Source organism: Podarcis erhardii, assembly GCF_964252035.2.
Source record: "Podarcis erhardii genome assembly, chromosome: 6".
Classification (NCBI taxonomy): Eukaryota; Metazoa; Chordata; class Lepidosauria; order Squamata; family Lacertidae; genus Podarcis; species Podarcis erhardii.
This window is the reverse complement of record NC_138510.1, coordinates 38,148,975-38,221,063: the sequence shown is the minus strand read 5'-3', so window position 1 is coordinate 38,221,063 and position 72,089 is coordinate 38,148,975. Positions and strand designations below refer to the sequence as shown.

General features: G+C 43.2%; 2 protein-coding genes across 2 annotated transcripts; one reads left to right on the top strand and one right to left on the bottom strand.

The window, feature by feature from the left end:
* Positions 1–2,265: 2,265 nt before the first annotated feature.
* Positions 2,266–9,105, bottom strand: CIMIP3 (ciliary microtubule inner protein 3). The gene is made up of 3 exons (XM_081866594.1): positions 8,911–9,105; positions 5,629–5,698; positions 2,266–2,991 (listed from the first exon to the last, which is right to left on the bottom strand). The coding sequence occupies exons 2-3, from the start codon at positions 5,641–5,643 to the stop codon at positions 2,596–2,598; spliced, it is 411 nt and encodes a 136-aa protein (XP_081722720.1). The 5' UTR covers positions 5,644–5,698; positions 8,911–9,105; the 3' UTR covers positions 2,266–2,595.
* Positions 9,106–25,793: 16,688 nt separating this feature from the next.
* On the top strand, positions 25,794–67,251 carry LOC309343413 (uncharacterized protein C6orf132 homolog). The gene is made up of 5 exons (XM_081864896.1): positions 25,794–26,095; positions 41,794–41,909; positions 57,482–57,557; positions 61,069–64,105; positions 65,206–67,251. The coding sequence occupies exons 1-5, from the start codon at positions 25,948–25,950 to the stop codon at positions 65,309–65,311; spliced, it is 3,483 nt and encodes a 1,160-aa protein (XP_081721022.1). The 5' UTR covers positions 25,794–25,947; the 3' UTR covers positions 65,312–67,251.
* Positions 67,252–72,089: the final 4,838 nt, after the last annotated feature.

Here is a 72,089-nt window from a genome sequence, read left to right as displayed (position 1 = left end):
ATGCTTTCCCAGCAGCACCCCATAGAACTTAAGAGACAAATACATAAAATTATAGAAGATCTCAGCTAGCGGGTCTTGCAAGAATTCATGAAAACTGAAGCCAACTTTTGCCAAGAGGTTTCTGGGTTGCCAGAGCAAAACAATGCAGTTCTAAATTCTGTGAGTCTTGCCACATCCCCCCATCCCCCCCAAAAACCCTGGATCTCTGTTGATTGTTCTATATATTTCTAGAAACTGTGTCTTTGGAAAGAGCAAGTCAGATCAAGGAATCAGTTGCAGCACAGTGCAAGGCAGTTCGTGACACACTTCTGCAGCTTGTGTAAGTGGATTAATATTAAGGACAAGGAGGAAACACCTGTTTATAGCAGAGGAAATACCATGTCTGCTAAGCACCAGGGATAGCCCCTACGCAATTAGAGGATTTCAGGGGATTCCCTCCAATCTGCTGCAGACCCACTAAGTGTTGAAATTCAGCAGTTAGTTATCCTGGCCTAAATTTGGCTTTTGCTAGAAGCTCCTCTGCATTGACACATGTAAGGATTTACCGTACTTCTGATCTTCCTCGGCTGCCTTCATCTCTTTCAGAAAGCCCCTTGGCATTTAGCCCATTCTTTCCGAGATGGGGACAGTTTTAAACTTTGCCCCATGCAATGAGTCCAGCTGGGGTTGTTTTTTTTGCTTTGGGATTATTTCAGTTTCCCTAAAATAAAGATTCCAGCAGCAATGGTCACTTACATAACCTAGCCTGGCATAAAATGAACAAGTGTGGCAAATGCTCCTTAGTAAGATTCCTGAGCTGTGGTGGAACAGTTAGCAATGCATGAGTGTAACTTGCCTGTGTCCATGCAGATAAAGTATCAGGACTGAAATGCATACTTTATAGTGTGTGCAGCAGGCAGCCCTTGTGGAACTTCTTAAAATAACTGGACCTGGATAAAGTGCAACCACCTATGGGTGCTTTCTTGTGCTACTTCCTCCTTGCAAACAGGGATACAGCGGTACCTCGGGTTACATAAGCTTCAGGTTACATACGCTTCAGGTTACAGACTCCGCTAACCCAGAAATAGTGCTTCAGGTTAAAAACTTTGCTTCAGGATGAGAACAGAAATCGTGCTCCGGTGGCATGGCAGCAGCAGGAGGCCCCATTAGCTAAAGTGGTGCTTCAGGTTAAGAACAGTTTCAGGTTAAGTACGGACCTCCAGAACGAATTAAGTACTTAACTCGAGGTACCACTGTATGTGGGAACCCAATGACATCTGCATGAAGGAAACGCAGCATCAGCATAACATCTAAAATATCTTCAGCCTTGTTAAAGCAGATGGAAAACACACACACTGTAAAACAAACAGAAAAATAAATAGCTCAGCACTTGCAAGAGGATAGAAGCTGGAGACTTCCCCAGCAGGAGTCATCCTAACTCCAGTCTCATCCTTACAAAGTGAGTGCACACCTAGAGGTCCCAGGCATTTGTGTTGTTGTGTCTTCCTCCCCCCTGCAGTACTAAGATGTCCTACTTGTGTGGGCCCACAAATAATTTTAGACTCTGGGCTTAATGCGCTCTCTCTCTCTCTCTCTCTCTCTCTCACACACACACACACACAATCTCTTCATATGGTAATCTGTATCATTTCACTTACATCCAAATGTGGTAAGCACATACTGATCCTGCCCCTCAAATAACATCCCTGATAACCAAGATGTTTCTGATACACACAAATAGGTTGTGTGAAGTCCAATGTTCTCAACATGTCACTAGACTACAGCAGAGCCTTATTTCAGGTGCACTCCAGGTTTCAAGAGAATGGTGGGTACTTCTTATATAACAAAGCTATGGAGATACACAGCCCTGCTGTAGCAATGACCTGTCTGCTTGCTTAGGATACTGTGGGTTTCCCTCTCATGCTTCCACCCACCATCTTAACGTCTTTGCAAATTCCCAGATCACTAAACTGGCTGCCTACCTTCTTCACCTGCCTTAGAAGTGACATCTTCAGCCCGTGAAAGTCCATTCACATGCTATACCAAAGTGGAGAAGGTATAACAGAGTTGTGTATCAACCTTCCCTGTTCCAGTGGCTGTTTGAAACTCAGAAGACAGAACTCTCCATGCGTGAGATCCAAAAGCCCCCACTGACACCCCATGTTACAGCAAAACTGAAGAAAGTACAGCATAAATAATTTCTGCTTCTGCCCTTACCATTACTGTGGGGAACAAAAACACAGAGTGCATGAGGCCACAAGGATAAATAGAATCTCCTCAACGGGCTTTGCATTTTGGTGTTTTATTCACAGTTTTTGATCATCTGCTTTGCTACTTTTTGCATTCTGCTGACTCACGTCAAAAGGTGGAAAGCCAGGTGCCTTTATTGTTTCTCTCCAGGATGAGCCTTAGCTTAAAGTGCCAACTAAAACCTGGGTTTTGGTACCCGCTTTATAGTGGCACTTGGGTGACTTCGTTGCAATTTATCCCAGAAGTTCTTGTTAAGACAGATCTGCTTCTTCTGAAGTTCCTACAACAATCTCCTTCTGAGTGGCCTTAGAAAATGAGTGAGCTCAAGCCTCTGAATGGAAGTCCCGGGTTAACTGCATGGCGATTTCAGTGTTTTGAGCCTGCTGCAGACAAGCCTGGCTTCTTCCCAAAAATGGGTTTCCATTTTGAGAAATCCACTCTTTCAACATCCATCACCTTCCTCGTGTGATCTGTGTCTCGACAATACCGATAACCGCAGGTGGGTTTTTGCAAAGTGTAAAATGGTGTGTACGTGTTGGAGTAGTTAGGGTTGTAGAAAGCATATCGGAGAGACTCACGCTTGTGTCCTCCAGGGTGGAGGACAACAGGGACATACTGAGAAACTAAAGCCTGCTCCATTTTGTAGCCCAGAGCTACTGGGAATGGCTTCTGATGCTTGTTTGCAGCAGCTTTGGCTGCATTCTTCTCCTGTGACATCTTGCAGGCACAGATGCATACTTTGGGTTTCATGGGTGCCTTGGTCTGTGAAGATAAAGGCCACATGGAAGAAGGACATGTTGAGTCAATTTGTTATACAGGGAACTGCATGAGCCCCCCCCCCCGCATATCTAATTGCCCCCCTCCCCACAAATCAACGCCTCTCCCCTGGCCCAATCCTTAATTCATATCCAATTGGATTAGATGAAAATTTTAAAGCATTTTGAACTTAACATCAACAAAAAGAATAGAGATAACAGGAAGAAAATGCATCTTTCCAAACTGAAGGTACAGAAATTCCTCTGATGACAATATACATGATTTTTAAACAACCAGTAATAGCCAGCAATTCTATAACTCAATTGTCTCTTTCTTCAATTCAAGTGCCGGTTCTATTAGTGCCAGTCATTTGGAAAGAAATATTTGTGTGAGAACTATTTTTTAATTGTTACTTAACCAGCTAGTTCCAATATAGCTGCTTTATTTATTGCCAGTGACACCCGCGCCCCAGGTAATTGAATGGAAACCTGTGTCGATTATCCTGTTTAAACTCTTGACGGCACTTGAGCTTATTTTTAAACTCTGTTAACGGGTTTTCTACTTTCCATGATGCTCTGAGCTCATTAGGCTGCATTATTTTAGGCCTCTAGATCTGGCTCTGTCCACTGGCTTGTAAAGCTATTAATCGTGTAACAAGGGGAATCGGCAACCATTCATGTACATCACTGAATGGCTATGACGCCAAGGGAGTCAGTGCAATGAAATAACCAACAGTTTCTTCCAAACAGGGGGACAGAGCCTTCAGCCTTTTTTAGATAAATGGTTTATCAAGCAACAGATACATAGGATCCAGATTTCTTCTTGCAAGGAAGCTCTTCAGTTTCACAAAAAGTGCACTCACAATATAATCAGCTATCCCAGCAGGGCTTCATTGTCTATCAAAACACACCAGTTGCCCCTATTTTATTTTATTTTATTTTATTGGGAGACAGACCCTCTTTTGTGGCACCTGTGTCCGAGAAAGTGAATCACTGGCTGTTTTGTCCCTATTTGCCTTTTCAGAAATGTTCCACTGGAATTTTTTTAGTGTGAGATGCTAAGAGCAGTGGTTCTTCAGTGTTACTGCCCAGTTCCCCCAGAATTTAATCATTAAGTTGGGAGATGACTACTAAACATGATGCCTATGTTCTACATTCACTGTTGGAGACATTCTGCTTCTGAATTCCAGTTGTTGGAAACTGCAGGAGGGGAGAGTGACATAGACACCTGGTTGGCCACTGTGAGAACAGGATATTGGACTAGACTGGTCACTGGCCGGATTTAACTGGCCTATTCTTATTGTTATACATTTGGGCAGTGCTTTTTCTCTAGAAAAGCCGGTACTCACCATGAAGTTGTTACAGGAAGTACCACACTTTTTAACAACAACAGAAAAGAGATGCTGGTACTGAGTCCCACCCCCACCCCCTGAAAAAAGCACTGTGTTTGGGGGAAGCTGGGCAACCAGTCAATCAAGTTTCTTTGGAGATGAAGACCAACTGGCCACATAATGTCCTGATGGGCTTTCCAAAGGGATAAGCTGGGTTGCAATAGCTGCAACAACCAAAAGAGCAAAAAAATGGGCCTGGGCTAGAGAACAGCTATGTGAGTGAGCTGAAAACTGAAGGGGAGATGCTACAAGAACTGGGGACATACATATGTCTTGCTCTGTAATGAATCCAAAGCTGTGACTAATGGGGAAGCAAGATCTTTTGGGGCCCCTCCATCCTATTCTCAGGTTGCATATATGTGTAAATAAAACCATATAACTTAAAGAGACCATAGTCTCTGCTGTCTTTCCAAGGAACCTGAGCCCCAGGAAAGTGCTGGTATCCCTGGAGTCTCACCACTTGGAGTTTGGGGTGCCATGTAGCATAATATTTCTATGAGAAGGATTCATCTACTCTCTGGTGCAAGCAAATGTATGTACATGGGCACTAAAGCACAATCTGCAACTTCACATGCTGCAGCTGTGAGGGTATCAACTGCTGTGGGACAGTTCTGCTTTCTGACTGTTTATTGAGCCATAAGAACAAACACCAGCATATTTTAAATTAGGCTACAGCAGAACCTCCAGAAATGTCTAATAATGGGTGTCAGGCAGCAGTCGCTGTTATGAAAATAGAATTATTGCAAGCATGCCCCTATTTTTGACAGGGCATGCTATACCAGAGCATGCTGTACCAGAAGAGGGCAACCAAAATGGTTAAAGGCCTGGAAACGATGCCTTATGGGGAACGGCTAAGGGAGCTGGGCATGTTTAGCCTGGAGAAGAGGAGGTTAAGGGGTGATATGATAGCCATGTTCAAATATATAAAAGGATGTCACATAGAGGAAGGAGAAAGGTTGTTTTCTGCTGCTCCAGAGAAGCAGACACGGAGCAATGGTTCCAAACTACAAGAAAGAAGATTCCACCTAAACATTAGGAAGAACTTCCTGGCAGTAAGAGCTGTTCGACAGTGGAATTTGCTGCCAAGGAGTGTGGTGGAGTCTCCTTCTTTGGAGGTCTTTAAGCAGAGGCTTGACAACCATATGTCAGGAGTGCTCTGATGGTGTTTCCTGCTTGGCGGGGGGTTGGACTCGATGGCCCTTGTGGTCTCTTCCAACTCTATGATTCTATGATTCTATGAAATGGTCACTTACTTTCTGCCTTTGCATTTTTTAAATCCAGGTGGCTAATGGAGTGCTTGAATCTCTAGGTGGGCAAGGGTGCCTGCAATAAAAAATAAAAATAATTAAGAAGACCATGTGTGTAGCTTGCACACCTCAGTCCAGCAGAAGTTTGCTTCAAATTACAGTGGTACCTCTGGTTAAGTACTTAATTCATTCCGGAGATCCGTTCTTAACCTGAAACTGTTCTTAACCTGAAGCACCACTTTAGCTAATGGGGCCTCCTGCTGCCACCATGCCGCTGGAGCACGATTTCTGTTCTCATCCTGAAGCAAAGTTCTTAACCTGAGGTACTATTTCTGGGTTAGCAGAGTCTGTAACCTGAAGCGTATGTAACCCGAGGTATCACTGTATAGGACAGACACTCTTCTATTCCAATTAACCTCTGTCTCCAGAGGCCATCCCAAGATCTCAAGTTTCAGTCCTGAACTTTCAGAGGCTGGGGTGTTCCCGACCTGGCAACTCTAGAAACAAGTGTACTATATAAATGCAAATTTTAAATTTGATGTCCCAGCTGTTTTGCTATCACTGGCATGCAGCCCCGCCCTTGGAAAGTGGACCAGAAGGGAAATAGCCTCTTGGGCTGCAAACATTTCCCCACCCTAGCTCTAGTAGAAAACTTACACTCTGTAGAATAGCATGCCATGATTTTATCGTTCTGAAGATTTATTTCAAAGTCCATAAGCTGAGAGGCATGTGTACCTTATGCTTCCCTCACATGCACCCAACTGGAACCATGTTCAGATACCAAAAATAATGCTGAGTCACTCCAGTAAGCAACACTGGGATATACATCGGCTAATAAAGAAGATAAATAAAGCAAAAATAAAATAAATCCAAATTTTAAAGATTCTTCCCTCCCTTGTTTCTGTTTTAAAAGTGCTCCACAGGACCCAACTGCAAAAGAAATGGTTCTCAGCCTTCCTGTATTCATTAAAGCTTCTCATAGAGGTGCAAAATATTGGGTGTTTCCTAACACGACATATTTTCCAGATTAACTAGCAAGCTGTCTTTTCAACCTTTTTCAAAGCCTGAGGCAACTAGTAATGTGCCCATAAGAAATGACATGGGCAACAAACCTCCCAGAAACACAGACACACACTTGGGATGAAGTCATGGGAACTAAGAAATGATCCACACTAGGATTATAAATAAGGGTGTCACCTGTTTTTACTGGTCCGCTGTGCACTCCTGTGCCTGCAAACACACACGCAACTGCCCTAATGCAGTTGGTACATTTGGAGTGTTTGTGCCAGTCTCAAAATGGCTGCTATATCTTAAAGGGCAGAAAAAGAGATGGCCACAAAATGGTACAGGCATGTTGGAAAAGGCACCTATATCAGCTAGTGCAGTGCTCACTCCCAGGGAGAAGCTCTGTGCCCCTCTTCTGTCCAATGAAATGTGGGCATGTTTAAGGAGAGGCTAAACCAGTGCAAAGGGAAATTGAGGAGAGAGAACAAACAGTCTCCCATGCACAGTGGATTTCTGAGGAGATGTTTGCAAATACCCTTCACAGGTGACACAGGAGATTCTGGTGGGCACACTGGTTCTGGTGCCCCAAGATGCTGTCTTGATGACCCTTGACCAAGTGCACATTTAACATAGAATTCACCGCCACAAGGGGGTTCTGTTGGCTACCAGCTCAGAAGGCTTTGAGGAAGGACAGAACAATTTCATGAAGGATACCCCTGTCAAGAGCTATAAGCTGGTACGGCTAAATGACACCTCCGTTTTTCAGATAGTTTGTTGAATTGCAACAGAGAGGTTCTAGGCATTCTTAAACCATCAGCTACCTAGCTTCCAGAGTAATCTCCAGGCAGAGTTCAAAGGGAGGGCAGAGATCAAGCTGAGAAACAGCCTGAATTACACCTCCAGATCGCTCTTCTCTCGACTCCATCTCATCATTTTACATTATTGATGAGTTCTATATTCTTTCCTCGCGGTTCCTGCATTTGCTCTTTGCCTGCCTCTGATGAAGTGCTTGTTATAGACAATGTTTAGGTTCATACAGTGGTACCTTGGTTACAGACACTTCAGGTTACAGACTCCACTAACCCAGAAATAGTACCTCGGGTTAAGAACTTTGCTTCAGGATGAGAACAGAAATCATGCTCTGGCGGCGCGGCAGCAGTGGGAGGCCCCATTAGCTAAAGTGGTGCTTCAGGTTAAGAGCGGTTTCAGGTTAAGAACGGACCTCCAGAACGAATTAAGTTCTTAACCTGAGGTACCACTGTATTAGGTTTACTGTTTCATCACCTGCTTTATAGAAAACAAACATGCTGCTTGACAGCATGGATCAGAATCTTTGTGACCAAGAAAAACCATCCCTGGAGAGATCAATATCATGCCCACACTGGCACCTCTCCTGACCTTCATATCTTGGTTTCATTTGCACAGGGACCTATACATGTACACTCAAATTTATACATGCTCCTGCAGGGGTTCAGATGGTACCCCACCCCCAACTGCACTATAGCCACAGTACATAAAAGCAGGGTCCTTGAAGAGGGTATAGGGCAAAATACTTCCAAAAACTATTTGATCGAAAATGCCTGTGGCTGTAAATATTGAGTCAATAAGTTGGTGGCTATCCAGACTGTTGCTAGCTAGATCTTTTCCCCATGAAGGCAACACAGTTCCATGACTCCCACCACCTGGTGACTCCCAAAATTCCATACAAGTATGAATGGATATAAGGAGAGCCTGCTGGATCAGACAGGTCAGTGGTCCATATAGCCCAGCTTCCTGTTCTCTCTTTGGCCAAGCAGATGCCTATGGGAAGCCAACAGGAAAGACCTGGGAGCATCAGATGTCTCTCTTTCTGGGGGTTCCAGCAACTGGCATTCAGAAACACACAGACGGTGGTTATGAGCCACTAGCTATCCAAACGCACCATTCCTTGAGCTCCACCCAATAACTCTTCTAAATACAGTCCCTTCTATGGGGTCCCCTCTTTCCCATCCTGCGCCTAGCTGCTTCCTTTTTTGCTGCCAGAGAAAACCTCTCTGTGTTTGGGCATTTTACGCTATGGGAAGACAACGTCCTTCCTATGCAATCCAGATAAGGTGGATGTGATTTAGGCACGTAGCCCACGTCCCGCAGCGGCTGGTATTCCGGATAAACTGCTGGATTGGACACCTTCAAGGGACCGGCGTTGGCGCTCTCCAATCCTGGAAAGATGCTCCAGGGACTCCCTCGTGGGACTCCGCCCCTCTCTCCTTGGAGCCCAGCAGCCCCGCCACCGCCGCCGCCTACCTTCGAGGGAAGCCTCGCCGCAGTGTCCTCCCGTCGCGTCACGCGGCAGCTCCTCCTCCGCCACCTCGCGATTTCCCTAAGCGCCGGGGAAAGCGCCGCCCGGGAGGAGGAGGGAAGGCTGGGCCGCTGCGGCCGGGCGCATGGTGACCTTCGCCGCCTGGTGCCGCCACCCTCTGCAGCCCGGGAGAGCGCGGCGCCGCGTCCTGCGGGGACGGCTCATTGTGACTCGGGCAGGGCGTCAGCTGGCCACGCAGAGCCGGGCGATCCCGAAAAGGGAAGCGAGCGGCGGGGCGATCCTGGGGCGAGGGATCCCGTGGCCGATCCGGGCTTGGGAGGAGAAGCGCGCTCGCCTTGGGGGAAGCCGTGTGCGCGACCCAACTCCAGGCTCGGCGCATGCGATGAGAAACTCCAGACACTTTTTTTTTATTGTTTGAAAAAACCGTATTCTAGAGGTAAGGCCAGTTGGTCTGAGCCTACTCCACGGATGGGTTTGAAGCCAAGTCAGGCGTCGTCGCCCGCCCCCTCAAATCCTTAGTTCTCTTAGGATTCCGCGCAGTGGTGCTCGTTTGCAATGTGACGTTGCGCCCACGTGTTTGCTCCTCCTACGCAGCTCGCTATTCAGCGGGAAGCTGCAGGGGTACATTGGGCGAGCCCTTAATGAACTTTTTGCCTCGGTCAAAGGACATTCTTTACGTGCAGCAAATGTGCTGGAGGCGTTAAGTCACCTTAAGAGTGTTTGCTCGAATCGGGAGGCATTTTGCGCTTCCTTCCATGTTGCTGAACGAGGAGGAGTCCGATGTGTGCGTGCTGCTGGACCTGGACCTGTGAGAAATAGATTCACACAGCCATCCACGCAACACTTACCTCATGTTTCTAATACCATTAGGCAGAACAAGGCAACAGATTGGCAGAGAGCAGCACTGGACAACAGGGTGTGCGCCTAAAGCTGACCTTAGGTGTGCTGGAGGACATGGCCCGGTTCCCATTGTTGAAATGAGATTAAAGCTACCAGTCCTGTCAGCTTTTGTTGGTGGAATGGCATGGAGCGGTGAGAGACACCATCATCTCTTGCATCAGGCAGCAAAATGTCTTCTACTTAAGCCCACCCTTCCATTCAGAATTCCTATCCTGAGCTCCTTGGATGAAGAGCAGGAACAGGCTACAACTCTGATAAATAGCATATTCCCTCCCCAAATCCCTCTTGCCACCAAGAAAGTGTAATAAGTGAATAGTCAGAGAACCTACCCAGTTGATGCTGACACAAAACCCTACACATACACTACACGTACAGTATAAAAGAATTTAAGTTTCACCACCCCACCCCCTTCTTCCCCAACCTTATACAGTGGTACCTTGGGTTACAGACGCTTCAGGTTACAGACACTTCAGGTTACAGACTCCGCTAACCCAGAAATAGTACCTTGGCTTAAGAACTTTGCTTCAGGATGAGAACAGAAATCGTGCTCCGGCAGCGGGAGGCCCCATTAGCTAAAGTGGTGCTTCAGGTTAAGAACAGACCTCTGGAACGAATTAAGTTCTTACGAGGTACCACTGTACAGTTCTCAACACTACTGTCTAATAACAGATGTAACTGATCTGTAGAAAAGACTTTACAACCTGAAAAAGGAGACGATGCACGTGCTTTTGTATACCAAGAAAATATTTTATATGTTTTTTTAAAAATAGCATACTCCCTCCTAGAAGTTTATTAAGGTTGCTGGGAATCATAGTTTGGGGGTAAACAATAGTTCCCATGATTTTCTTTTTGGTGGGGTGTACTTCAAAGCAACCCAAATGTAGTCCTAAGAAATTTTGTGTACTATTCAAAAATATTGTAAGGTGCTGAGCCGATCAGCATGGTACTTTACAGCCAAATCATCTGTGCACTGTTTTAATTACTGTCAGTGCCACACAAATACATTATTTAATATGTGGGTGCTAAGAAGTTCGCATAAACTTAAAAATAAGCTTTGTGTTGGGTTTGTTCCCCAAACAAGTCCTACATACTTGAGAAGTCACTGCTGTATAATTGTACCCTGGATGTTGATGGAGTGCTGTGTAAATCGGTTTGCTTCTTGGTTGCTTGGCTGTGACAGTCGTATCATTCTTTAAAATCTGAAGAATTTTAGAATGGGGACTACGCCCTCTGGGTATGCACCATTTTTGTGCATACGCATAGCTGAGTTTCATGTGAGTTAGCGGCATGAATAACTTGCGTCATGTCATAACAAATACTTGCAGGAAAGGGAGTGTCCTGCTATTCATTATGCAACCTCCGTGCTATATTTCTATCCATTTTGCAAATGATCAGTCCTAGAGACCATGACCTGCTTAGTATAAGCTTAGTATAAGCATTGTGGCTGTCGCTGACTATATAGATCTGTGGAGGATGGGCACATATAGGTATCATGCGCCTATATTTGAGCAGCTTGCATTGTGTTTTCCAGAACCAATTCCATCTCACTAACTTCCAAGACACTTGAATACAGTTCCAGGGTTCTTCATTTCTTGAACAGGTATCACGTGTCACTGATTTAATACCCCTCCTTTTTGACATGTCTCCCCCTCCCCAATTACCTTTGCAATTTCTCCCCCACCACAACTCCTAGGGATCATTGTGGCAGAACCCTGAGCATGATGCAGGGCTGGTTCCATCAACAACTTGTCGTGTTCTTCCCCTCCCCTTTCATAACATGTAGTTATACTTAACTCACAACCTGATATCATCACATTGTAAGTTTCTCCACCCTGTTCCATTCTGCCATCTGTCATGCATGTAACTGGATGAAGGATTGAAGACTAAAATAGGATGATCCTCAAACAGGGTAGGGTTGCACTGTGTTGGTCTGGATCCAAATGTATATATCTCATTGTTTTCCACAGCAAACTACAGAAAAGTTCTGGAAGTCACAGTCCTGTCACCAGGCATATGCAGGAGAATTCTGTTGCACGACTGCTCCTAGGGGATATCGAGTATGCACGAAACATGGAGAAATCAGACAGATCTCATTTTAAAGATCCATTTTTAAAAATGGAGTTTTAATTCCAAGTAACAAAACATACCCATACAAAAAATTCAGAGCTTAGTAGTTGTGCAGAAAAGAAAGAAAACTAGTGGCTGATGGTTGTAGTTTTAGATGTGCTAAGAAAGGCTGTCAAATGAAAGGGTCTCCATCAGTTTCCATGAGTTGAAAAAGGGTTAAAAAACCCCAACATGTTTAATTGTCTTAACAAGGTCATTTAAAGGATACCATGTCATTTAGAAGGTGTGAGTCTCTTCCCCCCCCCCCATCTCCAATCAATATTCCTTTTGTCAAATGGTTAATTTGTGATACGTAAGTACAATATCCCCTACTTGCAAAATCCAGGCTACAAAAAGATTTGCAATTAAAGTTTTCCAGTGTTTTGCAATCAAAAATTTAACTGCAGCTAATAAAAGGAGGATCATTTGATTGTTCAAAAAACGGAATAATTTGGGGGCAAAGCTACCATATGTCAGGAGTGCTCTGATGGTGTTTCCTGCTTGGCAGGGGGTTGGACTCGATGGCCCTTGTGGTCTCTTCCAACTCTATGATTCTATGTGTTCTAGAGAGCCAGGTAAATTGCATGGCCCTCAGCAAATGTTGGATGTGTTACGATTAATTCTACATAATCTGCCTGGACACATTTACCAGCAATGTGGTGTCTTTAAAGCATTTTCCATCTAATTGAGATGGATCCAAATAGTAGTTCATTCCAAATTTGTTCCCAGTGTTCTTCCTCTAATACTTCTCCAAAATCTTTTCCCCATTTTAGTCTTAATAAAGTGAGAGGAAGGATAGCCAGTTGTGTGGGGATTTTATATACATGGGAGATGATTCCCTTTCCCAGTGTGTTGCTTGAGTTGAGTAGCTGCTCAAAACTATTTAAGCTGCATGATGCTTGAATTATTATATCTGGCTGATTTGGAAAATGTATGATCTGCTATATCTCTAACCAACCGCATAGTACATCTCCCCCATAAAATTTATTTCAGGAGGTGAAATGGGTTTTTGATTAGTGTAGAAATATCAGAGTTTAGCTAATCACACTGTTTCCTATCTAGCATATAAGCCTGATTTGGCTGTTGTGCAAAAGGAAGAAAGCTGAGTTATTAGGACCCTCCTGGGGTGGGGGGGATAAGTCACATTGGTGCCTTCTCATTGCTAGCCCATTGCAAACTGATTTACATGAAACACCCTAATCATTTCTATTAGTCAAAACCAGTGCTGGATTTACGTATAAGCTAAACAAGGTATAGCTTAGGGCCCCACTCTCTTGGGGACTCCCCTAAAACATACTTCTTCTTAATTGTATTTCACTATTAATATACTTCTTCTGAATTGTATTTCAGTTCAACAATTACTTTGATAAAATACATACTTTGTTATGTGCAAATGGCTTTAGATACCTATTAGGTCCATAAATTACCATATAGCATATATTCAACACAAAAAACAGCGACCATTTGTTGTTGACAAAGGACAGCAGGACATATAAAGGGCCCCATTACCTTCAGGAGCTTAGCGTCTCATCAAACCTAAATCCAGCCCTGGTCAAAACCCAGCCAGACCCCATCATTGCTGAAGTATTGCTTAGCGGGTTGGAATAAATTCTAGCCCACTGTGTTCTTTCAATACATATAGCAAAATGAACAAATTTCTGAAATATTGATTATCCTGGAAATGAAAGTACTGATTTACTACAAAATACAGATTTGGGGAACGATAATGAAACTTATCTCTTCTCCACTTAAAAGCAGATGATACAATCAATGATACTTAAATTTCCCAAACCACTACTCTGCTAGAAAAGAACATTGTCCAAAAAACACTGACATCCATAGTAATAAACAGTTGGTGCAAATTGGAGCAACCCTTGTATGATTAGTACCAAATTCTAAATGTTCCCTTTCTGTCAGTGCAATATTAAATGCAATATTAATTGCACAATGCCTAAGAGACCCAGCCTGTGGCAGGTGCTGTCAGAGAAGCACCTCATGACAAACTCTAGCTGTTCAACAAGGGGAAACATCAATCAGTAGAATATCAACAGGAAACACCTCAAAGAATGGCAAGGTAATATCATTCCCTCCCATTTGAATAACTGACAAGAAACTTAAATGCCAAGCTGTGCACTGTGAAGATCAGGTACATATTTTTCTTTTGCACAGATTCGTGAAAACTTAAATGTGTTTACTCATTATTACTGTTGGCTATATTCTGCTTAGATTTTCTAGCTCACGATTCTAGCATGTTCCAATTCACTGCCTTGGTCCCGGTACCAACTGTGTTTTGACTGTTGTTGTATAAAACAAAGGTGTTCATTTCCGCACCATAAAATGGGCAAGGAGCAAAGCTCTCTCACACCTTGTGTTTGTGTTTGGTTAAACTAATATTCCCACTGCTGGTTGTTTTTTTATTATTATTATTATCAAGATTTGATGATATGTTTGCATTTTCAACAAGCAGAGGTAGAAAAATACAAGATCTGAACAATGTTATCACATAAAGAGAGCACAATGGCTTCTGTAGAAGTGAGAATAGATAGAGATGTGCACATACAACTAAATGTATAAATTGCTGGTGTTATGATCAGGGGCAGAGAAACAGGGGTGTGGTGGGGGCGGACTGTCCCGGTTGTCACCACTGAGGGGCTGACAAAATGCCGGGTGGCACTCACCGTGGGGCCTGCAGTGCACCCGAGCCTTGCATCTCTCCTGGGAGTGACGCAGTGGCTTGGGCACCCACAGGCTCTGCACTGCCCCAAACACTCTGCCCGCTGCCTCCCCCTCAACTGTAGGGTGGCTGAGTGGGAGGAGGCAGGCAGACTTCTTGGAGGTCCCCCGGAGTGCCCTGCCCTGCAGGCGGCTGGCCGCACCCCTGGGCACAGGGCACACGCACCACCCTAGGCACCAAATCAGCTAGCACCACCCCAGGCACCAAATCAGCTTGCTCAGCCGCTGGTTATGAGTTGGGGAGGGGAGGAAACGGACTGTATGTGAGATCCTTCTGACTCCTGGAGACAGCAAACATTAAAGTATAAGCCAGACTAGCTTCCTGTGTTGAGGTGATAGCTTGGGTGATGGGTCATTAAGGGATACAAAGGAAAGGGGCTTTGTGGGAGATGGCAAATGGGTAGGGCTCCTCCCCATCTCACAGTTAGTTAGAAGGATGAAGCAGAGTTTAGAGTTGAGTTGCAGTGATGTGAGCCAGATGGAAAGTAGCAAGCTGGGAGACAGAGCAATGTTTGATGTTTCTTTGAATCTAAGCCTGTGGCTATGGAAGAAACAAAACCTTTTTGGGGTGTTGATGCTGTGCAGAGCCGTCTTTCCCATTGGGCTTAGTGCTGCGCCAGGGTGCCAGCCTCTCAGGGGCGTCCCAGCGAGTGGGGGAGCTGCGCGGCTTTGCTGGCAGCCTCCCCTTTCCCTGCACACCCACCAGCTGCTCCCCATCAACCATATGGCTGAAGAGCGTGCAGCTTCCTTCCCAAGCCTCCGCGGGAGGAGAGCGATCCCCGCAGGGGCTTGGGAAAAGATTGACAACTCTGGGAAATGGGGGGGGGGCGCGGACGGGCGGAGGGATCTTTGCACCACTGCGCTGGATATGCTTAAGACCCCCCATGTGAACCCCCCATCGTAGGCTTATATATATATGTAAATAAAACACATCCTAAAGACACCGCAGTCTCCGCTGTGCCTCATTCCAAAAGGAAACATGAACCCTGGGCAAGCAGCCGGAACTCCTGCAATCTCACGCTGCTTGGTATGCAATACTATTTTTCGTTTACCCAATTTTGGCTGACTTTTGGGTTGTGTCAGGCACAACCGAAGAGTTGGTTAGATTTGACATGATCAAAGTTTCCATCAGGGGTTAATGTCAATTTGAAACCAGGTAATATGTATTGGGCCTGTGCAGTCTGTGTAGGAGACCTTTGGAGATCTGTATGAGCAAAATGACATACTTCAATTTGCCTTAGTTCAAACTTGAGTGGTTTTATTTATCCATTAGATTTATATCCCACCCTTCATCCAAGGATCTCAGGGTTAAATGCCCGGCTTTATCCTCACACCAACCCTATGAAGTAGGTTAGGTTCAGAAAGTGTTACTTGCCCCCGGTCCCCCTGTGAGTTTCACCCAGTGAGAACCCACGCTTCCCATGGCCCTACAGGCTCATGCAATTTGGTGAAACGTAATGTCCCATTGTTAATGTCTAAAAGGAAAAGTACACTGGCATTCCAGCATGTTTGGAAACTGGCACCATCTGATACGGAAGTTCTGTTTCTAAACCCATGTGTGGAAAGGGATATAATAATACTTTCTGTGTGTGCTCAGATGAACAGTTATCAAAATCACCTCTTCATGAGTTAAGAGGCTTAGCCTTAGCTTAGCCTCTTAGCTTAAAAACAAAACAAAACAACATGATCTAAGCACTGGAAAGTCCTGGCTAATATTATTAAATCTTGTTGGAAGCTGCTGACCATGGTCAGATATTGTTATATGTATCTTGCTTCTTATTTGTAAGTTGCCTTGGTTCAAAGGTTCATCACTCCAGGGCAAGGTTGAGCCTGGTTGCACAAATATATACATGTACCAAGCTAGCTTCCATGGATGAAATGCAAATAAGCACAAAGCATCACATTTGATATATTTGTATGTACACTTCTGGAATTTTCACCAGATATTTAAAAACAAAGGGAGCGAGAAGACCTAAAAAAACCAATAGAAGCTAAATTGAGTTCATTTATCTTTGGGGGTGCCTCAGTCTTAACATAATAAAACATGCTGAAATCTACAATGTGCTTTTAAAGGCATGTTACAAAGCAGATTTCATGTACCTGGCTGGGTTTGCCCAGCTGGAATGTGGCAAAATATCACTTGAACATGCAAGTTGTGTCACTCATCATATGCCCATGCACCAAGAGTTGGAAGCAAGAAGTGTTGACTGCATAGTGTATGCCATGGTGGAAAATTGGTGGGGGACCATTTTAGGTGAAAGCTTCTACTGGATCTGGGCTCTGAGCACTGGTGGGATTTGGAAGCAATTTATGAGTGCTTAAGTCCTTTTCATAAGTGCCAGGCACGAACACATCCCCTACTCAGAGATCTAGCTGGCGGAGATCGTAGTATAGTACTACTACTGTGATTCCCATGCGGTTAGCCAATATGATTTGAGAGCTGAAAATAGTGCAGTTCTCTTTATATAGTTCTCTTTAAATAAATAGTGCTGTTACTTATTAACTATATTTCGTCATTTCAGATAGATATCATAATCACATGACATAGCTAGAGTATGCAAAGCACATGCACAGACACATGGAAATAAAATAATAAAAGTGATTCTTACCAGGCCAGTTTCTTTTTCTTTGTTTAACTTTTTTACTTTCTTTTTTAAATGCAGACAATACATTAAAACAAACAAATATAAAATGATCAAAGCATTTCAAAGATCACATTGAAAGAGAAAAAGTGCAAGTGAATCGTGCGTCCTCATTACACATTTTGGAAAAAATGTATCTACAAATGCCAAATACATAGCATGTATTACAATAGCAGATTTGCAAAGTTAACAACAACAACCTTTAAACGAGAGAGCCGGTGATGTGATACCTAAATGAAAAATTTATCTCTGATTATGTTGCCTCAGACTACTCTGCAATGTTATGTTAGTTTGTCTGCAAGCCTAACCTCCCAAACCCTATCATACCAGTTTTGCATAGTTAACAAATGATCACTTCTCCGTAAGAATGCAATCTCTGTCCAGGCTGCTACCAGGAAATCAGGTCCTCCCTTAAAGAGGGCACGTATTATGGTGAGACCTGAAAACTGACACCCTGTGTTGTGGGTGGGTATGATTGGTCAGCCACAACACCCGATTGGTAGGTCCCTAGTAGCTGGGTGCAATCTGGCCAATGGGATGCAGTCCAAATGGTTCGAGGGACCTATTTATGCCCACGCATGTGACCCAGAGCTTCCTCTTTCGGCGTGTGAATTCGGAACACCCGCCCACCTCTCCCTACTTTTAGGGCTTTGCACTTGACCTTGCTATGCCGTTGTGTGTTGTCTGTCGTTGGGACAGGGGCATGGCAGGAATTTTCCCCACTTGGCTGATTGGCTGTTGCCATTTGGGTTTCACCTGCCACGTATTAAATTGTCACAACTTGTAAGGTTGCGGATAGGCTCTGGTTCAGGTGATAGGGGTGGGAGAACGCTCTCGCCATCCCTATGTGAAGGGTATTTCGTTAAAGGAATCCAGGGACTCGATGGTTTGGTCAACCCCTGCGAGGGGGTTGTGCCCGTGCCTGAGTCCAGGGAGACATTTGGGTGGCGGAATAGCCTGTTCCTGGCTTTCCGCTTATCCAGGTGCTCACCCTTGGCTGACCTATGCTGGAACCCTGGGTCAGTGCTACCTGCAACGGTTCAGGGAGCTAGTCAAACCAGAGCCTCTGTAATCAATAAAGTTGTGGCCTAAATTCTGCCCCAAACCAAAACCAAAATTTAAGTCAAGTATGAATTTATTTAGGGGGGAGGTTTCTGGGTCTGAACACGCAAATAGTTTATTAATGCCTTAAACAAAATATATCCATTTGCTCCTCAAAATAACAATAGCAAGGCCAGACCTGGGTCTTTAACCACTGTACTCTTCAGAATTGTAGAAATCATGTGGAACAAAACATCTCCAAAACTTGCTTACAGCCTGACATTCCCACAATAAGTGAATAGAAGACCCATTAGTAGAGCACCCCCACCAAGAAAGAGAGGAAATCAAGCCACAAATACAATGTCAGCACACTGGCTAATTTAAGTGCAAATATTCAGAAACCTCCAGTTTCTGAAAGCACTTGCAAAGATACCCACTTAAGGTATGTTCTATTTAAGGATGTTTGTAGGTTTCGTGTTAGCAAAGACTAGTTATCCTGGGTCCAAACACCAGTATTTCAGACTCTTCGACTGCAGATGAATAGGATGTGTTCCTCCACTATTCCCACAACACATTTGTACAATAATTTCCCCAGTGGGTCAAACAGTGAACAGTGGTCAAAATGTGTCATGTAAATGGACTGCTGGGCCCTATGTGATTGTGTGTAAATATATAGCTATAGTTCATTGTATCACCTGATTTAGATTAACAAGAAAGGGCCCACAATTATGCTCACCCGGAAGTATAAGTCATTAATGCGGAAGTGGTAAAAATTAACTTCTATTGATTTGAATGTTGTCGCAATATTCATGCATGGTTGACTACAGAGAAAAATGGCCACAAATCACATGCTGAGGAGTACCAAGATGATATTGTACGTAAACAGTGTACTAAGAAGTTTAGAAAACCAGTACACCTATAAAGGGTTTTCCAAGGGGGGGAAAAGATAAAACACATTCATATTCTACAACTTCCTAGCACAGCCAAAAATGGCAGAGAGCCCTGTTGATTCATTAAAAACATTCTTATTATAACCAAGTAAAATAACACAAAACAATTCAAAGCATGCTCTCACATTCACCAGAATTCCAGCAAACCCTAAAACTGGCCAACTTCTTTCTAGGAGGTCATCCTAGCTCTAAAGCAGTGATGGCCAAACTTGGCCCTCCAGCTGTTTGGGGACTACAATTCCCATCATCCCTAGCTAACAGGACCAGTGGGCAGGGGTGATGGAAATTGTAGTCCCAAAACAGCTGGAGGGCCAAATTTGGCCATCACTGCTCTAAAGACTGTGCATGAGTTTCTAACAAGCCCTCAAGATATGGCTATTTTTAAAAGCTGCTCTTTTTGTTCTTACTTTTGTTCTATCTATATTTATGTAGCTTGCTAAATAGGTTTGATCAAACAATACAAACACTGGGTGATATGCTTGTCTCCTACATATATAGAAGGGTCTGGTGACTTCTGTTTCAGTGTATCTGAAGAAGTGTGCATGCACACGAAAGCTCATACCTAGAACTAACTTAGTTGGTCTTTAAGGTGCTACTGGAAGGAATTTTTTTATTTTGTTTTGTCTCCTACAGGTATTCTTACTGCACCCAAGCATCTACACATCTTCTCTCTTGGTGAGAATATCACTAAGTGGGATGGAAAGAGAAATGCCTTTTTTGTTTGTTTGGGTGCTTGCATGCAGAACGGTCCCCCTCCAAACTTGGGGGTTCTTATTTGGTGCACCCAAGACAGGCAAGCCGTAGAAAGCATGCACCAAATGTCTGGATTGTTTGCATGTCGGAATGGCAGAATCTTGCTTTGGAAGTGCAGCCAACAGTATATAGGAAGGTCCATTGGTGGCCATTAAGTATGATGGTTGCATATTACTTTCAGTATGTTTTCCCTCCCCCCTTTATTGTATGATGTGTTGATCTACACTTTGGATGGAAGTGGATAGTTGATAGTTTAGTTATTTTATTGCTGGGTTTTACGGATCTGTATTACAGATGTGTTGAGAGACATTTTTGCCTAAAAAGTGGCCCAAAAGTCAAATGAAAAGTCAAATAAAAGTCGCAAAGGCACCTCCGCCAGCCACATCTTATTTTTAATGGGATAATCTTATCATCACTGATAGGAACCATAGTTAGATCTTTTGGAAAAAGCAAACAGAGCTAAGACTGGCTGGGCTGTCATCCATTCTTTGGGTGATTAATGAGCAAATGATACTCACTTGTGTTTGATATGGAAATTGGTTCAGGGGATCAATTGGAAAATTACAACTTTATGTTTATTGCTAGTTTGGGCTGGCTGCAACCCAGGGGCTTTCCACAATGACACACTCATTGCTCAGTGAATCCAAATCACACACACTGTCTCTGGGCATGTACAGAATTCCAGATGAACTGAGCTACTCTGTAACAACTCTCATTTTAAAGACTCTTCGGATGGAAGGGTTTGCAAGCACATCAGGATTCTGCGGATCTGTGAGCTGATCACTGTTAATCCAAATAGGCAGGATCAGTATAGCTGACACAGCAGCTGTGGTGAACAGTCAACCAAAACAGTGCCACCCCCACAAGGTTAATTTTCACCTTTCCCCCTTTACTTTCCTGTTTTGGTAGCATAGCTACAGTGGAAGCTGCCATCTGAAAGCACCCTGATTTGCTTATCAGTTTTCCTTGGCATGCGGGAGGATCAACCAGGGACAGTGTGGGTGCTTGCAAAAGGCCCACAACAGACTCTCCCCGAAACCTTCCTGATGAAAGCCTTGCAGATTCTGATCAGCTGAACTGAACTGAATTTCTGAAATGATGGAGAGAGCTTAACCACAAGCCCAGGTCCAGATGTCACACAGATGTCTTGGTTTAGCTCAGCATGGTTTGGGAGTAAAAATAACCAAGGAGAAGGAAAGCAGCAACAGTGGTTGCTGACACTTTCCACTTGCTTCCAGTAAGACATAGTTTGGCTTAGTATGTCATGTGAAACAGGCCTCTCTCTCTTTCATCTTTGTCTTATTTGCTCAAATGTGCAAATATTTGCTTAGAACTCCCATACATATCAGTGGAATTTGCTTCCAAATAACTGATATGGATCACTGCCTGAGGTACCCAGATGTACCCTGTGGTGCCCTCTTGTTACTTCCTCAGTCTTGCTGGAAGGTGGTGATCAGCTTGTAGCAGGTGATAAAATGTGTCATGAACTTTCTGTGTTGGATCAGACCAGGACTGATTTGAGATAGTGTGAACGTGCTGTAAAACAATGGGTGGGGAGAAGGTGGATTGAGATCTGCTGTTGGACCTCCAGGAGTTTCTGATTCCCAGGAAGTCCTGAGTTCACATCTATTTTTGACACAGCCACAAACACATTTAAGAAGCATTAGATAAGACCAGTGCCTGATTTATGTATAAGCTAAACAAGCTATAGCTTAGGGCCCCACTCTCTTGAGGAACCCCCAAAAATATACTTCTTCTTAATTATATTTCAGTTCAACAATTACTTTGATAAAATACGTATTCTGTTATGTGCAAATGGCTTTAGATACCTATTAGGTCCATAAATTACCATATAGCATATATTCAACACAAAAAACAGTGACAACTTGTTGTTGACAAAGGACAACTGGAGACATAAAGGGCTCCATTACCTTCAGGAGCTTAGAGCCTCATCAAACCTAAATCCAGCCCTGGATAAGACACCATTCTCCCTGCCACTGACACTCATCTGTAACTTGGGGATAATGATTCTAGACTACCTTACAGGGCTGTTGTAAGGATTACTGTGATAATGTATGGGAAAGCCTGCAGCATGCAGTAGAAATGTTAGTGGTATTAGTGTTGCATTGAGGTTGTTTTTTAAAAATCATTTTTATTGGGGTTTTTTAAAAAAACAATATCTGTAATCATTACATCACATTCGATTTTCAATTTCCCCCTTCCCCACTGACTTCCCTCAACTTCCATCCCTGGTTTATTACATCTCATGTTACATTCTGTTGTTTATATATACTTCTATATTGTCCTACTATTAGCTTTCTTATTTTTTATAAGTAAAATTGCAAATGTTTATTTAAGTCCTACTCTATATTTTTTTTTTGTTTCTGCAAATACGATGTAAAAGGTTCCCATTCTTTTTCAAAATCACTATTGTCTTTTTCACACAGTTTATCTGTTAACTTTGCCAGCTCTGCATAGTTCATCAACTTCTCTTGCCATTGTTCCTTTGATGGTATATCTCCAGTCTTCCAGTTCTGTGCTATCAGAATTCTTGCCGCTGTCATCGCATACATAAATAATGTCTGTTTTTCTTTTGGCAGTTGACCTAAAATTCCTATCAAAAAAGCTTCTGGTTTTTTAATAAATGTCATTTTAAATATTTTTTTTCAATTCATTATATATCATTTCCCAAAAGATTTGAATATTTTTACACTTCCACCACATATGGTAAAAGGTACCTTCCCCTTCTTTACATCTCCAACAATTCCTTTGTTCTGTTTTATACATTCTTGCCAATTTTGTTGGTGTAACATACCACCTGTACATCATCTTCATATAATTCTCTTTTAACAATATACAATCCATAAACTTCAAGTCCACTTTCCAAAGTTTTGTCCAAACATCAATTGTATATTATGCCCAATATCCTACGCCCATTTAATCATTACTGATTTAACTTCCTCATCTTTAATTTCTCATTCCAGAAGTATGCCATATGCCTTTTTTAACAGTTTAGAGTTATCATCTATAACATCCCTTTTAAATCTGGAAACTGTATAGGCAAATCATTTTTTATTGTCTTCTTTAAAAATTTCATTCAATTGTCTATGGTGCAACCAACTCTGTAGATATTCCTTTATTTTGTCATGCTCTTTCAATTTTAATTTTCCTTCCTGTTCAATTAATAGTTCTCTATATGTTGGCCATATTCCATGCTTTGAGGACATTTTGAGTGACAATGCTTCAACAGGTGATATCCACCACGGAGATTTAGGTTCCAGTAACTCTTTATATTTTCCCCAGACCTTTAATAGGGACCTTCTTATTATGTGATTGTGGAATCCTTTATGTACCTTGCTGAAATTGCACTTGCTGGCCAATAGCCTACCAATGGAGCACTATCTGTCCACCCCTGGATTAAGAGACAGAAATATAGTGTTAAAGTTAGGGGGGATTCTTACGGTAAAAGCTGCCTCATTGCCATAATATTTTCTTCAGTCTGTATTCCTTCACGAGCTTGTGGATTGTTGGGTTTCCTCAAATTTACAAAAAGTGAATTGGAATTTTGAAATAATAAAGAAGAAAAAGCCTTTTGCTTGTTCTAAGTGTGATGAGTTCAAATGTGAAAAGATTCCCACATGTATTCTCATCTTTTTAATTTGGCCCAGTTGATACAATGAAGCAACCATAACACCTGGTACTTGAGGTGGAACTGTGGAAAAGATGTTCACATTTTTAGCTGAACTCGTCAGTAGAATTTTTTAGAACAGGGCCAAAATTTATCCAAATATATTTTTCTGAGGAAAACTTTATTTTTCTCATTCTCAACTCTTAGAAAGAAAAGGTTGTTTTGCCAAACATTTTCTGAATATTCATTACCATTTTTTTGTGGTGGTCACAATTCCTCACCACCATCACAATGTCCTGGAATGATCCCAGGTCCAGCTCACTGTGAAGAGAACATAAGGGTGGCCAGGCTGCCAGTGCAGTTACCACAACAGCAGCAAAACAAACCTTAGAAAAAAGGAGGAAAGAAACTGTGCTACTGCCACCACAAAGATCAAACTTCACCCACAAAGAAAGTGGAAAATTCCTCCTCCTCTGACAGAATATTTGGTGAAGTGATTCCCACCATCGCACACAATTTTGACACTGGCAAATGAGGTGGAGAATTTCAGGACAGCCTTTCCACTCTGCTTTATAATTTTTCTGCTGAAGTAAGTGAATATGCACAAAAATGTGAGTTTCAAGATTAAAAATTTGAGTTTGAAATTCAAATGAAGAAACTGGATTCCAAACACTGCAATGCAGATTGTGCTCTACTTCTGCTTTTTAAATATGAATTTGCAGATTCACAGTGCTCAGTACTAACAATCTGGAGACTTTGTAGAGACATAAAAAGGTAAAGGACCCCTGACAGTTAAGTCCAGTCATGAACAACTCTGGGGTTGTGGCGCTCATCTCGCTTTACTGGCCAAGGGAGCCAATGTTTGTCCACAGACAGTTTTTCCGGGTCATGTGGCCAGCATGACAAAACCGCTTCTGGTGAAACCAGAGCAGTGTACAGAAACACCGTTTACCTTCCCACCGGAGTGGTACCTATTTATCTACTTGCACTTTGACATGCTTTCGAACAGCTAGGTTGGCAGGAGGTGGGACTGAGCAACGGGAGCTCACCCCATCACAGGGATTCGAAACGATCCACAAGCCCTAGACTCAGTGGTTTAGACCACAGCGCCACCCACCATGCTTTGTAGAGACACAGAAGCTCCCAAATGGAGTGACCACACTAATACACATTTCAGAAGCCACGGGAGATCTTCTGATTTACTTCCCCCAAACACCTCCTGTTGGTTACTTGTCTCTGATGCCATAATTTAATGTTCAGTAAACATGCCCTTCATAATTTCATGGGGGCACATCACAGCACATTTCCTGGGGGAGGCTCATGTAGACAGGGAAATGGCCATGTGATGAGGAAATAGCAGGTGTTGACATGTGTTAAACATGATGGAGGGGATGAAGATGAGTCTTCGTGAAGAGAGCATTTCCGTAGACCTCTTTCACCTCTCTCACTGTGAAAGCAACCTTTTCATTGTTCCCTCTGAAAGTCAATTTTAAAAAAGAAAAATATATTTTGCAAGGAGAGAATTTTCCAGAAGTTGTTTCCTAGCCTTGGGGAGGTTGACCAAAGCCTTAACTCAAGCTTCTACAGAGTTTACAAAAGGAGAAATGCAGTGACTGTGGATGAGTAGGAAGTTCTTACAGTTGTATATTTTATATCTTTGTTTAAAAATAATATTTATCTGACTGTAGCTATAGATCACACACACACACACACACACACAGAGAGAGAGAGAGAGAGAGAGAGCGCGCTTTAGAAACATAACTTTTTCTGAGACTTACCAAACAGGAAAGGTGATAATCCTAAATAAATATTGGTGTGGTCAGTCGGAGAATTCATGTGTTTGAGACCAATGCTTTTTATTTATTTGGCTTTGTTTCTAAAAACCTGGGAGGCATTCTGGATTTTGCTGCGTTTAGTTTTTTAAACCAGGAAACATCGTAAACCTTTCAGTCCCCGTTGGACATGGCAATGCCTTAGGGAAGACCTCTACAAGCTCCCAGGCTTAAGAGCTGCCTTGGGTGTAACAATGGCTTATTGTAGCAGCACGGAAAGAATGTGAGCAAAGGAGCTGCTACGGGGTGTGGCCAGGTGAGAGCAGCCAGCCCTCTCTACCTGCTCAGGTGGCTTAGCTTTTAAAGAAGCTGAAAAGTTAGCTCAGCAGACGAGCACCTGCTGGAGCTCTGTGTGCTGGGTGGTAGCTGAGCAAAGTGGAAATATGTTTTGCTAGAGGGAGCGTTTGTAGACACGCCGGAGAAGGCAGCAGTCAGGATGAAGAAGAATCACTCTGTGCAGGGGACTATTAGCAGGCTCTTCGGGAAAAAACATGCCAGCAACAATTCCACCACTTCCCTCTACGTCACCAACCCCCCTTGGATCTTCACTCAGGAGGTCACCACTGACAACCTGGCGAGAACTGGTCAGTATGGCTTCTGTTTCGTTTTGAGCTTTCAGGGAGAGGACTCGGAGGAGCCTGTTTGCCCTTCCACTATCCACCCCCCCAAATCAGGCTTCAGCTTGTAGGATGTTCAACTGTGGGGTGCTACTGGCACACTCGGAGGTGGGGTGCGCAGTTCTGATGTTGCTCTGGATACTTCCATCGGGGCCTTGAGAAAGCTTTATTAATAAGCCGTGCAGTCGGAAAACAACAGCCTTTGGTAGGAATGACTGGATTAAAGAGAAACTTGTTGGAACCTGCAAAACTAAATTAGCAGCCTGTGATCCACTCTCTTTAAAAAAAAACAACAACCCAAGAAGAATGTGCAGATTTCAGCAAGTCTCCCGTAGAGCAGGAATATGGGTGTAATGGAGCGTAAGACAAGTAGCAGATCCACCAGACAGTTGTAAATAAATCTCTGACATATTTTTATGTGGGAGATTAGAGTTAGCACTGACTGAAACCCAAAGGCAGCTTTTACAGGGATATCTGGTAGGTCTCTCTGGTGCTGACAGCAGCAGATGTGTTTATTTTGCATATTGTATTTATTGTCATTAAGTTTGTAATTGTGGAACAGCAAACTGGAGGCTCAGATGGGTGGGTGCCAACTCTGAATAGTGTCTGAACAGGCTGAGTGTCAGAAATCCCACACAAGAGCTGCTGGAACAAATGGAGGGTGTGCAGCCGAGTTCTTAATAGATGGCGCCTTTGGAGGCCACCAGTGTTGCAAAACTTGTAGCTGTGTGTGGTTCATGCTAGGCAGTGGCACTGACTTTGTCGCAGTGTCCGGGACTGTGACATTTCATATGAAAGGGAGACCTAAGTAATAATAAGGGAGAATCAAATTCTCTGGGATGAAATGAAATGTGAAGCTTTGCCCTTTGGCTTGCTTCTAGTTCAAAGAATGAGTCACTTCTTTGCTGTGGGGGAAAAAAAGTTGCACAGTGTTTAATTAATAAGTTGTGCTCCAAGTCTGAGGCAGTATCTGCCAACACTGGAGCTCTTATGGGTGCTAAAGCTTCTTTCTGGTATCTGATCTTATAGGATGCTTTGCAGAATCACAGAGCTCTGTGTCCAGGATTTCCCATGTGGTGGGCAAAGACTGAACGATAATGATAATATTGCACCTTCAGGATTTATCTGTTGCTCTTCTTCCTGTTCTCTGCTGCTGTTCTTGTTTCCCGTCCATGCACGCTTCCTTTTTCTGGGCTGTGGGTGTCCTTTGGGTTACGTAATAAACATGCAGAAACCTAAATATTGTTGAATCAAGATAGGCCCTCTTACACAAGGCAATGAGAAGATGTCATTTCAGACAGCAGATTCCAGTGGGGTGCAGCATTTTCCCAAGTTCCATCTGTGTGACAAATGTCATTCTAAAATAAGTTCTAGGATGGAGAGGGGGATGGACCAGTTGGCCCAACAATAACTGCAAAAAAACAAGAAGTGTGGTGTGGTTCTGTCTCTATTGGATCAAGAAGCCTCAGTTAGGGTATACAATGTCAATCCTGAAAGAAAGAAAACCATGTGAGTAGGTTAAAAACTGTGTACATTCAGCATTAGTTTAATAGCAAAAGCAATGAAGTAGGAGCAATTTTTGGGAAGGGCTGCAGTTCAGTGATAGAGCATTGGCTTTGTAAGAAGAAGATCCAAAGTTCAATCTCCAGAGAGGGCTGGGAATGTCCCCTCTCTTAAATGCTGGAGAGCCACTGCCAGTCCGTGCAGACAGTATTGAGCCAGATGAATCTCACTCAGGAGAAGACACCTTCCTATGCTCCTATGACAGTTGTTTTAAATTGTTTTTAATATTGTGTTTTAAAGTTGTAACCTGCCCTGGGACCTTAGAGTGAAGGGCAGGAAACAAACAAACAAACAAAACATTGGGTCCCCTTAGTAAATGGCTTAGAAGGCATTATTTTAGCTCACTTGATTTTGGATGGTCTAAGTTCACCTTCCTCATCCTGCTGCCATTCATGTGTTTTGGACTCCAGGCAATGCAAGGCAGCATGGCCAAGGGTGTGGGATAATGGGAAATGTAGTCAAAAATCTTCTGAAGGCCACCAGGTGAGGGGAGTCTGCCCTGAGCGTTATCTTTGCGTTGTCCTCCATGCCCTTGGAGAACGTGTTGGTAAGCTTGCCATATGGTCAGTTCAAATAAGAAATGTGGCTTTCTCCCACCTTCCCTGGAGTCCATCTCATGAAGAACATTGTACAAAAAAATATTTGCTCCAGATGGACTGTGTGTGGACACATTCTGCAGTGGCCAACAGTCTCCCCACCATCATCCCGCCATCTCAACAGCTGCCAAAAGTTTCTACCACCCTGCCTTTATGAAAATGGCTGCTAGTCACAATGGACTATATCAATGCAGTTTGATATGCAAGATTGTGTTGGGGGAATAAACTGTCAGAACCCGTTTGTATCAACCAGCCTACAGGTACATCCCCAAATCCAACCACCAACATATTCATAGCCAAGCAGTCAACTGCTGGGATATTAACAAATGGTCCCACTCTGTGCCAACAGACTCACTCTGTGGCTTTTGAGTAACTTAACACCTTTTGCCCCCACTCTCAAACAAATTTGTGCTCTCACTCCAAGTGGTTTGAATGGTTGCCAACACCCACCCAGAGCAAGAAACCCCCACCCCTTATCCAGTCAAAACAGAGCAAAACATGCACATAAAAAGGAGGGGTTGTCAGTGAGGATGGCTCTGGCCACCTGTGATTTGCTGTGGACCACTGTGGGAAAATTATGCAGAGCTGTCCCAAGTCTGTACTGACTTCTACTGAGATACCTTGAAGAAGCTCCCAATTTGAGGAACACCAGTGGGTCAAGATAGCAGTGAGGTTACCCTAGGCCTGTGTTATACAACCACCTTAAATGTTTGCTGCATGCTTTTCATGCTGCATGGGCTAAAAGAGATTGAATGCTTTAATCCCCACCTTAGTTTGTGTCTGATGAGTTGCAAAGTAAACACAGGTTACCCAACCGGAGATGGGTGTGGGCTTGTGTGTGTCACTGACTCAGAGATTCCTGAATCTAGTCCCTGGCCCCGCCCTCTCTGCTACACCTCCCTTAAAGCTATGGATGCAATTGGCATAAAGAGAAAGCTACACCTCGCATGAGCAATGCAGCAAATCATAGAGTTGGAAGGGTCATATAGTCTAGTGTTCTGCAACACAGGAATCTTTTGCCCAGCATGGGGCTCAACTCCACAACCCTGAGATTAAGAGTGTCATGTTCTACCAACTAAGATATACTGACACAACATAGATGTGTCTTAGAAATAGTTCCAAACAACTATATATATATATATAATTATCTGAGAGGATCAAGTTCAGGCAGAGGATTCTATTGAACTGGATTATGCCCCTTGGGCAAATGTAACCAGAAAACTAGAAACTTATCCATTATTTCACCATTTTTTCTTTATATCCTCAACAAGCATAACTGTTTGTTACCTCCTCTCTCCAAGTAACAAATTGGGCATTGTGGATGTTTATTGCTGAGGATGCTGCTCAAATGTTCCTTTTAGGGCCCAAAACATTTACTCTTTCATTTTTAACCAGGACTGTATGGGGAAGGGCAATTTTAGAGTTTTCAGAATGACTAGAAGCACACTTGGGGGGGGGGGAATCAGGCATTTAGGTAATAGTGACAGTTCAGTGGCTTTGTGTGGACACTGAGGGGGGGGGCGAATGCAGGAGTGAGGAGAACCCAATACACAATAAACAGCTGTTTGCAAACAAACTAGGAAATAGTGAAAGAGTAGATGTGAATCCCACTTTCCTAACAAGGTCGATTAGCATGTTCTACTGTGGCCGGCGCATTCAAAGAACATCCGCAATATCTATAATTTCTGGGGATGTTTAAATATCTGATGTTGGGCTGTCCTTTGTTGCACATATTTAAGCAGAGGCTGATTGGCTATCAGTCAGGGATGCTATCGTGGCAAGATTCCTACACAGGCAAGCGGTTGGACAGGATGACTTCCAAGGTCCCTACTCTAAAAAAAATAATTCCATGATTCTAAATAAATGTGTCCTGTCCTCTGTGTTCAGGGTTTATGCATAAAACTGGAATGTGAGGGATAGTAAGTGAAATAGGGTCCTACCAAATGGTCATACTAATGAACCGAGAGCACAATGCACATTCACTTATTTATTTATATCTGAAAGAGATATGCCCACACTTTCAATGACAATCACAATTCCTAGTGAAACTATCAAAGTCATTGTGGCAGGGGGTGGGGCTAAGGATACTCAAACAGCTAGCAAAGGTGCAGGTCCTCCCTGACTCTTCAACAGACTCTGTTTTCGATTTATTTTATTGAACCAGGAAATAGTAGACATGTAGGCTGTACTGTATGTATTTACCAGTATGTGGACTGATTCAACTGAAGACCATTTTTCTTTTGGGGGGGCTGTTTACACTCTTCTCCGAGAGCATTCATTGATCTCATGCCCCGAACCCCCTCTTTGTTTGACTTCTCCCATGATGAGATATGAAACTAAAGTGACAGCAGTTGCCCATTGTGCCTGACAGTTTTCTTTGTCAGTCTCCGGAAGGCTTTGTCGTGTTTTCCTGACTCAAGGTGGCTTAGTTTGCAAAGCCACATGTTAACTGAGGTTGTTTCCAGACAACCTGTTTACTTAGTGCTCATTCTGATCTGCTTACGGGGAGATTAGACAATATTGGTCGTTTATTGAGCATTAATTATGATTTGTTTACGGGGAGACTAGACAACATTGCATCAAGGAAATGTTATCACACACTTTCCAGAGCATTTATTTTCCCATCCTTTCTCTTACTGCAAAAAGGCATGTTTCCGAGGCAAGTTTTTTGTGCAAGAGTTCCAAATCAATTTTAACCACACAACCAGAATTTGCCAGTATTTGATTGAATCCCACCTGAAAATAGGGACAATGTGGAAGCGCCCCGAGGTTGTATGGCTCTGCATTAAGTGGAACTGGACAAATGCAAGCCACAGTGATGTTCTTCTGTACTGTCTCTTGCACAGCTTATTTTTACTTCTCTGCATCCTGCACAAGAGACTTTTTACTTTAAAAACCAGCAAAAGATTCTTGTGGTATCTTTTAAAGACTAACAGCCCATTTTGGCAGTTGCAGCTTCTTGTTGATTCTGCTTTTTATTTCTAAAGGGATTGTCATCATCATAGTTTATTTGTATGCCACTTTTCCATGATAAATCGTGCTCAAAGCAGCTAATAACACCAACAACATTATAATAAGAGAATGCACTAACAAGTACAGTTATATGAACAACAGACTAAGGAAAACTTCTCCAATCAATCTACAATAAAATCAAACAATCCACTGTTCATTCATCATAAGGTCTACCAATAAAAATACAAGAGCGTAATGCAGATAACAGCAAAAATAATACATCTCTGAAGCTAAATCTTGACCCCAACAATAACCCCTAAATAATACCCCTGTTAAGGTCTGCACACGCCATACATTTGGAGCACATTCCTCACCCCAAGAACCCTGGAAACTAGTTCACTCCTCCCAGGTAACTCCTAACAATTCCCAGCATCCTTAACAAACTACAGTTCCCAGGATTCTTTTTTGTAAGGGCTGCTTTAAATTTATGGTGTGTATGGAACCCAAATCTCTAAGCACCAGGAGCAACAGAGGCAGCCTTCAGCGCTGAACTTGGTCAGGGCTCTCCCTTCCTGGATCAGATGGAAAAGGTCCAACTTAAGAGCAGGGATCAGTTCTTTCAGAACTTGTAGGGAGATGGTCTTTGTAGCTGGAGTCAGCCAGGACCCCAGCTTCCTGTATAAGGTGGAAGCCAGTTCTGTGGTGCCCTCATATCAAGTGGACAAACCTGTTGGAATCTGAAATTTGAGGTTGCACTAGCAGAGCAAAGATTGACAGGGACTCTTGCTTCTTTTCAGTCCCTGCAGGACTTTGGCAGTTCTTACTGCCTTGGGCAGGGATGGCGTGAGGATCTGTGGACTGTCAACGATCTTGGAGGCGTAGACCTTGGCCAAATATACCAAAACCTGGAGAAAGCCAGCTGAGTTCTGTCATGTTATTCAAGTTGGTTTTTGCAACTGACTCACATGCTGAACAGACATGCCCATACGGGTGTCAGTACGGGTATCATAGCTTTTGGTTCACAGGAGTGCTCTGTCTCTCCAATGTTCAGCCTCCTTCTCATTCCAGGCCAGCTGCTTGGCACAGGTCTTGCTCATGAGGATTTGTCCAGAGAGCTTAACGCTGTAAATGATTTAAAGGAAAGGGTGCATTTAGCCTAGCAAAGGGAATAGGGGTAGACAAACTCCCAAAGACTTCTTTGGAGTTCAGTTCCTCTCCAATATGGGAGTCATTTTCTTCCACCTATTTTCCTCCCCACCTCCAGTTTCAAATGCATTTTTGTCTCCTTTTTAACCCCTTGGTGGAAGACGCTGGAGGGGATTTCGAGTAAAAAAATGATGGGAGGTGAAAGGGTTAATCATAGGGTTGCCATATTTCAAAAAGTAGAATTCCTGACACCCGCAAATCTGGACGTATGGCAAGCCTAGTTAAGCATTCACTACCAGCTTAGGGCTGCCATATTTCAAAAAGTGAAGATCTGAGCACAAAAGTTGTTGAGCCTTTTTTGGCCAAAGTTATTCTGGCTATGTCTGGGAAATTCAAGACGAATGGCAACCCTATACTAACTGTTTCACAAAGTGAGTTGCATATATTTAGTCCTTAAAACCAACTTAATTCTGTACTTATCTCTTTGTTGTTATTTTACTGGCCATTTCTTAAGTACCAGATGAGCTGAAGCAGATGACATGTTTGCCGAGCATTCAACCCCATTTGTTTGCAGAGAGATTAAATGATTTTGGCTATTTAATGAACATTCCTTTCCTTGATTGCAGGGAGGTTGCATGATGTTGCATCAAAGCAAGTGGTATCCTACACCTTTGAGTGCATTTTCCCATTGCTTTTCTTATTACAAAAAGTCTGATCTTCTGGGAAAGTGAGTTTGTTGTCCAAGACCTCCCATTCCACTATTAATGCACAACTTGAATTTGCCATTATGTGATTGAATAGTGGCAGTCTGGAAGCACCCTTGCTGTTTGCATAGGGACATTTTCTGCACAGGGACATTTCTGCACCAGATCATTTCTGGGCATCTTGGTTTTTTGTTTTTGCAAGGTTTGTATAGATGCAGTTTTTTCAGCAAACAACTTTCTACTAGAAGGATATAGATGCAATTCATCTCACCTATCCTTAAAAACTGGATACAACACTGCACCAAAGTTTCTTAAGGCACCTGGTCTCCAGGTGAGGGCATTGAATGAAAGATGGGGACAGGTTGGTGGATACTGCAGCTGCCTGGTTTTCCCACGGCACCCTAAACCTGCCTTTGGCAAGCTGTTGCAACATAGGAAAGGCAGACAAGCCACCTGAATAGAGTCTGTGTGGGCAGAGACTGCACTGCTGTATAGGTAAAGAGAGCAGCTCACAGAGAACCTTTTTGTGAGTTTGTGAAAACCTTGGAGCCTCTAGATTGCACAGGCATGAGATAAGAAATACGGGCTGTACATGGTACATATAATTGTCATGGATTATGATACAAGGCCAGTGCAATTTAGTAAGCAAAGAATGAAACTGATTTAGAAGATGTAGACCGTACAGCGGACTATTCCTAGGTAAGTGTGCACAGGATTCTAACCATGTGGCACAATCCTATTCATGGTTACTCAGTCATAAATGCCATTCCATTCAATGGTCCTTACTCCCTAATAAGCATTTTAAGAATTTGATTAATAACATGAACATAACACTTGGGGAATATAAGGGACAGGTTCCCATGTAGTGTGGTCCGCTCTCCAAGAAATGTTTGCTCTCAAACTGCAGTTCCCCTCCCTTTTACTAACTAGGTAATCTTTAAGGAAGTTTTTAATGTTTGATGTCTTACTGTGTTTTCATTTGTTGGAAACTGCCCAGAGTAGCTGGGGTAACCCAGTCAGATGGGTGTCATATAATTTATTTTTATTATTTTTATTATTATTATTCCCATTTAAACCGTCATTTTTGGCATGACCAACACAACAGGAATTAAACTAGTCATGTGACTGGTACAATATTACCTCATATGTACCATTTGGTGTACCTTGGATGTGATCCAACTGCGACAAACAGACATCCAAATTATAATTTGCCACCTTTTCAGAAAAGGTTCTAAAAATGGATGGAAGAAGTGATGAGCTGCAGTTTGGAGATGCGTTGTAAACATCATGCCAACTGGTTTATTGCCATCAGCTTGGGTTGACTTCCTTCTCTCATGCAGTCGATTTAGAGGAAACCTTCTTTATGAAGATGTGTTGAATCAATGTTATGATGAGGCTATTTGTAGCAGGCAGGAACCTCACCCAGACTGTTAACTTCAAGGTTAACCTGATTATCTGCTCCCTTTTTAAAGCTTAATTTGGCCATCTAGAAAGGAAGCCAGGCAAAAGAGTCATAGACTTTGGGTGTCAGTAACCTCTAATATCATGACAGCCCAGACAACCAGGTATCTGAAGAATTTCAGCTTCAAGCAAGTGAGTAAGGCAAAAATAAATAGAAACAGGTATCACCTTGAGAAGCATATGCCCAGCTTTTCTTCTTGCATTAGGGAGAAATGTGTGCTGCAATTTCTATACAAATGTCCATTGCTAGGAAAAGTGGCTAGAAGCTGTCTCAGCCTTTGGTTAAACACTGTGTGTATGTATACCTTTGCTGACGTAATCCTTTCTTGGAGGGGTAGGGAACTATTATATTCATCCACACTTATGTTATCCCTGCTCTTCCTGAGTGCTTTTGCCTGGCTGTCCTTGAACAGTGATAAGGCCTCTTGTTTGTCTGCCTGGAGAAGTGGGGGGGGGGGGGAGCTCTGACTTCTGCATGCTTGAAATGTTTCTTGTTGTATACCGTATTTTTCACCCTATAGGACGCACTTTTTCCCCTCCAAAAATGAAGGGGAAATGTGTGTGCGTCCTATGGGGCGAATGCAGGCTTTCGCTGAAGTCTGGAGAGCGAGAGGGGCCGGTGCGCACCAACCCCTCTCGCTCTCCACGCTTCAGGAAGCTATCCGCAAGCCTTGTGAGCCCGGCGGGAGTTCCCGCGGGCGCGCAAGGCTTGCGGGCAGCAGCCTGCAGCCCGAAGCACGGGGCGTCCTCCGGAGGATGCCCCGTGCTTCGGGCAGATTGCCGCAAGCCTTGCGCACCCGGCGGGAGTTCCCGTGGGCTCGCAAGGCTTGCAGGCAGCAGCCTGTTCTGTGGGCTGGGGTCGGAGGAAGCTTGGGCTTCCCCCGCCCCAGCCCCGCGGCTGGGGGGGAAATATATTTTTTTATTCATTCCCCCCCAAAAAACCGAGGTGTGTCCTATGGGCCAGTGTGCCTTATAGGGCGAAAAATACGGTAATCACATCTATTGTTCTGTCCACTTTGCCTCTCACCCAGTGCCGAATTTACATATAAGCTAAACAAGCTATAGCTTAGGGCCCCACTCTCTTGGGGGGGCCCAAAAAAATTAAAGGGAAAAAACCCTGGATGTACATTTCCAAAATATAAGATAAGAAACAAATAAAATAAAACCTACATACAGCAACAGTGTTTTGTGTTCTGTAGGCTCCTATGATGTAAGTAATGGGCCCCGCCTGCTAGCCTGCTCCCTAAAATATCACTGGTTTGCTCATTTCTATATATAGGGTACCTACATTCTGCATGTGCAAATGGCTTTAGATACCTATTAGGTCCATAAATTACCATATAGCATATATTCAACACAAAAAACAGCGACAATTTGTTGTTGACAAAGGACAGCTGGACATATAAAGGGCCCCATTACCTTCAGGAGCTTAGGGCCTCATCAAGCCTAAATCCAGCCCCGCTTCCTGCTGTCACCCTGTCCACTGCTGCCATGTGGCCTCAGGGAATGTGGCACTCTGGATGATAATGAAATTATCTTTCCACTCTCCCTCTCAGTCTTTCTAAGGCTGAATCAGCAATGAAATGTAATTGATAGGGTTGGGTGTGGGCCTTTCTCTCCATGTGGCAATCCATCCTGCTTTGTGGCTGATGGCGCATATTCTGCACGTTGCACCTTCCTCTCTGCTTGACTTTAACACATTCACTTTCTCAGTAGCAAAGTGCTGCAGAGCAGCCCTTTAAGCAGAGGTGGGGTTTATAGAAGCGGAGTGTCTCTGCTGATCGTACCTGTTAATTCATAATGTTCAGCTGAGAACCTTATTAAAGTAAATTACAGGTTGTGGTGCTCATTACTAGAAAGAACAGCTCAGAGAGGTGTGGTCCCAAGGCAAGTGCTTAAGGATGGAAGCTAGGAAGTCCCCAAGTTCTATTCTCAGCTCTGACACCAATTCCGTCATCAGGTTTCCTTCCCTGTCAGCTTTACAAGGGGAATAGTTACAATTAACATAATGTTTAGGAAGGATGTCTGTGCCCACAGAAGAGATCAGATACTTCAAATAGTTTCTCTTTCCAACAGGACTGGCTCCAGCGGCTATTACCATCAGGTATTTGCTGAGACTTAAGGACTCCAGAAATGCTTTTGTTTAAACATGACAGGGACCTCACAATAAACATTGCATATAGACTCTGTTTCCTCCAGATTGGGGGTATACCTTGGAGTCATGGGCATTCAAATCATCATCATAAAATTCATAACCACTTAATTGTCAGAAGCCTCAGTTTACAAAATATTAAGGAGAAAATTATAATTATTATAATTGTTATTTTTTTAGTATATATCCTGCCTTTCATCCCAAAGGATTACAAAAACCTTTTAATGAAACATGATTCTTTATTATTTCCTTTTTTAAAAAAAGGCTGGATATTTCAGTGATTTTGCAAATGCAACATGACAGCAGCAATAGCGTTGACAGTATCAACACTGCACATTTTTTGTTTTGTTGACTTCATTATTTGTTAATTCTGTGGTTTTATTTCTTTTCTATTTAGTGATCATTTGTTCATGTGGTGTTTTTGTAACCCACCTTGGGCTCATTTGGTGAAGGGCAGACTATAAATTGTTTATCTCTGTTAGGAAGTGACGTTTTGGTGGATGGCAGTTCCCATAATACAGCTGCATGCACAAAAACTGAGTAAACATCAGATCAGGAAGCTAGTCAGAGGGCAGAAAAGAGGTAGCAAAGGCCCTTCCTATAAAGGAATAAAAGGAAAGTGTTTTGTGCTCAGATTGCATTTCTTAACTGGTCTTCAGCAAAAGATTCTAGGGCAACGCACAAAAAGTATTCATGCAACAGATGAATGCAATTTCCAAAAAGAAGATAAAGGCAAAATAAAAATGTAAAACTGGGGAACAGAGAAGGTAGTTGTAACTGAAATATAATCCAGAGCCCCATTGACTTAAAATAGGACTTGCAGTGCAACTCTATACATCTCTATTCAGAATTAAGTCTACTCAAAAATAAGCAAAGTCAGTGAAGTGTATACAGAATTGCAACTTTGCTTATTTTTGAGTAGACATGTATAGGACTGTGCTCTTAATATGTTATACAGGTTTTATTAAGTTTGCCTTCACACCTACCCTGTCACTATTACTATAGTTGGAAAATGGAAACTGAGAGGGAGAATGTAGTTGACCTGAACTCTGGTTCATGAGCTATTTAAAATGATATATGTGTCTCTTGTGGAAAGGACATGGATTTAGGAAATAGAAAGCATACCATCCTATGTCAATCAGTGATGGCTACATGAACATCTGTTGCACAGTACATACTACAGAGGTGTAATTGGAAGGTCTCAAAAGTTGTAGCTGCGCAGTAACATGGTCCCATACAATGACACAAGAGACCTGTATTGCCCTCAGCACCCATCTACACATGATTTTCATGCCTTTTCCTATGTGAAATGCTTCCATGAAATTAATGTTAATGGTTGAAGCAGTCCTCAGTGTATTCAACCACTGAATTACACTGTTAGCAGTATGTTGGGAAGATATATTATATAAGAATTTAATATATTAGATAACCAAGTAAAGGCTCCTCCACATCCCAGTGGTAATGTGCTGTCCCTTCAGCACTATTTTGGGTTGGGAATGGCAACTGGGATCTTCCAGTGGCAACTATATTTTGTGGTGGTCCCCTGTCTTTGGAATGCTGTTTCTTAAGAAGCCAATCTTATAAGCCTTTTTTAAAGGGGGTGCAGGCTATTTGGAAGCTGTGTGATACATTGACTGAGTTTACTTGAAGGTTGTCTTGACTTTAGCCTGCCGCCGCCATTGTTATCAAGGAATTTGATGTTGCTGGCTTTAAAGTGTATTGTTCCAATGTCTTTTAATAGAAGTGCAGTTTTGAATCAGTTAATCTATCAGCATGTTTATTTGGAAGTTCTGCAGATTTTGATGGAATTTATTCCTACATAGCCTTAAAAAACCAATAATGGATTAAAACTATACCCAAATTAATCTGGTAGCATTTTTTAAAAAGGAGTATTCTTAGCAAATATTATTGGGAAAACTTAATATTGAAAGTGGAATTTTGTGTTCACTTTCACAGATGAGGGGACCCATTCTACTCATATGTGGCAATCGTTCACAAACATAAAGTATGCTTCTTGTTTTAGAAGTTTTCTTACATACAAATATTTGGAGGGAAATCAACTGATTTAATCAACTAAGTAGCTAAAACTCATACCAATCCAATTGGTTAAAATCTTACAGCTCTTTTATCTGTTTCCGTATCTCTTGTGATATTAGCCAATGTCCCAGCTGGGACCCATAAGTCAGATAATAAAATGCAAAAGCAAACACCTTTCTAGCACTAACAAAGTGATAATGTGATAGTTTGATGCACCTGAATGGAGGAGCCAAGTTGTGCCCTAGGGCTGTCCCTACATTTAGGCACAGAAGGGTGACCTGCCTCGAGGACCAGATTTGGGGTAACATTAAAAGACAGCCATTTGTCAATGATTGCTACCTTGTTTATTATCGTCTTGCCACCCTCTCAGTTTTCTGCCCCAGGCTCCAAAAAGTCTCAACCATCTGCATTCTGCACCCTCTGAATTGTTTCCTGTTCCTGGCTTTATGTGTACCTCCTCTGTATCCCTCTCTTACCTTGCCTGGCTGCAGCAGTGGCATGAGGAAGAGCCACTGCAGTTATTTGTCTTGTCTAACCTGGGGCTGGTGCCCAGTGGATGATGCTCTGTTTGCCCAGCGAGTGGGCTGTGCAGGAACATTTCTACTGGTAATTATGAAGGGCGCAGGTGTCACCACGTGCATAGTTTCCTAATTCTTTCCATTCCTCATTGCTGTTCTTAGGAAAGAATGAAGCAGCCAGGCAAAGAAAAACCCAGCAGTTTCATGCAAAGCCTCACCCTGTACCTCCTACTGTGCACTCTATTAAATTCACTGAATGGAGAATTCACTTGTCTGAGAAGAATTCACTTCCTGTGCTTGGTGTTTGTTGCAAAGGCACCAGACAAAAGGCACTGCGGGTGCTGGTTGCAAAGCTGAAAGCAGTGATATTCTCAAGCAACACTGGGGACTTATTGTCCCTCTGTGGCCTGTGCCTGAATGATAAAGTAACCCAAGGCGCTTGTGTATTGAAAACAGACTCCCTACCCATGGGGGTGTGCAGCAGCAGGGATGGTGTGGCTACACACTGCTTGCACTCTGGCACCACAGTCCCATCCCTTCTCCTGCTAAAGCCTGTCAGCCAAAGGCCACCATTTGAGGCCCACTGAGAGCAGAACCTGGCCCATCTGCTAAATCAGCCCTCTGCTTTATATGCTAGAACTTGAATGGGGGAAATCAATGAGAAAGTATTTTTTACCAGATTTTCAGTAGAGTCCTTGTTTTCATACTTAAAAAAAGAAGAAGAAAAAGTGGGGTGTTCTGGAGCTTGGCTCTCAGGACTCCTTTTTCTGTCACTTTTTGTGCATATATGAGACCCAGCACAGAATATAGTAAAACAAGAGTATTTTATTTCAACAGAAGGTACCTTGGTGAGAATCCTCATTCACAAAGTTGTGTGTGTATGAATGTGAATGAACCTGTGACTCTAAATATTGTTGGACTGCAAGTCCCATCATCCGTGACTATTCCGCATGCTGGCTGAGGCTGATGGGAGTTGCAGTCCTACAACATCCAGAGGTCCACAGATCCCTGCACTAAGTGACCTTGAGGAAGACACTACCTCTCATCCTAACCTCCCTCACAAGAGTTGCTCAATGAGTTAACTTAAGCTGCTTCAAGGAAAAGGTAAATGCTAACATGATACCTGAGAACGGCAACAACATATGAAAACAGCACCATTTATGAATGATAGAAGTCATACATGCATATTTAGAGATTGTGGCTACCTTCAGTAATAAACATGGGTGGACTGCCAATAGTATGCAACCATTAGTCACAATTTATACCAGTGCAAGCCATTCATAGGTGACTGTTGAATTTGAAACATTATATATTTTAGGAATGTAGCTGAGAATATGCTTTTTAAAGCATATTTTTAAAGATGACATTTTTAAAATGTCATTTTTTATTTGCATAGCACTTTTATTATCTTACTGTATGTATTCTTGCTGGCATAGATATGCCAGCAACACATTTGCAAGCACATGTAATCTATCTATCTATTCTATGGAGAGCTCAGTTGATGGCAGCTCTAGGTTTAAATTTAGTAGCAAACTCCTATTTGCTTCTGTATAGTGTGTCAAATGGCCCTTAGGTCTTCTACAAAAACCTGTGAAGAGACCCTCGGCTCCAAGGGATTCTGTAAATCTCAGGTGCTTCTGAATTGTTGGTGCCCTGATGTGCCTGTTATTCTAACTGTCAGTTCATCTGAGATACTTGCTTTCCATGCAAGCAAACCCTGAACATCCTTGGGCATTCTGACAAACATAACAAGCAGGATCCGTTTGCAGGGGCCAAACAAAAGTGGCTCCAATATGGAGCAATACAGAAGAAATTACAGGCTTGACCAACTTAAATTGTCGTCTTGAGAAACCGGAGGCCTTTCTCTTGGGCATGGTTGGCCAAACAATTCCAAAGAAAGATAGAACCTTTTTTATGTATGCAACTACAGCAGCAAGAATCCTCCTGGCAAAGTATTGGAAGACGCAAGAACTACCTACTCTGGAAGAATGGCAGACCAAGGTGACTGAATTTATGGGGTTGGCGGAGATGACCGGCAGAATTCGAGACCAGAGGAGAAAGTCGGTGGAAGAGGACTGGGAAAAATTTAAAATTTATCTTAAGGACGTTTGTAATATTATGGAATGCTAAGATGTCAAGGGATTAGACACAAGGAATTACAGTTGTAAAATTTGAGTTTGATAAACTTCAATAAGAATTATATTTAAGAATTGGATGAAAGAATGCTAAAAAAATTGATAAAATAAGGATGCAGCGAAGGGGAGGTTTGGGGAAGTCAGGTTATATTTTTTGTTTGTATTTTTGTTTGTTGAAAATTAATAAAAATTATTTTTTTTAAAAAAAAAAAATTTAAATTGTCGTCTTGATAGCTATCTGATCCAAGATACCCATTTAAGCAGTGACTCATGGATTTTTACATAAACTCATGGAGTTCTGCCCATTACCCTCAAGGTGATGGGGTTCGTGGCCACGCCTTCAAAACAATGTGCGGTTTGTTTGCCTTTTGTTGCTAACTTGCTTCTCCTTCTTGTTTCAGGTGAAGTGGATGGCATTTATTATGGGGATAATCGCTTTGCTTCAGTGACAGATTCTGGAACAGCAACACTTAAGCCACGTCCAAGAGTCCGACCTTTGTTGACTTTCTTACCTCTTGTGAGTATTTGCTATGTGTAGCAGGTTGGTTTGGCTTTAGTTTGTATGGTATATATGGAACGCAGATGCCATTTTGCTTCTATAAAATGAGATGCAATGTAAGACAGAGGCGGGCAGAAGGTAGATTGGGATCCATTGCTAGTTTGGGGGTGACTTGCAGTAGATCTTCTGATGGGGCACTTTGAGTGGTGCCCCGTGCTCCTGAGGTTTGGTCAGCAGGCCCACACTAAAATGGAGAGGGGAAAACCATATACAACACCTTGAGTGCCTTGGCTGTGTGGTAAACATTTTTTAGTAGTCAACCAGCTTACTAGGTGGTTACATGTACACTGTGGAAAAGTTACCACTTATTAAATGATTGCTGTGTCTACTTATGCTCACCAGCACACTGATCCAGTAAAAGCTGTTACTTAATGTTCTGCTTCAGATGGTAGGACATGGGCTTAAAAGGCTCTCATGAGTGGAGAAATTTAAGCCACTGCAAACGACGTGGTATCCATACTTGCCCAACTTGTCTCGCAAAAGAGAGACAGAGAGAAACAAATGAAAAGTAGAACTGCTGGAGAACTTCCTGGTGATGGTGCCCAAGGCAGAAAAGGCTTAGATGAGGTACAGGGAACATTATCAGCATACATTCAACTGGTTCTCAACTTGGTTGACTGGATCTGCACCTTTCATGCAAATGCAATGGAAATCATTTTGGGCCTTGTGCTTTGTATGCGTGTTGAAGTTTTCCCTGTTGGTTGTGTCACAGCCTGGTAATCTTGACTTCAGTGACGCCTCAAATTAATAAAATGAATGACTAATAGAAGTGGGGTGGGGGGAGAAGGAAAAAGCATAGAAGAAGGAGGAAGTGTGAGCAGGGATGCTAATTTTGTAGCTGAAATGGCAAAATGAACATGAACACTGTAGCCCTGTTCAGGTTTTCTTAAGTTGTACCTGTGGAGACAGTCCCACCACCTCCTTCAACTTTGACCTTCTCGCATTGAGTGGGAAGGTCTGAAGGAGGATTATATGTGTGTTCTGCTGAACACCATTACAATCCTCCACGACTCCATGAATACAATTTAAGAACTGTAGTCTTCCCTCAATTTGAGTAATGATCATGCAGTGCGTATGCTAGATGTTTCCTAAGGAATAAGAGTGCTACTCTCTGAAGTTTACTTTTATCCAAGTGTGGAATGGAGAAACTTTATGGACTATATGGATTTTATGATTCTTCTTCAGTGCAAAAAGTAAATTCAGAACTTGGCACTGGGTGCAGAATTTGGTGTGCTTTCCCTTTTGAAACCCTCCTCCCCCATTTTTTCTTAATTTTCATAATTTATACAGGTCTTGACATTATAGTTCCTTTATGCTGAATTCTATATTTTTTAAATATGCAAACTGCACAGCCTGTGTGATTAATTGGCTGTTCCACTTCATTTGCTCTTTTTAACAATACTTTGGGGAACACAATCCCAGGGGTTCCTTGGTTTGTATTGTACTCATTTAATTTGTGTTGGGCACCAGCATTAGATTTGCTGCTTCTGGAACCATGACAACAAGAAGCAGCTGGAAATAGCATACAGTATCTTATTTCAGAGACAAATATTTAAGATAAATCAAGCAGAAATGCTGTGTGGTACTAAGTTTGCTATAGTTAAGTTGGCTGTTGGAGGGAGCAGACCAACAAATGCATTTTCCTAGTGAAATTTTAGTCTCATTTCCCTCTTTAGCTAACCAACCAGACAGACGTGGGTATCAGAAAGGGTTAGTTAGTGCTGGAGACCATTTAATTGTTGAGTGACTTATCCCTCTGAGACCCATTAATTCCACTTGTCTTCAAAGACCACATTAATACCACACTTTAAAGCACTATGATACTGTTTTAAACATTCATGGCTTCACCCAAAGAATTCTAGGAGCTGTAGTTTAAGGGTGTTGAGAGTTGTTAGGAGGCCCCAATTCTCCTCCCAGAGCTACAATTCCCAGAGCTCCCTAGGAAGGGTGAAACCATTCTGTGAACTGTAGCTCTGTGAGAGGTGTAGGGTCTAACAACTCTCAGCACCCTTAAGAAACCACAGCTTCCAGAATTCTTCGGGGGAAACCCTGACTAATTAATGTGGTATCATAGTGCTATAAGTGCATGGTGAGAATGTGGCCTAAGATGAGACCCATTAATTCCCCTTGCCCCTCGAAGATGAGACCTGTTAACTGTTGACATTCTAAAAACTCAGAGACAGCAAGAGAGTTTCCATCTGCTGCAAAGCCTCCTGCCCTTTTGCTTAAGCAGTCTCTTCTCCCACCCTTCTCTTCAGTTCTGCTGACTACAGCAAGTACAAGAGAAGAGGCTGGGAAAGCACCACTTCTGCATATTATCCCGATAACACCAGGTTTTAAAACTGGTAGGCAAATAGTATGTTTATGATAAGAAAGTCTGTGCCTGTGTGGCTTTGCAGTAATAGACAGAAGGCCAAGATGGGTCAGATAATTTTGTGTGTGCATGTGTGTATCAGATTTATCAACTGTTTCCCAGCCAGAAGCTGTCAATAAAATAAAATGGGATAAAGTACCAATGATTCAGACTCGAAAAATAAGATTAAACACAAAAATACAGACTCTAAGACTGAGCAAATCTTGGAAATAGTTTTATTGTTTTATAACTATTTCTAAGATTTGCTCAATTAATATTCCATAAATGACTAGGTAAAGGAAAACCAGCATAAACTCCTTCGGTATTTGGCTAAATACCAAGATACTAGCTGCCTGTATAATTTCTTCTAGAGGAGATTCCCATGATTTTGGAAAAGTTCATGTCCAGGGGGGAAATGTATCCTAACTAAATTGGGGTGGCTTCACATGCAGTTTTGAATTTCTTATGCTCTTTGCAGTGCTTATCTCCATGCAGAGAGGCACACATACTAAGCAGAATTCCACACCTCTTTTTCATTATGTGATTTGCCAGTGTCATCTTCAGCTGTGCTCTGCTAAAAACAAACCTGATATCCTGCATCACATATGTGCCTCTTGAAGTAGTGGGAACAGCATTTCTCTGGAGATGTTATCCAGAATTGCTCTTAATCCTGTTCAAAGGCAATCTCTACTAAGGGCTGGTGGATCCCAAATGCATGACCATCACTTGATAACTGCAGCATGTGTGAAAGGCCTGGCAAAGATCAAACGCCCCCAAGTTGGACAGCCATAATGCTTTTCCATGAAGTCAGTTTGTACATCCAGCTGCAAGTCAAGTGGTGCATTTCGTGATATGAAGACAGGATGCCTTGAATGTTCACTTCCAGTTCCTAATGCCTACCAGACAGACATGTGTTTAGCTGGCTTCTGTTCCTTCTTGTGTTTCTTTAACTGAATTGTCCATTGAATAACTGCAATACCAAGAAGTGGTGCTGACTAGAGAAAGGGCATGGGAAGGCATTATTAGAAGTCAGTGACATTGAACAGATGGCTCCAAAGGCATCATTAAGTGGGAGGGAATATCATGGCTCAGGTGTCATTTAGGAAATAAATGAATGAACTCTGAGGATGCCTCACATAATGCTGCTGAATGAAAGGGAAATATTTCAGCATACATTTTGGGGTGAATTCATGCATGCATTTCACTTGGGGACTGCCCACATGTTTACACTGTTGTGGAGAGAAACCACAACTGTTTCCCTTACAAGCATTGTCATGAAATAGATCCATGTTTGCTACATCAGAACTTACACTAAAGTGTAAGGGTAAAGTGATAAAGAAATTATGAGACTTTTTTTTTTGGTAGAAGAGCACTGGATTTTGAATCACATAGATTTGACTAATTGTTTTGATTTGGGGGGGGGGGGCAGTCCCTGAGCTCTAAACTGCATCAACACAATTCCTTTCCCGCTTCCTGCAGTCTTTAGCTAGTTGGGTGGGAAGCTTCAGGGTCACACATCAATGCAAAGGTGGGGACAACAAGAACCATTTGTTCTTTCTGGGCTTCCTGTGGAACCCTGAAAAGGCGGTATGCATCTTCCCCCAATAGTGAAATATGCAGGCAAGTGCATATAACAAATCTTCATTTTAAAAAAGCAAAGAAAAACAGCCTGGGGATGATCCAGTTTTGCCTACAGGAGTGGCAGAGGGAAGGAGTGCTTATCTCCTGTCCTGCTGTCCATTTTTCTACCCAAAAGCTCCCTGCCCAACTATACTGCTCCCCACTACCTGGGAGGGATCTAGATTTGTTTCAATAAAGGTAGGAAAGCAAATGGGGGATTTTGAACAAGAAGATGAGAGGTAGGAAGCAGCTAAGGTTGCTGTTACTTTACTCAAATGGTTTCCCCAGGCTACTTTCCACTTTTAAAATAAAAAATGCTGGGACTTCATTATGTATATTTTAATATAGTGTTGTTGTTTGCCCTTGAAGCTCAATTTATCTCACTCTGGGAAAGATGTGAGCTGCGAATGTTTCTGACCTATTCACCCTGGTGTGGAACAAAATAGCAGCCTCCTCCCATTGGGCCCAGAGATATGGGAGTGATGAGAAACACTCCAGCAGCTCCCATGCTGCTGAGGTAACAAAACTATCCTAGTGTGGTTGCTTGAAGGCAAAGAGGACATCATCCTCAATTAACTAGGAAGCTTATGTGTAATGTGCACGCCCAGCGTAATTTGAAAACACTTTTCCACCACCGTTGCCAGAAGACAAGGTGGCCAACCAAGTGTTTCGATGACGTGGACAAGTGTAGCAGGCATGAGACTATTCATCCTGGGCAGCAGAAAAGACTAAGACTGGCTTTGCTCAGGGAAAATGACAATCCCTCCCTTTCTCCATATGCCAAACCCTGCATTTTATCATCGCAACAATCTTGTGGGATAGGTTAGGGTGAAAGAGGGTGACTGTTCTAGGGGAACTGTAGTGCAATTCTATGCATGCTTACTCAAAAGTCACTGTGTTCAGTCACTGGTAAGTGTGTTTAGGATTGCAGCTGTAGTAAATAAGCTACACAAATAAATAAGACCTGTGCCCCACTGCTTTTCCTTGGAAAACCCGCTCTTTAGCAATAAATTGGACCAAATCAATGGAAAACATTTGTTCCATTTGGTGCTAAAGAGCGGGTTTCTGTGAGGGAAAGTGACAATGAAAGAATGGATAAGCTGTAAGCAGATGGTGCTGTCAGGCAGTGCCACCACCTTGATTGGCTGAAAGTAAGAAGGCCGGCAAGTGAGCACTGACTGAGGGCAAACTGAGGTTGGTGGAGCAGTGCCCCATTCACTCTAATGGACCAGTCCGCACTGGTTTCAGGCAGATGCTATTCTTGTGAGCATGTATCTGGAACTCCACAGAGATTAAAAGGAAGAGAAAATCCCACAGAGACATTTTTGGTGCATCTGTCCTCAGACTCACCCTTCCAGAAGATGCTTTTCTTTACAAAGAATGGCCACGTAGCTTCATTTCATGCATTTTTATGTAATGTGCAGTTAGGCTCTTCAGCATTGGGTTAAAGGGATAAATGAGCCTAAAAAATGAAGTACATGAGCCCAAGCCCTTGTCTTCAGCCATGTATAAATCTGAAACTTTCAAAGCCCAAGCCCTTCCTTTAGACAGACATTGAGAGCTGTGCAATTCTGTCTCAGAAAGGAATGAGGGTTTGTCCAGCTGCCATGGATGTAGGTATGAGTCAATATTTGAACTGGCTTAAGAACTGTGTACACCCAACATTGGATGGAAGCCCATCCATATTCCTTTGCTTTGAAAATAACCCCCTGTAAAACTAAAACTTCCTTGCCACGCCCTGTATTGAACTTGGCATGTGTCTCGCGCATGCCAAGTCTCTCACCTGTCTCACACATGCAGAGTGAAGCATCCAGGAAGCTTTTTTTCATATTTTTGAGAGAAATGAATTGTGTTCTAAGCAATGTTTGCCGGAGCATGCCTTAGCCAGCATCCGTAGCTGCAGATTTGCACAGGGCCAGTCTGCTTCTCTTGGGTCCCCTTGTGCATATCAGTTTGACTCCTCTGTGCTCTGCCATCTCTTATGCCTGTCCCATCCCCCACAGCCCCAACCTCTGCTCTGTAAATCAGATGAGGTGAAACCTGCTGACACATTGATTATTATTATTTAAATCTGCTCGCTCTCTCTTTTTTAAAGAAGCTACAGCAACATCCTGCTAGTCGTTTGAAAATTTACTTGGGGCTTTTCACTGTCACTTTTGTGCCCTTTTAATATTGTTTTTAATAAAGCTTGAAAATGGGACTGTTTTTATAATTTCATTTTAAACTTTTTAATCAATTGCCTTTCAGCCTTTCTGTTGAAGAATACCCTAGGTATAAATAAGTAACTAAATTAAGAACAACCCCTTGTCCCACTTTCTGCATACCCAGAGTTTCTCCTTCTACCGCTTTGCTCCAATTGAAGGAAGAAGAGTATATGTAAGAGGAAGCAATGATATAAAAACTAGATCAAAACTTGCCAGATTATTTTTCCAAAAAGAAATAAGAGAAGGTAGTTACTTGCATTACAATTACCGTAAGTAAACTAAGGTGGAAAGACTGATGCAGCAATAGGCCTAAGCCGTAAAACGTTTAAAAACATTAAAAACAATGGAGCTAAAACCATAAAAACTTAACTAAAAGCTGGAGGGTTTGATTAATGCTGCCTTCTTGTTTCTCCTCCCAGTTACTTGCATTAAGAATCTGGAAGCAGGGGACGTCATGGGTCTGCCTAGTTCAGTGTTGCCTTCCATGACTAGCAGTAGTTCTTCTGTGTTTCAGGAAGGGGACATTCCCAGCTGTAGCTGAGTGAGGTTTTCTGCATGCAGGCCATGTGTTCTGCCACCCCTGATAATTTGGCTCTTCCCCTCTAGGGTAGTGATGGCCAAACAGTAGAACCAGCCAAAAAGATGGGTTTCAATGGCACCAGTGAAACAATGTGTGATCCAAGAATTGTGGCCTAGCATCCTTGAGTGCATGCCTTGGGTTGTATGCCACAGTCGCATGGAACAGCAAGATGTCTCTAGGCCCATCTTGACACTTACGTTTGTGGGCCACATGCTGATTTCTGTCTCATTTTCCTTTACAAAATGGCCCAAATAAGCTGTGAATATTGCCTTTAAAACTTCATTCAGCAGTGAAAGTTACACTCTCTCAATAATAGGAAAACAAGACATCCAGTTAAAAAGACATCTCAGAGACACAGTGGAATAAATATGTATCTGCCCACCAAAATGGCAGATGGAGATGGAGCCAGGCAGGCAACATTTGGACAAGGGGAAGATTCTGCTGTCTAGGTCCATGATAGAATGGGCCCTGCCTCTTTTACACAGCCACCATACTTCCACGGAAAGAGGGGATGCAGAGAATGCCTCTGATGGTTCATATGTGACAATGAGGGTCTTGTCTTATCCCGGTCCAAGGTGTATTCTACTCCCGAACAACCATCACATAGCTTTTCAGTATTGCTATTAGACTTGTCCCACAGCAGATGGTTGATGCATTGAATTGCTCATGATTTACATTCTCCAAGCTTGAAAAGCTGGTTTTAAGTCGCCCTGTGTTGTGAAAGTGACCCTTGATGAGTCAGATAAATGTACGGGTAAGGCTGCTCCTGCTACTACTGCTGACTCTTTATTCCACAGCACTCTCTAAAATATGAAGGTAACAAAGGGCTTACAAGACATATCCATGAGGAAATGACCAAATGATGAAGGAGGTGTATTTCTCAGTGGTCCCTAGAAAGCAGCTCAGTGCCAGGGATCATACTTTTCAGTTGAATTACCTAAAACCCAATTATTATTTTTTAAGCTTTTCATGGTGATCACTTGCTCTGTTGTTGCTGGGTGGCTCTTTCTTTCTTTCTTTCTTTCTTTCTTTCTTTCTTTCTTTGGCACTTCCAGACTGTTGGGATTGAGTTTCATCATGGAAGAAAGGTGGACTAAATTAATAAAACAAATAAAAGCACTCTATATGCGGTGAACAGCCTTCCTTGGCACAGCCCACAATGTTTTAATGGAGCCAAGTTTAACTGTTCCCATTGCTAGATGGGGGGTGGGGACCCATCAAACAAATCTCAACCTTGGCCTGGAATAATGCTTGTTAAATATTACCAGAATCTCTTAAGGTTAGCTTGAGAATTCGAAGTATATGTGTGTGCGTGTGCAACACTTGGAATTGTGAAATCAAGGGTCATATTTCACTGTAGAATCAATAACCTTTTGTATGGGACTTCAGGTTATTTTTCAGCAAACTTTTATTTATTGTACTGTTGCAGACTTGTGGTTTGTATCATAACTTTCCTGTACTTTGGAGTGAAAAGAAGCTTAATTCCTGAGTAGCCAGAGTTTCTTTCTTTTTAAAGAGAAGTCCAAGGAATATTTCAGAGCTATGGTGGTTTGGATTAAAGTGACATCCATGGTTTACAATAACAGTATTAGTTCTTGCAGCATCTTAAAGATTAACAAATATATTGAAGCATAAACATTCATGGGCCGGAGGCCACTTCGTCAGGTGCATGTTGGTCTCTATAATGTTGGATAGAGACAAATTGATGTTCTAGAATAAAAGTTAGCCCTTTGAAATAATGCACATGCGACATCTGTACTTAATCCAAACAGCTTTGTCATGGTTGCTGAAATTAGAAATGTGGTAGAATTATACACGTGCAAAGCACCAATTCCCAAATATAGGCATAATTTTACAGCATAAAAAGGAATCCAGATAGAAGGTCCTAGTGTAATAATAGATAACAAAGGAGAAGAGACTAAAGCATGGTTGCCAGCAGAATTTTTTTTCAGTTCAACGCTATAAACAATCACTTATAACTAGCACCACAGCATGTCTACTATTTCTGGTAGATCTGGTGACTGAACAGCATTGAGACCTGGGTAGACCTGGCCTCTGAGAAACATGTATTTCAGGTCTATCATCTTTCTTGTTTCTCAACAGTTAGATATGCTGTCCATCCATGAGTCTATCTGACATCCAGATGATGCCTTTCCATTCACAGCTGAAACTCTCAGTTCTTTTCCTCCTTCCCTTCAGCCCTTCCAGCCCTTAATTAATTGTCCAGTTAATACAATCAACTGCACTACATTGCCCTTTTTTTAAAAAAGCACACCAGAATTTAAAATAATAATACTGGATTACACTTCAGGGCTTTTACACACTGCGCTTCTCTCTCCTCTCCTTCGAGCAGAATGAGTATAATAACACCGGGTTACTGGCAAGGCTGGCAGAATAATCCACATTCTCTCTGACACAGCTCCACCTTCTGTAATATGGGTAAAATAATCATGGATTTTGAGGTGGTTTGCCCATCGTTGTAAGCCAGAGTTATGCTGGCATGTTATGCTGGCTCCTGCAAAGAAGCTCACACTCACCTAACTCCTCACCAGGCTAAAAAGCACACAATAGCAGCAGCTATGTCAAGCTCTGGCTTAGTGGGCCATCTGAACCCAGGATCATCATCAAGATCTCTCATCTTTAACAACAACCTGCAACCATAAGACAGATTTGTGTGTTTGTGCTTGGTCATGGTTTGGCTAAGCATTGTATGTATCTGTATTGGTAAAATAGTTTTTTTAAAAAAATGTTTACAAACTCAGTGATGGGAAACCTCTCTCTCTTTTTTACATTTCATTTGGCATGAAATAAGATTAGAAATATTGTGCCTTTCCTGCTACCTTCTGCTTTGGAATGGAACCACAACCTTCCAGTCACAGCTTCTTTTATCATTTTCAGTGCATTATTATTATTAAAATCTATACCTCACCCTTTTCCTCTAAGGAGCTCAAGGTGGCAACACGGTTCTCCTTCTCCCCATTTTATCCTCACAACAGCCCTGTAAGGTAGGACTCGAATCCTGGTCGCCCAGGCCCTAGTGGCTTATGCTAACTCTACACCACATTGATTCTCTTCAATGAGGAAGCACTTCAATCCATAAGGTGCTAGCTAGAGCAAAGGGCTGGCTGATGCTTTACTTCTTAATTTCAGTGGTGCCACACTCACCACACTGAACACGTGTGTGTGTGTGTGTGTGTGTGTGTGTGTGTTAGCACTGCAGCAGCCAGCATAATAGAGATCATCAGCATCCCCATATCTGAAGAAGTATGCATGCACACAAAAGCTCATACCAATAACAAACTTAGTTGGCCTCTAAGTTGGAAGGATTTTTTAAATTTTGTTTCGACTACAGCAGACCAACACCTGTAACTAGCATCCCCATGTCGGTGTGAGATGTTCCGATTTGGTGTGTCTGACACTTGCAAACAACTTTACATGAGAACTGACTGATTGGGGCCACTGGAAAGGAAAAGGCAATTGAAACCAGAAGCAGGAAGTGTGGTGTTGGTTTTGGGGTGAGAATGGACAAGGATCAAAGCATCATTGGGCACTTGGTTGAGAGGCACACCGTATACAATCGACTCTGCTAACAGCTCTAGACTCTTCCCAACTTTGAAGCCAGAGGCATTTCAGAGCTGCAGGATTTCCTTAAAGTAGGGAAGTAATGCTTCTCAAGCCCGCTAGTCACTGAGATGAACCCAATCCTGCTATTCGTGTTCCTCTGTCCCTAAAAAATGTATAGCATGGGCCTAAGCAGGTTAGACATGTGGGTGAGACAGGTTCGGAGGTGTGTGCCAAGTGAATCAACTTTAGGCTTAATAATAGTTTCAGGTACATGAATACAGAAATGGTAGGTAACCTTAAAATATAATGAAACACAGAGGGTTAGCTTTGGTCTGTGACAGACATATGGGGAATGAGGGCAAAAGCTGAAATTGGTTTGAAAGATTTGTAAGAAGAGATGATTTCAGGATAGGGTGGTTCCACAGCGGAGATCAGGGCAATGAGAATGAGGAATTATGTGCACATTTTCATAACACCTAAGACATTGAAATTACTAACTTTTTAAAATGATAAAACAAACAAACATTTTCGAGTTTTATTTACAAAACTAGTAAAGTTTAAAAATATGCACATTTTCATAGCATGCAATTAACACTGTGAAATTGAGACTACCAGATTAGATTTAAAAACAAAACTTGCAACAATTTATTACTGGTAAATGTTTTCATTCTGCTTCCACGTTATTTGCAGGCCTGCATAGGTTAGAAGGAAAGCTTTTCTCAGTTCAGGGTCTTTGGCCCCACAGCTATTTCATTGGTTAGTAGGTTGTTGTTATGTACTGAAGTTCTCACCCTGGGCCAGCAGGGGGATACTGTAGATAGTTCAGGTCCACATATGCAAATAAGGGATCGAAAGTGGCATTCAGTGATTGGATAGTTATGGAAAGTTGTTACAGTTACGTTGTACTGGAGCTCTATATAAGCAGGCTGGCTGACCCCTTCAGTTCAGCTCTGTTCTGGCCTGTGAATAAACAAGAGCTGTTTGAAGAGCTGCTGTGTCGTCTGATATGTTCACCCACAACTTAACAGTTGTGGCCACTGCAAGGCAGGATACTATGACGTTTGTTCTAGTCTTCATCAATTGCATAGCTCATTGCTTTACCAAAAAAGAAAGAGAGAGAAGGGAGGTTGTCACAATTTATCTGCTCTTTGACATTCTGGTTTGAGTTGTACAGGGTGGTGTGTCTTTGGTTGCAGTCTCCTTGAATGATGAAAACTGCTCAGTGAAAAGCACAGATTTTTGGCTTAATAATTATCAAAGGGTGTATGCATAGCAGAGCAGTTAAAAACCCTTGAAATGAAGCAGAGCATTTTAATGCCGCCAGTAAGAATTCCCATTTCCTCATTATTTGTAGGAACACCCAGTGTTAAAAGAATGCATGAGATGATGTAGAGTAAAAGCATTTTAGTGAAAAGCATCATAAGAGCACTTCTTGTTTTCCTTGAAACAGGTGCATTGCACTTAAGATGACCAAAAAAGAGGACAGGACAGAACAGTACAAAGATTTGCATAGTGTTTACATGTTAATTCATAGGTGCACATTTAGAAATAATTACTATAATTTAAATTCAAATAAAATACACCTCATCATAGAGACATGGTGACCCATGTTCTTGCTGGGGCTTCTGTCTGGGTGCTAAATGTTGATGGGCATCATTAAGACCTCTGCTACTCTCTCTTCTTAGAGTTCTCAGTCTTTCAACAGGACTTTGATCAGACAGTCCCTCAAATAGAGAACACCCTCAAATAGAGGCCTTCTGCTAGCCTTTCACATAGAGATTGATCTTCTGTAAAGAAGGACACCGGGCTTTTTTCAGCTGGAACTTACCAGGACTCAGTTCCAGCACCTCTCAGGTGGGCGCCATTGCCATTATAAGAGAACAAAGGAGGTGTTCGTGGTGCATTCCAGCACCTCTTTTTCTAGTAGGAGATGTGGTCACCCCATATAATGCTTCTATGTACTGGTCCCTCTCTGGTTCACACAAATGACCAGGGAACATGGTAGGATGAAGTGGCAGCTTGTGCAACATGCAAAGGTGGACTTTCTATGATGGGCGCAAGTGTCTCCAAGAGGGAAAGGCACCTGCATTCTCCAGGCACACTTCCGGCATTTTCAGCTGTGTAATTGTGCTGAACTTGGTGCACCGGAAGCTACATTACATATACAGTGGTACCTCGGGTTACATACGCTTCAGGTTACATACGCTTGAGGTTACCCAGAAATAGTGCTTCAGGTTAAGAACTTTGCTTTAGGATGAGAACAGAAATTGTGCTCCAGCGGCGTGGCAGCAGCAGGAGGCCCCAATAGTTAAAGTGGTGCTTCAGGTTAAGAACAGTTTCAGGTTAAGTACGGACCTCCGGAATGAATTAAGTACTTAACCCGAGGTACCACTGTATGTCTTAAAAATAATGTGGGTGCTTAAAGATTTTCCAGATTATGTTTGCACCTGGAACTGCTTCATTTCTGATATGATGTTTTTAGCTGTGCCTATGTAGTAAAATGAAGACTCTTGCCTTGATCAACTCATGTTTGCAAACACTGTGGAGTATGTTGCCCCATGACTAGTAGTGGGGCAACTACCGTATTTTTTGCACCATAACACTCACTTTTTTCCTCCTAGAAAGTAAGGGGAAATGTCTGTGCGTGTTATGGAGCGAATGCCTGCGGGTGGCGGGGGGATCTGCTGCAGTCGTGAGCAGAGGATCCATGGTTCGCCTTCCTTCCCTCCTCCGTGGTTACAAAGCATGGATCCACATGGATCCTCAGGATTTTTGCATTGGGTCAGATCACATGTCTGTGGCCACAGCATGAACCACAAAAATCATATATCAACTATTTCGTTTAGAATATTTTTTTTTCTTGTTTTCCTCCTCTAAAAACTACGTGCGTGTTATGGTCTGGTGCGTGTTATAGAGCGAAAAATACGGTATAATACAGGGGTAGGGAACTCATGTCAGGGAAGTGAGTGGCGCTGTGGTCTAAACCACAGAGCCTCTTGGGCTTGCCAATCAGAAGGTCGGCAGTTCGAATCCCCACAACGGGGTGAGCTCCCGTTGCTCGGTCCCAGCTCCTGCCAACCTAGCAGTTCAAAAGCATGCCAAAAAGTGCAAGTAGATAAATAGGTACCACTCCGGTGGGAAGGTAAACGGCGTTTCTGTCTGCTGCTCTGATTTTGGTGTTCCATTGCGCCAGAAGCAGCTTAGTCATGCTGGCCACCTGACCCAGAAAAACTGTCTGCGGACAAAGGCCAGCTCCCTCGGCCTGAAAAGCAAGATGAGCGTCGCAACCCCAGAGTCGTCTGTGACTGGACTTAACTGTCAGGGGTCCTTTACCTTTACCTTTAGGGAACCCATGGTCCTCTAGATGTTGTCATACTGCAGCCCCCATCATCAGTGATTGTTGGCCATTCTGGCTGTGGGTGATGGGAGTGGGAATCCAACAACATCTGCAGGGTCCCAATTTCATATGTGAATTAAATCGCTGAAGGAATGGTGTTGATGCAGGTTCATTGCACTTGGGTGGGGCAGAAACTCAGTGCTACTAAATAAATCACTGTCCCCAAAAGAAGGAAGCATGACTTCAACTCCCGACACTGACCTCCCTGTAATTTAGATGCATTAGTGTAGGCTCAGAGAGTAGCAGAAGCATTAAATGCCTTTTTTTGTGGAATGATGGCAATAGTGAATCACCAGTGGAGAGGCGAGTTGAGTCCAATTCCATGGGGCTGGATTCCAGCAGAATCCCTTGTTCAGCATTCTGGACTGCTAAGATGGCTTTCAGGGAAAGAGCAGAGGAAGGTGGGTGTCCAGTATAGCCCAATATTATCTTGACATTTTCACAAGCATTGCAGGTGATCAGGCTTAGCATCCTGAGCCAAGCCACATCTGCTGTGCAGAAAGGTTCGCCTGACACCTTCATTATATGCCTTTAGGCACCGGGCAATAATGTTCCACTTTGGCTGGTTGACATTCAATGTCCTTTTAAAATGTGTTGGGACAGGGGTTATTTTATCCTGTGAATGGCCCTGAGACCTGTGGGTATACGGCAGTAAATTTATTATTATTATTATTATTATTATTATTATTATTATTATTATTAATTATTATTATTCATAGTCATAAAGAGCAGAGGGGAAAACCCAGGCCAACTGCGAACTCTGCTTTGAGCTGTGCAAGGGAGCAGCCTGCAAAGAGGGAACATGGCCAGGGGTATTTGCACTATAATGAAAACCATTTTGTAAAAGGTCCCCCTTTTGACTTGTGAACAGAGCACATCTGGGAACCAACTTAGCATATTTCAGATCAATATATGAATCTGTTCATTTTGTACTAGTGCTGGAGAACCTGTGGGCCAGATCAGGCCTGCCAACCAGGGGTCAGCAAACTTTTTCAGCAGGGGGCTGGTCCACTGTCCCTCAGACCTTGTGGGGGGCTGGACTATATTTTGAAGGGGGGAAAATGAACAAATTCCTATGCCCCACAAATAACCCAGAGATGCATTTTAAATAAAAGCACATATTCTACTCATGTAAAAACACGCTGATTCCCAGACCGTCCACTGGCCAGATTTAGAAGGTGATTGGGCCGGATCTGGCCCCTGGGCCTTAGTTTGCCTAGCCATGCCTTATAGCACACCAGTCCCAGACCTGAATTTCTTTTTTCTCTGATGGGAAACTTGAAAAGACTTCCTGAGATTAGAGCAGGGGAATTCAAAAGGCTTTGCTGCCAGCTGGCAAATTGGGAGACAGATTGCTTCCTGTACCCATGTGCTGTATGTATGTAGCTGGGCTGAGCGTGTGAGCCATATGTATGTCTGCATGAGCATATATGTACTGTGTGTTGTGAGAGGCATTCGACCCTCTGAGGGATGTCTAGTTTAGCCACCCCTCCTTCAGGTCCTTTTCTTCAGAATTTTGTCATGTTGTTTAATGCTTAGCAATACACCAATAAGCAATTTACAAATATTTGCAGTGCAAAATCAATAAATAACAAATGCCAAATAAATAACGAATTGCCAAAAGCCAGAGAACCATACATCAATGGAATTGACTCTTGTAATGCCAGGAGATGATAGATATAGATCGATAGATTCTGGTTTGCTTTGAAACTGAAGCCTGTTGTTTGCCATGTGCTTAAATCTCTGAATGTTTCTGCCTTCCACCAATTGTTGTTTATGGTCTTTGAAGTCTGTTTTCCCAACGTTTTTCAGAATGCTCAAGAGCCTCATGGAGTGGCTGTGCCAACGCCATCAGTACCAGAAGGCTTTGAGGAAAAACCAGCTCTAGGTAAGATGACAGTTGTTAAGATGACAGTTGTTAAATCAACAACTCCTGCTTTGCACATGTACACCATTCAATTCAGCTTGTCCCAGACCTTTGTACTGATGATCTTTTGACATCACTATTGACTTCCTTGCAACGGCAGCACAATGACACACACTTTGGTACCGCACAGTCATAGGGACACAGAAGCTGGAGTCAGGTGATTGGTCCACCTACCTCAGTTTTCCCAGTAGTGATGTATGGAAGTGAGAGCTGGACCATAAAGAAGGCTGATCGCCAAAGAACTGATGCTTTTGAATTATGGTGCTGGAGGAGGCTCTTGAGAGTCCCATGGACTGCAAGAAGAACAAACCTATCCATTCTGAAGGAAATCAGCCCTGAGTGCTCACTGGAAGGACAGATCCTGAAGCTGAGGCTCCAGTACTTTGGCCACTCATGAGAAGAGAAGACTCCCTGGAAAAGACCCTGATGTTGGGAAAGATTGAGGGCACAAGGAGAAGGGGACGACAGAGGACGAGATGGTTGGACAGTGTTCTCGAAGCTACCAGCATGAGTTTGACCAAGCTGCGGGAGGCAGTGGAAGACAGGAGTGCCTGGCGTGCTCTGGTCCATGGGGTTACGAAGAGTCGGACACGACTAAATGACTAAACAACAAACAACTTCAGTGTTATTGTCAACAAAGACTTGCAGCAACTTTGCAGGATTTCAAGCAGGGTTCTCTCTCAGCCCTACCTGGAGATGCTGGGGATTGAACCTTCAAAGCAAATGAGATACCAAAGCAATAATGAGCATTTTAATGTGGCATCCTGTTATTTTTTTATAGCAGGACATTTTTAATGATCAATTAAAAACAAACCAGAAAGCACTTTACATTTATTTTAAAATGTTCACCATTAGTTCAGTAGTTTCTGTTAGAACATTTTCCAGCTTGAGAACATGTCTGAGAACTTCTAGAAATCTATGCTGAACCTAAGTCCGACTCAGAGTAGACTCGCTGAAAGCAATGGACTTAAGTTACTCATGATGACTAACTTTCGCCCATTTGTTTCCATAGGCCTACCTGGAGTATCACTTGGTTGGATATCACCCAAAATATTTAGTGTTGCTAACAGGAAGACAGCTTGGCACCGAGTTAAAGGCAGCTATCATAAAGCTGAATCAACCTCTTCAAGAGCACGTTCAGCTAGTTTCTGCAGTCAGGCAGCCATGGCAATTATCAGACATATTTAAAAATATAAAGTTACTTCCCTGTTAATAAGTCAGTCTTGTTTGCTACAGCCGCATATTCACTAGGAAACGGGAAAGTATTTGTCCTGCTTGTTTTGATATCAGCCCAGGAAAAAGCTGCCAGTCTTGCAGGCTCCAGTATCTGTTCCTGCATTGGGAGGAACATTTTCTGGACACCAGCTGCGTGCAGTGCTGAATGTAGTTTCACAAAGCAGCTATTAGAAAAAAGCCATTAGATTCCCATCGAGATTGCTTTGCTGGTTGTTCTAGAAAATCCAAATGTAGCTGTTACAGTGGTAGATGAATGTTTCTGTTGGGTCACCACCCAGCCTACACAAATGGTATGTTGGGGGCTGTTTAAACCAGAGCATCGACAGATGTGCCAGTCACCTGTGCCAGTCACCCTAAAATTAAAGCAGCGATGTTTCAAATCGGAAGGTGATCCAGCACCGGCAGCAAAAGAGCTGAGAAGAAGCAGTTTCAGGAGAAAACTGGTCATTCAAATGACTCCTGTGTTTCCATAATGTGTGATTTTGCTCTCTAGCTCTAAACTAGATGTGACTTGCTCAGTGCATATTTGCATTTACTGTACAGGTTTTTAAAACTGCAGATAGCACTAGCTGGGCAAGGGTACTCCAAAGCAAACAGCATATTTCGTGGAAGGATCTTCCCCAAAACTGCAGCAGGGGACGATAGCCTTCAACTCCCTCTCCTCACCTTTTGCAGTCCCAATAATCAGCTCCCACCCCCTACAGCTGATCTTGTTTTCATTTGTAAAAACCTGCTCAATTAGATGTAAATGTCCATTTAATGAACTACATCTTGTTTGGCCCTTACTCTGCCTCAGCAAAAGAAACAAGGCAGTTATCTAATTATCTGGGAGGTTGCATAGCTCAGTTGGTTACAGTACGGTGCTCATAACACCATGGCTGCAGGTTTAATCCTCATATGGGGCAGCTGCATATTCCTGCATTGCAAGGGGTTGGACTAGATGATCCTCAGGGTCCCTTCCAACTCTATGATTCTATGGTTTTTTGATCCAGATGATAGAGCTCCCTCCAATTACCTGCATAGACCTCCTTCGCATGCACAGGAGATTCTGAACCACATGGTTCTCTGGAATGAGACAAGAACTGCTTTGTGGTTGCCATGTTACTGATAAAGTTTCCCTTTTGCATCGCCAACTTGTATCAGTTTCAGAATCTGAAAGAGTTTCTGAAAACTGATAAAAGGTATTTCGTTAGAAAAAACTGTCAGGGACCAAAACAGTCTTCTCAGTTTCATGGAATTCTAAAACTTATCCAATGCCCTCCATCAGCACAAAAATTTCCACTTGCGTAACAGAACCCAGACCCCTCTCCTCTCCCTGCCCACACACTGCACCGGGGTGCCAACTTGAATAAAATATTGTGGGGACCCAGGTAAACCCCAACCCACATAATCAATCACATGGCACAGTGTACACACACCATTTGAATGGGAATGCCCATCAACTTTGTGGGTGCTTGGCAACTTTGTGGGTGCTTATTGTGGAAGCCAAAGCCCCCAGGGCCCCTAGGAGTTGGCTTCTATACCCTGCACTTTCCCCAAATTTGCTCCAAAGGGTTGGGGGGAAGCCCTCCCCCCGAGGGGTGGGGGAAGGGAGATCCAATACGCAATTGCCAATCCTTGTGCTGACAGAATGAACGCTCACTCCTCCGATTGTGGGTGCCCTTTGCAGGACAACACACAGCACCCCCGAGCCATGTGAGACTTGCCACCTGGTTGTGCTGGCCCGCCTCCCTGATGTCGCAGTCGTTGGGGGTTCCCACCAAACCCCAGTTCAAATAATCCAATCAGAGGCTTTGATAGAGGTGGGTCCAGCCGAGCGGACTGCGAGTGAGCAGGCTTCACTCTGGTCCACTCAAGGTGAATAAAACGGGGGGGGGGGGCGGACAGAATGTTTTACTTAGGATGGAAGGAAACCAAAAGTAGAAACTATTATGAATGGACTTGTATGATTTTATGTCTGTTTCTTCACTTTGCAGTGAAAGGGGGCCATTTTTAGGGAAGCTTTTAATGTTTAATAGGTTATTGTATTTTAGTGTTTTATTGGAAGACGCCCAGAGTGGCTGGGGAAACCCAGCCAGATGGGCGGGGTTTGTTTGTTTGTTTGTTTATTATCCCCACCTACCCATCTTATTAAAGAGTTTCTTAGCATTGCTTAACAGAAAATGTCTGCCTGCCTTAATGTTGACTAAAATGAGAGGCCACCTTAACACCACTGTATGTGTTGTTTTCTCCCCAGGACTAGCTTCTCAGATCAATGGCAATTACAGAAAGTACAATTCGGTTCTTGATCTGAGGCCCAAGGCATTTGAAGAGAACTACTTGGATGATGAATACATTCCACCACCACCACCTGTTCCCCCTCCTCCACCACCACCACCAACGGTTGATGTACCACCACCTCCCATGGAAGTTCCACCTCCACCTCCCATGGAAGTTCCACCTCCACCTCCCATGGAAGCTCCACCTCCACCTTCTGTGGAACCCCCACCCCCACCTCCACCAATGGTGCCTCCACCCCCGCCACCTCTTCCAGGAATGCCAGCGCCATCTCCTTCATCCCTGGCTCCACCTTCATTCTCATATTCCAATTTGTCTTCCCCCAGTACTCCATCCCCACCAGACTTCATTCCTCCTACTCCTCCGCCTCTGGCTTTTAGGGATGGCAAAGCCCCTCGTATGCCTCCCATTTCACCAGCGCTTCACACCCCACCATTCTCCAATGGTGTGTCCAAATGGAAATCTGAGACTGTTCTGAACCTGAGGCAGCCCGAAACCATTTCTCCCAATCCGAACCTTGCTTCTCCAAGCACTCCCACCCATAAGGTGTCACTATTGCCACAATCCAGCCCAGAGCCTCACCTTACCTTTCCGAGGTCGTTAAAAGTACCTCCCCCGACTCCCGTGAGAACGTCCTCTATATCCTCGGCAGAAAAAGAATCCAGTCCAGGAGATGAGCAGCTCCCCAAATTGACTCCTCATAGCCGACCTGCCCTGCCATCTAACTTTACTGTACGAAGTGCAGCCACGGTTCACCCAGAGGGAGAAGTCGCAGGGAAAGCCACAGTGGAAAAGCCTTCCATGTTAACCACAGAGGCTGGAAGTTCAAAACGGACATCAGATTCTAATGGCTCCTCTGCCTCCCTGCTGAAGCATGAGGCACCACCAGGCAAAGAAACAGATTCTTCGGACTGGGCGTCCTCTGATGATGAAGACTGGAAGGAACGCAGCAACCTGGACAAGCTAAAGCATGAATTGTCTGCCCTGCTGTCCTCTTCGTGCAGAAAGGAAGACAGGCCACTAGACAGAAATGTATCTGCCAAGACTAAAGCCAACGTTACCAATAGCAACCAAGTTGTTCCAGATGAACCAAAACAAGCTAGGCCTGCCGTGACAAGCCCAAAATCACCAGCGGTTACAGAAAGTGAAAGGAAAGGAATCAGGCCTGCTAATACACCTTCCATGGGCAAAGCATCCCCCAGTGATGCTGCCTCAACACTAGACAACAAATCCACCTCTGTGCAAGCAAACAGTGTTTTGAAATTCAAAGATGAACTGGAAGCCTTGTTGTCACCAACCAAGGACGGGGGGCCACCTTTGGCTTTTGCAAACCTAAGACATACTCCAGAACCAAAGAAGCAAGTTACTCTTCAGTTTGGTGGCAGCCAGACCAATAGTGGCGAGCCCGGGCTTCCAAAACCCACAGCAAGTCCGAATACACCAATGACGGAAGTGACAGAGAAAGAGCCTAAGATTTCTAGCACCTCTGCTGGCCACTCGGCACCAGACAACACTTGTAAACCCCCAGCCTCTCCTCTGAAACCAAAGAATGAACTCTTGGTTCCATCTGCACCTTCACCAGCCTCTTCTGGCACGGCCTCACCTCTACCAAATGCATCTCCTAACATGGATTTCTCTCTTTTCCAATACAAGATGCATAGGACGAGGTTCGGTTCCATTGACAGCCTGGCTTCTGCGAGTTCTTCCCAAACGACAGAAGATGGAACCACCAGCACAAATCATAATGAAAACCAAAGAGACTCAGCTGAGCGCAGGCCCTCAGAGACATCCACATCCTCTTGGAAGACAGAGAAAATGAATAGTGAAGTTTTGGTTCACCCTGTTACAGGAGAAAAAGTAGAGAGGGGATCCCCAATGGCTCTCCTCTTAGCTGCACAACAGAGGGCCCAAAGAGGTAGATCTTCTGCCTCTGCCTCCCGACAGAACAGCTACTTGTCAGAGAGGCCCCAGTTCAAGTTATCAGAGAAGTTGCACAGCAACAGCCAGTCAGAGACTGGGTCACCCACTATTTACTACAGTGACTCCAAGCCCAACTCTGTCACGATTGTACCAAAGTCTCCTCAAAAGGAATCCCTTGCAGCCTCTGAAAACAAGCAGCGTAACGGAGCAGGTATACCTGACAGCAGCACCTTGGGCTTGTCAGAGGGGCAGAGGGATCAGAAGCCTCAGACATTTTCCAGTGCCTCAGAACAATGTGGGAATGCGCAGAAGGTCAAGGAGATGAATGTCTCCCAGAATCTTCCCTCATCAAACAGGCATAGGACTTCCATGTTAGTTCAAGGCCTCCTAAGTCACAGCAGGCAGGAAGCTCCCTTGCACTCTCTCACAGCACCCCAAAACCATGCCAAAGACAAGAACGATGAAGTGGAAGAGGGTTTTGATTTTGAGATCATTCCCCCTCCACCCGAGTTCAGCAACGATGCCCAAGTGGTCCCAGACGATTCTTCAAAAGGGGAGGAGAACCACAAAGCCCTCGATATCCCAGGTGGCAACCAGGCCTCAAATAAGCAACTTAATTCCAACCCTTCAAGCTATAACTACAGTAACAGTTATTCCCTGACATCCAAATCAATTCTGGAAAACAGCATGAGGCCCAGTGGATATAGTCACCATTACCCAGGTGGGAGCTACTCCTCCAGCTACCTCAGTTCCTATGACAACAGCCGTCCTCTGATCAAGAAGCGCCTCTATGTGACAGAGACGGATAGGTCGTATAGCCGGCCCACCATGTCTTCTCGCAGCATGAGCACACCCACCTCCTCCTACGGCCACAGTACAATGTCATACAACTCTCAGGCTGCGGAAGGGATGCGCAGGGCCAACTCCACTCACAGGAATGGTCCAAACAGCGCACAAGGGCGAAGGGTGTCCCTGGAATTACCTGGGAAGATGGTGACTTACAGTAATGCTGCCAGTGAAGCCATGTATAAAGGCCAGAACGGAGAGTACACTAGCAACACAGCAGCCGCTGGCAGGTATGTTCCGCAAATGCAGGAATTGTGATGTGATCTGGGAGCTTCAAGGAAAGTGTTGCTGGCAAGGTGTAGGCAGGCAGGTGACAACTATAAAATCCTCCAGTACACACTGTCTAGTGTGGGGGTGGGGAAACCTTTTTCAAGCCAGGAGCTTCATTCACTGTGGTGGGCAACCTTCCAGGGACCGCCTGCCAGTAGTGGGTGGGGGCAAGGGATATGACTCCTATGTTTGTACAGTTGGCTCCACTCCATGCAAAACTTAGAAGTGCTTATGTATGGCTCTGTGGACCCGAGGCTCTCCACCCCCGACCTAGTAGATCCAGTCCTTTCCCCCTCTCTAGAGAAGAGTAGAAAATCCCTGACGGGCCATTTTTTATCACATTCTTCTCAGTACCCCACACAATACGTAACCGACTGTACTTTTGAATAAATACGGTATACTATCCATTGTTTCAAATTGTAGATTTCAACAGAAGTCTCATAAAGTTCAATGAAAAAAGCAGAAGACCCAGCGGATCAGTTCATTCTATATTCTGTTCATGCATCAGGTCCATACATGTATAAGTGACTATTCTACCTGTCAGTTCCTAGAGTCCAATAATCCACATGAAGGGTTGTTACAGTTCCACAGAATCCTTTCACAGAGTCTAAGACAAGGACTTCTGGAATATTAGCCTTGTTTCGTCAGCTGACTCATGCAGAAGTGAAGCCCCACTGCAAGCGCCAGCAAAACCTCTTTTCTGAGCTTGGCGGTGGCAGCACTGGAAGGGGGAAACGGGACATTCTGGGATTAAAGTAATTCTGGGATGTCCCAGGAAAATCAGAACTCTGGAAGGGTATGTAGTCACGATACCAGATTTAGGTCAAGAGCAAGGAAAACTGCACATGTGAAGCACTTTTCCTCTTAAAATCAGCATGTCTGTTTGGCAAGGTTATTGACTGCGTAGAAAACATTCAAAACGCATTGAGCTGGGGCTGAGCAAAAATCATTTTCTTACTTTCCCACCCCATAGTGCTTCTCAGGACTTTGTATTATATTGTATGATTAATTATTTCTGTTCATGTGGTGATGTTTTTGTTTTTCTCCCTTCCCTCTTCAGATCCTCTCATGGAAATCAACAATATAGTGGAACTGCAAATACATTTACCGTCAGGCCTGGAGCACGACAACCCATTTCTTATTCGTACCAAGGAGGTCTTCGATAAGGCATGTACGAGGAAGCTGTATCGCCTTGCACCAGCTTTGGCCAAGTTATAGGCCTCGTCCTCTCTGCTTTGTTCTGGCTCTTCCTTTGATAGCTGTAAAATGAGGCACAAGAGCCTGTCCTAGACTGAAAGTAGTCCAAGCGTCCGCTTGTAAATAGACTGTAAGTTATTAGGGACAAGGTAAGAATGAGTTCTAAGGGCTTCTGTGCATAATGGATAAGGGGGCAAGTTATGCCACATAGTCACTCAGCAACCTTTGCTTAAAGCATTCAAGTAATTAATTACATAGACTTCCTAGTGACTAGTGCCAGCTTGGCCTGTAGAAGATTATATCTAGACTAGCAGTTTATGGAAGAAATTTTCAGCACCATCTTCCTTCTTGAATGTGTATCTGACACTTCGAAGCAGCAAAGAAAGGATGGAGGCCTTCATCCTAGCAGGAGGCAAGGAACAGAAGAGGAATCTAGATGCAGAAAAGGAGAGCAGGAGCCAAGGTTAAGAGGGGGAGTTGAATGGCAGTGGCCCCAATAGCTATGTGAGGCCAAGAATTGAAATTTGAAGAGCCCAGTGGTTGGAAGAAGATGGCATAGTAGTAGGGAAGGGGAAGAAGGGTTTAGAGGGACAAAGTAGAAGAAAGCACATAGATGAGAGGGACTAGGGTTGCTTACTTTTTCTGGTAGCTGTGGCTTTAACACAGGAATGGAGAGCCTGTGGTCCTCCTGGTCATGTTGGACTTCAGTTTTCATCATCTCTTACCATTGTGGCTGAAGCTGACGGGAGTTGGAAGTCAACAACCTCTGGAAGGCCATTAGTTCTCAGTCCCTGCTTTAATAACTCCACAAAAAGATAAAATTAAGCTGCTAGGATTTTTTTTCCATCACTGAATCTCCATGTCAGGAAAAGCCAAAGTTACTGGATTTCCATTTGTCATGCAAGTACAAAAGACACAGGAACCTTGAGAGAAGTCAGCTAGCCTAGGAGGCATTGTCAGGTGTTATCGAATCCATTGGAAATAATTGAGATTCTTCAGACAATTCTACAGGTCAATTTTTAGACTAGGAAGTTTAGCGTTTTGTATGACTCACCTCTAGAGACAAGAATGAGACTTCACAGCATTCACTAATACCCATACAATACAAATACAGAATATTAAGAGCATTACTGTCACTTTAAAATGCAACTTGTTAATTGAACTTTGGGGAGAGGTTTTAATTAAGAAACTGCACCAGGATAAAATGATTCGAAATGCCATATTTGCCAGGATGCAGTCTGGAGATCCTGTTTGTCTCCTTAAAAGAACCCAGTCACTGTGACCCCTGACCTGTGCCTCCATTGGTCCTTTCACCTTTGCCTTGCCTACTGTGGTGGAAAACTAATCACAGCAAGCAACAGGATATGGGCAGAAGGACAGAATGGGAGGCGTAAAAGCCTGTATCTTTCTTCTGCTGTCCTGGAATTTTTTTAAGGAGATTGGACCCACCTCCTTTGTAGTCTGAACATCTTACATACAAAGTGACAAAAGATGTCAAAGTGGGCACCAAACAGTTTGGTTTTAAGGTGTATGTGTTTTAACATTATGGGGCATTAAAAACTTTAGGTGCTGGCACCTATAAAAATTAAAGCCAAGTTATGTATTGATGTATATCAAGGAAGCAATGCAGGTTTAAAGTTCGGCTCTGTAAATGTGAGCCTTGCAGCCTGATCCTTTGAGTAAGTTTTATTGAGTCAATGAGATTTACTTCCAAAAAGCTAAGTATGGGATTGGATTAATCCACCTTGGCTTGTTTGCCCATTTATGAGAGCTGTTCATTCTATGTGTTGAATTTGTTGGTCTGGTCTCTGTTTAATGGCTGACAAGTGTCATGTTTTTGTCAGTGATTACATGATAAACCTGGATATCTTTTTCCTAAATTAGTCCCATGTTGACACATGCAGCAGCAGCGACTTTCAAGACTGCAAAAAACCAAAAACACCCCACCTCGCAAAAAAAATTTGTGGATTGTGCAAGAAAACTACTACATACCCAATTCTTATTATTTATTGAAGTTACATCTCACCCTTCCTCTTGAATAGCTTTTCACACTTGTAGATAATACTGTAAACAATAAAATGTGCAGGCTGGCTAACTTAAGACTATTGAATTCTGTGGCTCTGTTCAAAGTCTGACAGCTGGATACCACTCATATAAATCTTGCTGATTTGGCCTGAAAACAAACACTCTTTCCTGTCTCAATTAGTCTCGGCTCTTGTCCATTTATTTTGTTGTTGTTGATGACATCCGTCTGTCTCGGGAGACAATAGAAGAGTGCTCCTTTGGGAACGAAGTCAAACTGTTAGAGAGTTACAGCGCCTGCTGTGGCTGTAGAAACCAATGCAGGAGAGACATGTTTTGTTGCAGCTGGGGCAGATGAAGACATCCATTTGTGCTGCTGCAGATGCCCCATGGTATTTCTTCTCTCTGCGTTCCTCCTAGCGGCCATTCCTCCTCTGGTCGCTTCAGTTTATTTAGGTGGCTGGTATTACTCTGTTTCCTAGGACTGCTTCATACATACAGCGGGTGGCGCTGTGGGTTAAACCACAGAGCCTAGGACTTGCTGATCAGAAGGTCGGCGGTTTGAATCCCTGCGATGGGGTGAGGTCCCATTGCTCGGTCCCTGCTCCTGCCAACCTAGCAGTTCGAAAGCACGTCAAAGTGCAAGTAGATAAATAGGTACCGCTCCGGCGGGAAGGTAAACGGCGTTTCCGTGCGCTGCTCTGGTTCGCCAGAAGCGACTTAGTCATGCTGGCCACATGACCCGGAAGCTGTACGCCAGCTCCCTCGGCCAATAAAGCGAGATGAGCGCTGCAACCCCAGAGTTGGTCATGACTGGACCTAATGGTCAGGGGTCCCCTTACCTTTATTACTCTGTTCTCTAGAACTGCTTCATACATACAGTAGCCAAGTACCACACAGGAAAGGGTTCCTGTACCTTTGAGTCCTGTATTTTAAGGGATTTTAGCTTGCCATGTCATGGTGCTACAGTTGCCTTTTTCATGCATTACTGCCCTGCCCTGCCCCACCTCTCGCACGTTTTCTGCACATGAACCCATAGACTTGGATCGTAACATAACTTAGCTTAAAATATGTTTCCCATCCTGTCCTTCTGCATGGTGTCATATGCACTCACACATACCCAAATCCTCTCTGGAGGGTTGTTGGGCCCTCCTCAACAATATGGGATGAGTTGTGGGTAGAAAGGAAGAGATGGGAAACTTTATTTCCATGAGCTTCCTTAAGTTAACTTATTTCAAGACCTGAACCATTATTTTTAGAAGCTGCAAAACTCTCTCCATTATGCACACAAGTCCCTCAAGTGTCTTCCAAACATTATAGCCCCCCCCCCCACACACAATGTACAGCAGTGTTGGGGAAATGTAACATGAAACAGTCTCAATGCCTTATACTTGCATGCATGGTTTGCCTGTATTATTGATTTGGAGGCTGCCTTTTCCAGACATGCAATGTTCTAAATTAGTTGCTGCTAAGCGAATATCCGTATGAGATAGGGGAACAAACGACTTGTATTCTCAGCCCTTATCGAGGATTTTTCAATTCATTTCAGATTGCCAATACTTGTAAAAGATCACCATATTTTAAAAAGTTATAAAGCTGAAACAAGCTTGTGTAGTAGTTTGCCATCATAAGGCAATGTAAAGAACTGTAAAATAGATGTAAAACATGTAGAGAATAAATTGTATTATGGAAAAATAAAGCACTTTGAGACAAGCATAGGGTTGCCATACCTCTGGAATTTCCCAGGCATATCCGGAATACTGCAGTTGGCAGCAGTCCAGGCGGAAATCGGGTAAACATCCAGGAAACCCCCCCTCCAAAAGAAACCCAAACTCAACAACTTTGCCAAAAAGAGCCCAACAACTTTTCTTTCCAGAATTTCACTGTTTGGAATATGGCAACCCTAGATAAGCATATTGATTGCACTTTTTAATTTTCCTCCATATGCAGCATCTGTTCTTTAGTTCACTCGCAGTGCAATCCTATACATGTTTACTCTGAAGTAAGTCTTGTGCAAGTTCAGTGGGGCTTAATCCCAGGGAAGTGTGTATGGAATTGCATCCATACACTTTTCCAGATAATGTGTGTACATGTGTGGAAATATGTATATGTAAATTTCACTCAATATTCTTGTGCCTTAAAATTAAGAATGATTCTCGACTATAGTCACTTAAAAAACAATTTTACAATAAGTGTGTGTACTTGTAGAAGCCATAGTGTGTTTAATTGCCATATATTATATGAACAATCAAAAATAACTGGCTTTCTTTTTTCGATAGTGATAATATTCGATAAAAATACAATAAATTCCAAACTACTTTTCTGCTCTGAGTAAAACGAGAATGCAAATATTACTGTTAGTGGCTTTAATCCACAGTGAGTTGTGCATGAACAACAATGCAGAGTACTAAACAAGCTGTAATACTGGCAGCCGTCACATCTATGTTGGACGCATTAATCCATGAAGGTGCATGATTCTGCGCATCATTATGCATGCTTCTTGTGTGATAGTGTGAAAAGAGCACAGCATGATACATATAGTTCATTGAAGAGCTATGCACAAAAATGGTGAGCAATACCAATGCAAAATTAATACTCCCAACACTGAATATTTTGCTGCCCCTTCTTCAAATTGTGTCGGTGTTCTATAAACCACAGAACTCAGGATCAAAGCCTGACCGTTCCGTGGCATCCTATTGTTAACAGCACATGTCATCAGTAAACCCCGTTTTCAGAAGGTCTTCCTCTTAGATAAGACAGCATGGGATTCTAACCCACATATCCATATATTAAACATTTAAGTAGTACTGCCAAAGATTGGTACCCAATGTAACTGCTGTAGCAAAGAATATATTATATTTTTAAACATTAATGAACACCAAAGGAATCAGTAACTTACCACTTGTAAATTATTGACAAAGCCTGTGAAGGGCTTCTGGTTTGCAGTACCTGGCATATGAGAAATATTGGAAGCTTCATTTGTGGAAGGACAAATGTAATTTTGACTGCAATTGTGTAAAATGTCTGCTCTGGCAAAAGTCCTATTGACAAGAGGTAATTTTGAAATTATTGGTTTTCTTTCATCCTGTGAGGCAACAAACTGAAATAAAAAGTTGAACTCCAAAGCTTAATTTTAAAAGTCAAGCTCCGGGGAGAACATCCCTGGAGCCAAAGGAGAAATTGGATTTCTTCCAGAAGCTGATGTCAGATGCCCCTGGCTCCATTGCTGTGGAATTTTTTGTGGTCATGGCCCTTTTCGGTACAGCCCCCAAAAAGATGCACTGGGGATGGTTTGCCGCTGCATTCAGCTCCACCCCCGGCTCCTCTTGATGTCCTGGCATTGCGCGTACGACTTCAGCTCCTCCAAATCACCCTCGCAAGCTGGCACATCTGGTCTTGGAGTGACTAAGATAAAATATTGGCTCCAGAAGGATCCAGCTCCTTCCTAAACAGCCTAACGGCTCTCCAAACCCATAACAAATTTAAGACAGCACAGGAGATTGTTTCAAATAGGAAGGAAAATACTATCCTTGGGCAGGGACACTGATAAAGAAAGAGGGAAAACTGCAGGAGTGCTCCTCCAACCTCATTTCCAACCCTGCTTGGACAGGCGCTACTGCCTTTGGTCGCCACCACACCCTAATATAGGATTGTACAGTAACTGTTCAACTAATAATAATAAAAGGTTGTCTTCAATTGGAACACCCAAAACCAAAGCAATGTATTAAACCAAATTCAGCAAAACTATATCCATCGTTTCACTGCAGGTACTGCTTTCTATGCTGCAACATTACCAAGCCTTTGGATTAGAAGAAAATGCAACATAATCTAGTGGGTGGTTGTTTTTTTTAAGATATGCATGGAATAAAGCGGCTTTTGTCAATGGTTTTTTTTGCCAGAGCTTATTGGACTCAGACTTTGTGTGCATAAGCTTTGCTTCAAAGAATTTGGCTTACAGCTCTAGCCTGCAGCCCTCCTCGTTTTCATTCCAGAGAGCAGACAAAAATCTTCACATCATGCAGTGCAAGTACAGTACATGAAATGTATGTATAGCCTTGAAGTATTGCTTTCAGTTTTTTTAAAAAAGTAAAGCTATAATGCTTGCAGCTGTGCAGACATGCTTGTGGGAGAAGAATCATAAACTGAGAAGGGGAGGGGCACATAAAACACTCATATTTTAAGCAGCCTGGTCTACGAGCTGTGCTGGATCAGGCCAATCTAGCCCAGCATCCTGTTCTCACACTAGCCAACTAGATGCCTGTGGGAACCTTGTGAACAGATGAGCACAACACTCTCCCTACTAGTGCTCCCCAGTAGCTGGTGTTCAGAGGCATACCACTGCCATGCCAAGTTTGTTGCCATGCAGGTTGACAGAAAAAAGCATCAGGTTCAAAAGCATAGCTGTCAACTTACAGATTTGAAAATAAGGGACCAGCAGCCTCGAAAATAAGGGATTTTCAGAGCACAGGTATGTTCAACTTCTGAGCCCCTCCAAGCCAAAGGCAGAAAGCCCAGCCAGCAGCCAAACAAAGCCTCAAGCGGTGGTTCCCACAGCACAGCAACCCAGCAAAGGGGATGCAGCAAGGAAAACCACCATCACCTCTCTGCTGGGAAGCGCTGAGCAAAGGCGAGTCCCCAGGCAATGTGGCCGATTTGATCGGCACAAGGCATGCAAGCTCCACCCCCCCCGTCGTTCTTAGACTCCTTATTGGGTGAGCAATGCAG

Coding starts and splice junctions, on each gene's coding strand:
- LOC309343413 (XM_081864896.1), top strand. CDS start 25,948: ATGAAGAAGAATCACTCTGTGCAGGGGACTATTAGCAGGCTCTTCGGG. Junction 26,096..41,793: donor TGACAACCTGGCGAGAACTG/GTCAGTATGGCT, acceptor TTCTTGTTTCAG/GTGAAGTGGATGGCATTTAT. Junction 41,910..57,481: donor TGTTGACTTTCTTACCTCTT/GTGAGTATTTGC, acceptor AACGTTTTTCAG/AATGCTCAAGAGCCTCATGG.